Source organism: Dipteris shenzhenensis, chromosome 3 (assembly GCF_047967505.1).
Source record: "Dipteris shenzhenensis isolate YYH24624 ecotype China chromosome 3, Dip_SZ_1.0, whole genome shotgun sequence".
Classification (NCBI taxonomy): domain Eukaryota; kingdom Viridiplantae; phylum Streptophyta; class Polypodiopsida; order Gleicheniales; family Dipteridaceae; genus Dipteris; species Dipteris shenzhenensis.
This window is the reverse complement of record NC_141598.1, coordinates 4,738,199-4,810,287: the sequence shown is the minus strand read 5'-3', so window position 1 is coordinate 4,810,287 and position 72,089 is coordinate 4,738,199. Positions and strand designations below refer to the sequence as shown.

At 42.3% G+C, this 72,089-nt stretch overlaps 2 protein-coding genes across 2 annotated transcripts; both read left to right on the top strand.

The window, feature by feature from the left end:
- The first annotated feature begins 12,752 nt into the window (after positions 1-12,752).
- PTAC13 (plastid transcriptionally active 13) lies at positions 12,753-52,387 on the top strand. The gene is made up of 4 exons (XM_087372819.1): positions 12,753-13,289; positions 27,088-27,266; positions 27,500-27,761; positions 52,225-52,387. Exons 1-4 carry the CDS (start codon positions 12,828-12,830, stop codon positions 52,336-52,338), a joined length of 1,017 nt encoding a protein of 338 aa, XP_087228945.1. The 5' UTR covers positions 12,753-12,827; the 3' UTR covers positions 52,339-52,387.
- A 12,724-nt stretch (positions 52,388-65,111) lies between these two features.
- On the top strand, positions 65,112-66,367 carry LOC147903259 (thylakoid lumenal protein (Mog1/PsbP/DUF1795-like photosystem II reaction center PsbP family protein)). The gene has a single exon (XM_087372558.1). The coding sequence runs from the start codon at positions 65,168-65,170 to the stop codon at positions 65,972-65,974; it is 807 nt and encodes a 268-aa protein (XP_087228684.1). The 5' UTR covers positions 65,112-65,167; the 3' UTR covers positions 65,975-66,367.
- Positions 66,368-72,089: the final 5,722 nt, after the last annotated feature.

The window sequence follows — 72,089 nt, the reverse complement described above, 5'->3', positions numbered from 1 at the left end:
ATTATCTCCAGAGATGTAATCTTTGATGAGGAATCAGAATGGAAAACCTCACCTACACAGGAGATAGAAGCATCGACTTCACAGTCATCTACAGAACAGGTTGATGAAGAAGAGCAAGAATTGCCAGCAACACCCCAAGCAGTGCCACAGCAGCTCAAACAGTCTACTAGGGAAAGCAGACCACCAGCTAGATTGACATATGCTCAGAAAGGCAAAGCAATTCAGGTGGAAACCACCAACTATGCTCTTATGACTAACATCATGGCTACAGAAGAGCCAGTGTACTTCGAAGACGCAGTAGACAAGCCCGAATGGCAAACTGCTATGAATGAAGAAATGGATGCTTTGTATAAAAATAACACTTGGGAATTATGCGGCCTTCCACTAACAAAGAAGGCCATAGCCAACAAATGGGTATACAAAGTGAAGTATAATCCAGATGGCAGTATTCAGAGATACAAAGCCAGATTAGTTGCAAAAGGATTTGCACAACAATATGGTCAAGATTATGATGAGACTTATGCTCCAGTAGCAAAGATGGATTCCATACGGTTCTTGATATCACTAGCGACACTCAGTAAATGGAATGTGTATCAGCTCGATGTCAAGAATGCATTTCTCAATGGTTATCTAGACGAGGAAGTCTACATGCAACAACCAGCAGGTTATGTTGAACCAAGAAAAGAGAACAAGGTTTGCCATTTCAAGAAAAGTCTCTACGGCTTAAAACATGCACCCAGAAGTTGGTACAATAGAATTGACCAGTATTTTGCTGATCTGGGATACATGAAGTCCAATGTAGATCATACTCTCTACTACAAAGTTCAAGGGGAAGATATTACTATTGCACTTTTGTACGTAGATGATCTGATTGTGACAGGAAGCAAGGATAGCTTCATTAGAAAACTAAAACAAGACTTATCTAACACTCCTTCCAGTCCTTGTGCTTCTTGCAAAAACCTCTTTTTCATAAAATAGCTACAAGAAGAAAGTCTAGCTTCAAGTAGCATGCTTAGAAATGCATACAATAACCTTGGCCTACATCTAGAACCACAAGAAATCAAGCTTTACAACAAATGTGTAAAGTCTATCAATGCCAACAAATTGCTCGAGCTATTCTCAAGCTCAATGCTGCAATTCAACAAACCTTCTGAATATGTCTCAAAGTTCTTTCCAAGCCTCAAAGCTCTTTATCTACTATTAAGAATTTGACTGAGTTACAGAAAGCAAAGTTGCTCAGTTTCTTGAGCTCTACATGGCTAGAATCATGGATAATTCAGTGGGAATCTGACACACATACACACACACAAAGAGAGAGAGCCTAGTGCCATGACATTGGCTTTAATGTGTGTGTGTGTGTGTGTGTGTGTGTGTGTGTGCGTGTGTGTGTGTGTGTGTGTGTGTGTGTGTGTGTGTGAGAGAGAGAGAGAGAGAGAGAGAGAGAGAGAGAGAGAGAATGGAGGAAAGGAGATGAGGAAGAAGAGAAAAGGGGGGGGGGAAGATAGGGGAGTCCAAGAGAGGGGAGAGGAAACAAAGGGGAGAGAGAGAGAGAGAGAGAGAGAGAGAGAGAGAGAGAGAGAGTAAGCTCGCCATTTTTGCACAAGCTCGCCAAAACATGCTCACCCAACAAATGCACCCCCACAATTCATGTTTGAAGTTTGCTTCATTATAAGTTATCTCAAGTTTCAACTTCACGTGAAAAAATAATTTGAGTGGTCTATTTTCAAGATATGGACAAGATTCATGCCAATCCTTAAACGTGAAGGTTTTGCAAACAAGTTTTTCTTTAGCTTATATTTGTAATCCAAGGATGTACGGAGGCATATGAAATCTCAATATCCTATGTTTGACTGTAGAAGCCTTTGTCTTCACATGTTTCTTTTGCTTTTAGTGTTCTTCCTCTTGGCTGTCCTTTCCTCATGCGAACCCACGTCAGAAGCCTTTCAATGTTCGTGTCTTCACACCTTTCTTTTGCTTTTAGTGTTCTTCCTCTTAGCCGTCCTTTCCTCATGCAAACTGAGGAGAGAAACTATCACACAATAATTTTAATTATCTAAAAGAAGAGGTTTTCTATAGAGTATGTGAATTGATGGTCCTTGTTTATAAGTTCCCATCGAGCTATTTCTTGATAGGTTGTCCATGTTGGGATATTGTAGTTTCTTGGTTGTCCATAAAACAAGTTTGGAAATGCTAATTCTTCAGAGAATTTGTATTTGAAAATGCTCAGTGGAAAAGCCTTCTGAAGGAGCTACCACAATTGTTTTGTCCTCAAAGTCAACAACTTATTGTGTAGTGTATATACCATGGACGAACGTATCTGTATGTACCTCATCTTCAATATCAACACACTCGTCGATGTTTATCATTTTTTCTTATTGTCTCATGTTGTCTTGCAGGTTAAGTATGTGGTCTTGCCATAGTGGATTTAATTTAACATTGTTTCCCTTGTACAATGGTGTTTCTAGGAGTTCTTTTAAAGCACGTATAGTTAATGTTGGACGAACAATCCCACTCATGTAGTTTGATATAGTTGTGCAATTTTTGTAGTGGTCATGGAGTTGTGTCTTCTAAGTAGACAATAAAGTTCTTCCTCATCCTCGGTTGTCCATGTGATATACACTCGTGTTGCTCGTTTTCTTGTCAAAGGAACAATCACATGGTCTTGATCTAGTAGGATGTGATAGTAATTGCCGTGTGTTGAACTCTTTTGTAGAAACATTGTTTTGAAGGTCTTAAGATCGTATTTTAGCACCTTAAATGACACATTAAATGCTGTTGAAAAAAATTGCAAGATCTAAAATAGCAACAACTTTGAATTCACTACACTTTCAATTAATCGAAGAACATTTGGACTAGGTAATGGTTGATTGCTATGGTAGTTCACTGATAACCTTTACCATGCAGATGATTGATTTTGTTCATTGTAAATGCTAGTATAAAGTAAATCAAAAAGCTGATCAAATGGACACTGCTTGAAGAAAAACCAATGCAATGAAGAACATTTCTATTGAAGGGATACTTTCGCTTAAATTCATTAAGTTGGATGATGTCATACTTCTATAAGTGTGTGTTCTCGTGATCCATTTTGGAAATGTTTCTGTACTGTGAGTACAATGACAAAGTTCAAATGCAATCTCTTGCAGAGTGGATGGATTGCATCTTCAATCTTATTAAAGCCAAGCTTTTATTTTCAATTTCATCTTTAGATGAAGCTTGTGGAAAAACTAGTCCCTACTGTAGGGAAGGTCCATTGAATATAATGTAGCAAGGGACCAAAAATTCCAAAGTGCCATAGTCTTTGCAATGTGTAGTTCAATTAGACGTCCTGTGAAATATTATAGAATTTTGTGCGAACTCCACACATGCAGTGGAAGCTTTATTTGATAGCAAAGTAGTATCTTTCTCATCGACCAATCTGAGATCTGATGTCCCACTCTTTCATTCTCATGTTCATATTCAGATAAACGTTGATGTTGCAACCAAAGTAAAAGATTGTAATGAAGATTTGCTAGTGGAATAAAAAAGGAGGATGACATATTTTCATATAAGGAAAGTAATGAATTAAATACAGCAAACAACATAATGATGATCAGGCCATGCATCAATAGCTTCCCATATCAAGAAAATTCTGAGTTTCAATATCATTGCCTTGTCATGTGGGGCATAAGATGCCCCACATTGCCATAAGATGCATCATTAGCTTTCCATGTCAATAAAATTTTGAGTTTCAATATCATTGCCTTGTCATGTGGGGCATAAGATGCCCACACTTTTTGAACTTCAATAAAGATCCCCATCTCTCCCTATCTCGAGATCATCAATTAAGCATCTATGCAGCGGCTTAGTCCAAAAGCTCCGAGATCGTACACATGTTTTGATAAATTTGTGATTGGCCAACCATTAGGTTTATGCCATAATATTTTGGTCAAGGGGGGTAAACCAGAACGAGATATCTAGAATAAAAGAGGATCTTTTTATGCTGAAAGTAAGGTGAAACTAAGATGACATCGTCAGCCAATTATAACAGCAAAAAGGAACATCACACTTGTCATCATCAACTATAGAAAAAGTTCCCACAAGAGGAGTGTGAGGTTGAGGCTACTGAATCAAATTTTGGAAAAGGAAGTGAGTAGACTTAGAAAACAAAAAAAGAATGATCAGGCCAAGCGTCATTAGCTGTCCATGTCAAGGAAATTCTGAGTTTCAAAATCATTGTCTTGTCATGTGAGGCATAACATGCCCACACTTTTTGAACCTCAGTAAAGGTCCACATCTCCCTCTCAGCAATTGAGCATCTATGCAATGGCTTATTGCAAAACCTCCAAAATCATACACATGTTTTAATACATTACTCATTGGGCAGCCACTGTTGACCTTGTTGAATATTGCTTGCATTCACCTTGTGATAAAGAAAAACAATCTTCTATCCGTGCTTGTAGACATAGGCTATGGGAGGATAGCAAGAGTGAGCTAAGTTATTCAGCAAGGTGTTGATCTACCGAGACTCTTATGCTATGCTACTCAATCCTACATACTAGATCAACAAGTGAGACAAGGACCTATGTTGAGTCCATGAAGGTGCTCTGTTAGCATCAAAGTGGTGATCTACTAAGGCTTCTGTCCACCCTTAAAAGGCCTTTAGACTCTTTTGTGCGTGGCTAACTTAATCTGGCTGCTGCTGCCATGCTAAGGGCTGAAGGTAATCCAAAAGGGATCTTCTTCTCGCTGTGGCTTTTATGCTCTACTCATGAGAGCTAGAAATTCCTGCAAATACTTGCTGTGGACACAAGTTTTTATGCACAATACAATGACAAAGCATTTCATCAAACAAAAGAGAATAGTCAACATTTCGGTGGTTAGAAAGCCACTTATTGTAGCACAACTTATTGAAAAAAGGAGCTGAAGCAAATGGCTCTGTCTAGTGCATGCCATCATCACACATTGGGCTCAAGTGCTATGATGGATCGAGCATTGTTTATAGTGAAGGCGCCACTAGGCTTGATGTCAAGGAGAAGCGAACAAGTTTGAATGACACTAGTGAAGTGGAGCTCTAAGAAAGGAGTGTCTATGCAAAGAACATCAACATGGTTACCACGAATGTCCACAATGACATCAGAAGCATCTGCCACAAAAAGATCCGACCACTGAGACAAGGGATCTTCACTACGCATTGGACGGAGTCACATGTAAAGCAGTATGGATGACTAGGCTCACAACTAACTTGAGCACCACCACATGATGCACAATGGTAATCAATAAGTTGCACATTCAAGTGTGTGAAGTGCAACACTCCTGTCACCTACAACAACGAACAAAGAAACTCCTAGAGCAAAAACAGTGTAAATATAAGAAAACCTTAAAATTTGAAAATGTTGTACCTTTCAGCCATAGCCCAAGTCAGAAACCTGACTTGTGAATGCTTGTTGCAGTTCGGGACTTTTTTGACCCGCAAGAATATCCGCTAAAATAGTAAAATTAAAAAAACCCAATCCGTTTTTACCATGCATGTAGGACACATTCCTGAGGGTGTACATGACAATACCCTCTTCATGATACTCTTGGATTAGACGTGACAAAACATTATTACGTTCTCCAACAAAGTGAAGCTATAACAGAACATTTAAACGATTGAAATAAGTAGTCAGAAGGAGATTGTTGTGTTTGCAACATTAAGTATGACAATTTAACTATGCTCACAATGGCTCTATCTCCATGTAGGGGGCCATCAGCTATCGTCAAGAAATCTGCATTAGCCTTAATTATGCCAAAAGCTATGGTACCAACAGCTGTGGAAATAGTTCCTCTAGCTGTGCAGACAATCGATGATGCCCATAGCAAGCAATTATGGTCTTAGGGAGCATAGTGATGACACCATCAAAAGGTTCTCCTCTAATCACATTTATGGTGGCATCTACATGGAGGGAAAAGCAGGAATTCCCACCTTCACCAATAGCCTTCTTAACAATGCTCGCACCCTCAATTTGGTAGGAGGAGTCAATCACTAGGCCATATCTATATTGGGGCACATATACTTGTGGCACAACCAAAGTGACAGTGTCACAGTTATCATTGTCAGAGTGAAATTAGCTCTCAAACATGTGGGATATGATGCTTCCCTAGCCTTATAAGTCCCATATTTCACCACCAACCTCCGCTCAGAGGCAAATCAGAAGCGTATAAACTCGGACAACTCCGCAATTCATAGCAATGGCAACGAATTGCCTTGCACAAAATTAGGTGGAGTAGCAACTAGTGTTGATGTGTTTCACTGTGGTGCTCAGAGAGGAGGCTCACTAATGGACCCAACTAAAGGTTCACTAAAGGAATTAACTTCCTTGAATACCTCCTTCTTACCTTTAGATATTTTGCTTGCTGCAAGCATGTATGCATGCGCATTAGAGGGGCATAAAATGAAAAACACTCATCCTCACTCTTCAAAGGTTATTATGTGACTCTATGAAAGCCGTAGTTGTCACTACTCCTGCCCATGCCCAATGGGTTTGTACTTATACAAAACCCACACACAAATCTCTTCTCGAAAAAAGAAAGAAATGAAACTTCAAAGCAAACATTTGATGCTGTAAAAAAGGAAATCCCATTTCAAAAACTATAAATTCATTGTAAAAAAATATCTGATCAACATATGCATTTTAAACAAGATCTAAAGCATCATGAATGTCCACTATTTGAACTAAAAATCCAATCTACTGGAGATGACAACAATTCTTCAAGAGGAATTCCTCTTTCTCGTAAACATTAAAACAAATGGGAAGACCGGCTTCTGACGCATGCTACCACTGACTTGTCAATGCACAAATTATACTTGCAACAATATGCACTCAATGTATGATTAATGTAGAAAATACTTGCGAAGAATAGCAAGATTTTGTGCAACTATTACTACTTTTGCAATCTCGAACCTATTGCTACTATAGAACATGCAAAATTGGGAGAATCTAACATATAGCTACCTTCTGCATATACGCTTCCCTAGTAGCTACAAGGAAAGCTTTGCGTAGTGACTTTGCAAAACTAGGTTTCTTGATTACACTTGCCTTTGACATGCCTCCAATCTGCAATGCCTTGCAATACGGAGTCATAACCATTGGAGCACTCGAGGAAGAAGTATCCTCTACATAAAAAAAAGGGTGCAGCAACTACCCAATGGCATAAGTTCATAGGGATATAAAAAAATACTAAAGAATGATGATATTAAAAGTGGAAAGTGGTAGGGCAACCTGTACGGAGATGCTCCAAACTTAGCAATTTTCTACGTGCACAAAATATTTGTAGTAGAAGTAGAGATTCTCCTACGTGGAGCAGATGTCAGAAAGGGAAGGCTTTGTGCATACAAGTAGACAAAGAAACTCAACATACGAACAAAATAAATGCAAAAGCACCCTCCACCACAAACTGGATTGTCCTACCTACAAAGAAGACATGGACGGAATAGAACTACAATGTAAAGATTATTAATACAGCATAGCAACTCCACAATATGAAAATTGTTCACTCTCGAAAGTGAAAGACCTAGGAATATACCTTCAAAATTGTTCGTGGGAAACTTCAAGGACTGCCCCAGATCCTTCAGGTAGTAAGGAGCGACATGCCTTCTATAAGGATTAAAAAGTGCTTATTTGTAAAACACCCTGGTGGCGGGAAAAAGGAAATAAATGTAGCTCATGAAAAAAATGGTATGCACTCATCCTTAAAGACACTGCTCCCCTTATTCGTAAAACACATTCGTAAAACACCCTAGCGGTGGGAAAAAGGAAACGAATGTAGCTCATGAAAAAAAATGGTATGCACTCACCCTTAAAGACATTGCTCCCCTCATCACAATAAATGTCTATGTCCTCCATACATGCTTTGCCCTTCCAAGAGTCCTTCTCAATGTGGGGGTTAAAGGTCACTGTGCCTTTACCCCGGTTATGTACAATACTCAAACACATATATAAATGAATGAAAAAGAAGATTAGGGTGGTTCTGCACCCACCAAAACTTGTGTGGCTCTCTGTTTCTCTCTCTCCCTCTTCCGTTCTTGCTTTCGTTGAGAGCACTCTCAAGTAGTATTAAAGCCCGGGTGATCTAGCTGAGCGTGCGTAAATGCTTGAAGCTCAGCAGCTCTGTGGGAGGAAGGAGAAGCTCTGTGGGAAGCTTTGTGGGTGACTTTACTTACATCCAAGTGTGTAGAGACCTTGGAGGAACCTTTGGAAAAGTCACTTTGGTTTTGCGAAGTGGTTTTGAGAGCCTATTAAGTGTTTTCAAAGAAAAAGTCGTTTTTTGAGCTTTTCCCTATTCCGTTCGATGACAGAGACTCCGTATTGACTTGTAGAGGCAACTATTGCTTGCTTTTGGTGTCCACTTCACTTCAAGAGCTTGGAAACACCTTCATTCTTGAATCTGGGATCATTTCATTGGATTTTTGACTTATTGTGTCAGTTTCTGCGTTTTTGTACCCGGGCATTGGAACTCAAGTTTGGAGCAACCATTTGCAGATCTGTCAGTTCCGGTGGACTCAGGAGGTCCTAAAACTTCTATGTTGCTCATCATTCGCACTCTGGTGGAGTTTACAAACAGCTCTGTTTCCAAAAACGTTTTTCAGTCCGTGTGTTGGACCCAGTGATTGAGACCACGGTTTCCAAAACCGTTTGTCCCATTGCATTCCGAACACCCAAAAACCCCTACCTGTTAGTTCTTACGCGATTCGGTGGAGGATTTTCAGAGTTATAGATCTCTATGTATTCGATTTCATCTCTCTGTTATGCATTTTTTCATTCTAAGGTTTTGAAACCTTAGATTTATGCCACATGGCAGTGGATAAGTGTTGACTCCCATTTCTCACTCATCGGTTGGGATTTTGGAGTTCCGGTAGAAGAGAGATATTTGCAGATTTTCTTGCTGAGTCCGATTATGCAATGGCGCCCATGTTTTGAGGCATCTCAGGTTCTATTTTCAGTAGCGGTCATTACCGTGGGACTATGATTTCTTGAGCATACCTTATGTAGATCACTCCGATTGCAGTTTGAGCAGTGTGCACTCATTCATGGTGTGCATTGGGTTGCAATGGATGATTTATAGGCCATTTGGATACATTGTGGTTCTTATTGGATGCGCTGATAGGCCCAAATTGCCTTGTGGGATGCTATTTTTATGGACGCTTTGCACATGGATGCTATTTTATGCTGAGGGACAGCTTTGACACATTGCAAGTGATGCACTGATAGTGCTATGCTCTCTTGGATGAGATATTATTGATGCATATGGTAGTGGATGGTGTTTATGCTTGAGTCATTTGGCACTTATTGGCATTTTGGATTGCCATTGCAGTTGGCATTTTCTTTTGGGCCAGATTTGCTCATATGGATGCATAGTATATGCACACAAGTCAGATGCATCTTTTGATGCTTTGAGCTTTGAGTTTTGGTGATATTTCACTCTATTGTGCCATACACATTTGGGTGCACCTGGTATTTGGTGTGTCTCTTGTAGGCACTAGCATTTGGGATTTTTGCTTCATTTGCATCATGGCATCCTCTTCCATGTCTGAAAAGGAGTTTTTTAGCATCAAAAAGTTTGATGGGACAAACTTTTCTTTGTGGAAAGAACAAATAAGGGATGTGCTTATTCAAAAGAAGCATATTAAACCCTTAGCAGGGATTGAAGCTAAGCCTGCAAATATGTCTGAGGATGATTGGAATGAGTTGGATGCATTAGCAAAATCTACTATTAGACTTCATCTTGCAGGCTTAGTTTATTTCACAGTAGTATAAATGAGTAGACTGCGGAAGATTTGTGGAAGAAACTATGTGCCACTTATGAAAAGGAAACTGCCTCTAATAAAGTTTACCTCATGAAGAGGTTGTTTGAGCTGCAAATGAAGGAAGGGGTCTCCATTGCTTCTCACTTGAATGAATTCAATATTATTTTCAGCCAACTTCAGGCTCAGAAGATGAATTTTGATGCGACACTAAGGCAATATTTCTCTTATGTTCACTGCCATCCTCATGGGATACCTTCCGTACAGTTGTCAGTAACTCTGCACCTGGTGGAGTACTGAAATTTGATGATGTTGTGGGTAGCTTGTTGGCCGAGGAGATTAGACGGAAGTCTATGGACGGCAACAAGCAGGATGCAGCCTTAAATGTGCAAAGGGACAGATCACAGTTTAGGGGGAAGTCCCAAGAAAGAGGGAAGTCTCGTAGCAAATCCAGGGCACGGAACATTGAGTGTTACCACTGTGGCAAGAAGGGCCATATGAAAAAGGATTGCTACAAGCTGAAAAGAGAGCAAAAGGATAAGAAAAAGAATGCAAATTGGGGTGCAAATCAAAAGGAAGAGAGTCCAAGGGAGGACAAAGCAAAAGTGAAGATCAAGGAGATCAATGCAGTCACACATGATAGTGACAATGACGTTCTCTTCATGTCTAGTTTATATGTAGAGTTGCTTACCACTTCAGATGATGCATATTCCCAGGATTGGATTTTGGATTCTGGTGCTTCATTCCATGTTACTCCCCATAGGGAATGGTTCTCCACTTATGACAGTGGAAAGACAGGTTGTGTGCATCTTGGAAATGACTATGCATGTGACATAGTGGGAGGAGGTGACATAAAGTTTTCTTTTGCAAATGGGTCTGCATTTATTTTGAAACATGTGAGACATGTGCCTAAGCTGACCAAGAATCTTATTTCAGTGGGTCAGCTAGATGATGCTGGTTTTCACACCACTTTTGGCTTTCAGAGTTGGAAAATTCAGAAGGGCTCTATGCTTTTGGCTAGGGGTGCCAAGTGTGGGACTTTGTATCCCTTACATGTATCAGGGGTATTTGATCATGTTGTTGCAATAACCGAGTAGCCAAGCACTTCTTTGTGGCATTGCAGGTTGGGGCACATGAGCCAGAATGGAATGAAACTCTTATGCCGTTTGGGTTATGTACCGCATTATCGTATCTTCCGACCGTACAGACAGTTCACTGGTACCTTCTTCGATGACATAATTGTCTTTTCTAAGTCCGAAGAAGAGCACAAGGAACATCTTGCTATAGTGTTTCAAGAGCTGAGAAATCATCAACTCTATGCAAACACTCTATGCAAACAGCAAGAAAAGTGAATTCTTCCTGGAAGAAATCCATTATCTGGGGCATATAATATCCAAGAATGGGATACAGATGGATCCAGCAAAAATCTGTGCGATTCAAGAATGGCCAGAGCTGAAAACCGTGCATGAAGTTCGAAGTTTCCTAGGCCTGTGGTCTTACTACAGAAGGTTTAGCAAGCATTTTGCGTTCTGGAACATTGCAATTGTGTGTAGGATCACCTCGCATAACATTTGGTACTATGGAGCTACTTGATTGCAATAACTTTGCAAGAATGAGTCGCCCACTTTGACTTTTGAGAAACGGAGAACAACAGCAACAAACCAAATACACAGACATGGAGTCAAAACAAATACAACACTTGCTGGATGAAGCTGTATTTCATGAGCTGCAAAATAGACCGATGACCCATCCCTTTAATCGGATCAACATGCACAAGGCCTTGCACTGGCCAATGCACATTCTTTGCACTGGCCATAGGAGATGTTCATACCAAAATAGGGTGGTTGAAATGAGAGAGCGGAGGTTCTCGGCAAGTCTTCATGCACCAAATAATCTTATGCAAGAGTCATCAAACGACCTTCGAAAACAAAGCAAATCAAAGCACTATCACAACAATTCAATAACACCACAACAAAGCACCACAACAAAATCCTGGACATCAAAGGGCATTCACAAATACACATCAACTGATATATGCGAGACAAACGAGTAACAAATCTTATTGGGATGCTTTTGCGATACTTTTTGTCTGCAATAGTGCCGATGATGCAGAATCTTTTGACCTTGCTTGTTAGCTCTCGGGCTCACTTCCTATAGCAGGCAACTGAGTTTTGAAAGTAATGTAGTTGGCATCGACTACCCAAAGCTCGTCTATTCAGCTAATTAGCGGTATTAAAAATGACGACCTACTGGTATGCAGAATGAAGACCGTCCATAAACGATTATATAGCATGATATGGAGAATTAGAGCAACAGAACACTGGACTAAGAATCCGCATCGCAACTCTTCTCGTCTACATGGTCCCCAAACTTTTTCTCGATATCTGGCCAAGGTAAACCATTAGCAAAACTGAACAAAACAAATGAAAATGAATTCAAAGGAAGTGAAGGAAGAATTGAAGCACAAGTAACACCTCTCCTGAAGCTACGGCTTTCTGTGTCCATGGGCTGCATGCATAGAGGGATCCACTTTCTTGCCTTCCATGATCGATTCAAAGTGTGAAGCGAAAGGGAGAACACGTACAACACACAAACAAATCAAACTACAGTACCTTCAACACGACATGGCGAAAGCTGGAGAACTCTGTTTAAATAGAGTCCTCAAGACCCTTGCAAAACCAATGAATCCACAGAGGACGCCAAAACCTCAAGATGCCAACCTCCATCCCCTGAAATTAGGACACCATCACAGCCAGAGCCAACACAAAAAAAGGCCCGAATTGCAGAGACCATCCACAGCCACAACCAACAACACCATGAATCTTGGATCTGCACTGACAAGAGGTGATTACCCCCACACACCGCCATGCAAATAGTACGAAATCAAAGAACAATTGATTACCCTCAGAGACCGCCATGCAAATAGGAGCCAATCGGAAAAGAAGACTAATAAAACTTTTAAAACCCTCATTCAAGCGAAACGGCGGGGGAATCATGCCACGTGGCCTTAGGGGAGGATAAGGAGCGTTTTCACGAATTACAGGGTCTCAAAGCTCAGCGGCAGGAAATGTCCCCTATCTTGGATTGTTCTTCCTTATCCGGAGCTGCTCAACCTCTTGATTGGAGCAACAAAAGCTGCTTTCTGCCCTCAAGCAGACCTTTGATGCCTACCCCCATCTCTTTGATTCTGAAAGGTCAATCACCGGGAGGGCCAGCCTGTGCTAACTTTGTCTTCTCCAACGAGCTCAAGGATGAAAGTCTTTCTGCTAGGGAACGCAGGAAACAGAGGAACGAACGGCGAGAGCAGCTGAAGGCTGAAAAACCTTCGTGGAAAGAAGAGGTTGAAAACAAGCTTCTCGAGAAGAAGAAAGCCCCTCCCAAGGGATTGAAATACGAGCTAGATATGAGTCCTCTTGCAGCAAAAGGGTTACAGTGGTGGATGGTGTTTGTGCCAAGCAGATCAGAAGTTGAAATGGCCGAGACTATTGCCAAAGCAGTCTCAACCAACTTTCCCGATAACGAAGTCGAGGTAAAAAGAAATCACCAGAACTAAGTGCCCGATTTGTTTTCAAAGCCTTGGAAAGAAATATACCGATCGTTTGGCAAGCTTCTTGAGTAATTGTAGCACAATTGAAATGGTATGCATAACAAACATGAGAAGAAGAAATGATACGTATCTCACGAGTCACGACGACGTGGATGGGAGTCATGGGCCATGCGTACAGAATGCTAGCCTCAGGATATAGACGGGGTTGGTTACTTTGTCTGGGTGCGGACCCCTTCATGGCCTCAGCGCAGCCAGGGGCGCTCATGGCGTGCGGGGGAGCAAGCGTACGATAATGTACATAGACATTCAATCCGTGTGTTTGGAAAGGTTGGTTAGCTTGGTGATTTGTTTTAGAATAGTTCTTCATTGTTTATCAATATCATTTAATAAGCATTTAAGTCTGGGTTGAATATAGAGCTAAGTGTCTAAACATTTCGAGTAGGGGGCTTGAATTCTTACAATTTTTGTTCCTCTTGGATAGGGAACCTTTTCCGATGGGAACTTTTGGGTCCCCACATGTACACAGCTAGACTAGCCCTATAGATATCTTCAATGGTACCAATTTATTCTTCCTCGTTAGCTTTGGGAGGTTTCCTACGTATCATGTAGGGGTTTTTGACTTACTAAAAAGGGCAGGGATGTACACCTTTTTATAAGTCAAAGCATGCTAAAAGAACAATCTAGACCAATGATGTAGCTTTTTCCTAGCGCAGGATTCACAGAACTTTAGCTAAAGAAGCTTTTCAGAATACAGAAATTCCTATAGTAATTGATTTGAATATCAGTAAGTGAATAGGTAGATATGCCTACCTGGTGGTGACACTATTATCTAAAGAATACATTTACTGTTGATATAGACTGCTATATTGATAGCTGCTGTAGGGCTTTTCCAAATAGCAGGTCTATGGTGAGTTGTGGCGTATCACATTTCATATTAAACTCTATATGCTGGGACAGTTTCTACTACTTTAGATTCGCTTTGGGCTTACCTGCTCTCTCTGCTCTTGTTGATTTCTTCTGAGAACATTGAAGGCAAGTGAATAGGTAGTTGATGGATCAGATCTTTATTAGGAGTATCGCCTTCCTGGATGGAGCAGCCTGGGGTCACTGGGCAAGCTCCTTCATTTGCGCTGGACTTACACTTCTCCTCATATTTACAAGGAGTGCTTGATGTAGCCTATGGATGCCAGGAAATCTGGGGTCAGCCTGGGCTTGCTCACTTCCCGTGCCCCATTAGATGGTAGTAGAGGCATCTGTTCTCATGGTGTGGATACCAGTGGAGATGTTAGTGCAGTTAGTGGACATGCCGATTTTTTAACGAATGTCATCAATTATTGATGATGGAAGAGCAAGGTCAAACATCAACTTGTAGCTTGTGAGCGTAGGAAGGTGACCGATGGCTCTGGTATAAAACCATTGGACACAATGGTTGGAATGATGCTGTTAATGGTGGGGTCAACGAGTAGGAAGTGCAGGATGCATGGGAGTTTTACCCCATATGAGATACCCATCCCCATCTTTAAACACTAGATATACCTGCTGTAACCAAACCTCAAGATGCTTAAAAATACTTTAGCAATAAAATCACTGCTATTATGACACTGTTGAGCAGTTTGCAACACCTAAAACAGCTTCTGGAACAAATCACAATATGGCTCTACTCCCTGGAATAGCTTGTAGAGGATCCTGGGCACCCTTAGACCAAATCGTACTAGTGCTAGGCTCATTCTCAGCAGGTCTGGGTGCTTTGGAGTCAATTCGCAGCATCTCTGGGCACCAGGTAGGGCTGGAAACCCTAATTGCAGCAAGTAGATCTTCTTCCAGAAGGGCTGGGCTGCACTCTTTCCGGGCACTTGTACGCGTTGGAGGGTCGAAGATATGATGCTAGAATGAATCGCAGCTCAGCCTGGGAGGAGTAAAAGTGAATCGCAGCAATAGAAAGAGGGGTCTGGGAGAGAGAAAGAATACAAGACACCACACTAGGGCCCAAAAATTAGGGTTGGACCCCCTGAAGGTCTTTATTGCAATAGAATAATCTTTTGTACAATCGGCTCATGAAAGAGCATAACTCCGAGTACAATCTTGAATGAATTTGGGAGGCCAGGGGCCTTTCTTTTATAGACTAGGCCTAGCAAGAAGCTAGGGCCTGCTTTCTAAAAGCTACTTTTACAAAAAGCCAAGCTTTTAGTCTTTTTTCTTCTAAATATGGAGCTCCGGAGCTTTTAGGTGCCTTTTAATCTTGTGGGCCCTCCTTTTAATGAGGCGCCCCTTGTCTTTACTTTTTGAGTCTTGTGGGACGTGCTTTATTACACTTTTCTACCCACTCTTGGGTCCTTTTTGCACTCTCTTAGGTCCTACACATGGCACAAACAAATTCCAACACTTTAACCCATTAAAGGTTAGCAAAATGCATGCATTCTTAGTTCTTGGACTAATCCTAGTCCCTTGTGGGCGTCCCCATGGTTCTTTTTTACCAATGCAAAGCAAAAGTAAAGTAGTCAAACTTATTCTAGTGAACCAAAGTGAGTTTTCTTTGACCATAGTCAATCTGATAAAGACTCTTCTTTATTTCTTGGGAGAAATACCAATTGGTGACATCCATCGGCTTCTAATCAGTTGTCCTCAAGTGAAAAGCTTCTTGATACAGTTGTAAAACTTTGGAGATACCTCCTCTCTTGGCATCAATTGCCTACTAGCAATGATACTTTGCAAGATACCCGCATATAAACTTGCCTCTGGGTGCTTTTCTTCTTGGTGCGGTACACAGTCTGTTCTTGTTGGGGAGTCTCCTCCATCTCTTCCACCTAAAGTGGATTTTGGAATCTGGTAAGATCATTGACTTAAATTAGTCTTGTGGCATTCTTTGCTCCTTTTGGTTGACTGGCCTTCCGGGGCACTAGGCAGCCACACACCCCTCTTTTTGCATCTAAAACACTTGCTTCGGCATGAAGATTCTTGATTTTCTGCTCTTTAAGAGTGCTGGGCAGCCATAGGCTCTTCTTTTTCTTGGCGTTTCCTGCTCTTAATTGCATTGGGCAGCCATAGGCCCTTCTTTTTCTTGGCGTTTCCTGCTCTTTAAGAGCACTGGGCAGCCATAGGCCCTTCTTTCTAATTCTGGATTGATTATTCATCCAAGCATTTGTTAGCACTTAGCCCTGGTATTAGCCTTGTAGGTCAGGTCAACTCTATAAGTTGACTTCTCTGGTCAACCATATGGTTGACTTGGGAGCCATATAGGCCACCGTTTGTATTTTCCTCTTATCCATTTAAGCAGTACTACATTTTGCTCCAGTTTGTTGTTTGCTTCCTGCACTCCACTCCCGTTCCATTGCTTCATGCACCCAACAGTGGTATCAGAGCAGGTTCTCTTGCTCCTCCCTGCCTTCCCTCGTGCTCTCCCATTGCTCCTACCTGCCATTTTGCTCCAGCTCAGTCCAGTGTCTCATTTCATTGCCAGAAACCTGTTTTTTGAGGTTTGATTACAACGTTTTTTGAAATTTTTGAGCTGCCCACATCCAAAGGACCGTGTCCCGCACCATTTCGGCCGAATATTTTTTGGCCGTTCAGTTGTACGAACTTCCGTACGGATGTGTACGGAAATTTGGAGGTTTTTTGCTCAGATCTGGACTCTTTTCAATCATTTGGGCCTTCCTCCAGGTGCTCCAACCTGCTAGCACCATTTGGCTGGGATTCTCTCCCTCTTGACTCAGATCTGCCTGGTATAGTTGAATTTGAAGCTTTTCACCCTCTTTTATGTCACGTTTGCACACATTGCAGTGACATTGAGGTGATTTTTCTCTAGAGATTGGGGCTTTTGTGTCACATTTGCAGATTTTGCAATGACATTTGCTCCTTTTGGTCACATTTTGGGGCTTTTGCAGTATTTTCCCTATTTTGATTTTATTTCCACTCCAACACTAGGGATTTTGGATCTATTGTTGACAAATTGCAGGATATATTTAGATTTGCAGGTTATTTTGTCACATTTGCTTTATTTCAGCAAAATTTGGGGCTTTTGGTCATTTGCCCCCCAAATTTGACACTTTTGCCCTTCCAAAAATTGGGGGTTTTGTCAAATCTGTTGAAATTTGTTTGGAATTGCAGCACATTGAATCACATTTGCAACTTGCAGCACAATTTGGGGCTTTTCCCAACTTGCCCTCTTTTTGGCATATTTGCCCTCTCAGATTTGGGGCTTTGGTCAGATTTGCTGTCCATTGCAGTGACATTTGCTTTATTCACCTCAATTTGGGTATATTATGCATTTGCCCCTTGATTTGGGCTTGTTGTCTTGTCAGATTTGAGGCTCACAGCCTCCATTTGGGACATTTACAGCTCAATTGATCATTTGATACATTTGCAGACATGTGCCCCTTGTTTTGGGCTGATATTTTTGCAAGATAGCTATCTTTGGCAAGGGGGTCCTTTGACCGGACAGATATTGTTTTGCAGGTCATATTTTTGGGGACAACACGTGCATTTAGCTCATTGTTTGAGCAGTCAATTTTTGGTTTGTCACTGCTTGGCATTTGCTGTCATTTTTGGACAGCCAGCTCATTTTGAAGTTAATGTTGCTGTTTGTAGCCAATTAACCTTTAAGAATACGATCAACCAACATGTTTATTAATCGATTACGATAAATCGGAACCAAGATTGTTTTTTGCTGTAGAACTCGAACTTGCCGGGGACGCTTGCTCCTTTGCAGGCTTCGTCTCTCTCCCAGGCGGCTACTCTTGAGCGCACATTTTTCCTTCAGGGATTTATTTTTGCTATGGGAAGCAACGATTGGATGGGTATGTTCTCAGCTTGGGACAAGCTCGATGGATCCAATTATCCCATGTGGTCATACATGGTGAAACATTTGCTGGTCGCCAAAATTTTTTTGGGGTATTGTCTTAGGATCCGATCTTTGACCTTCCTCTGTGGCATCCACTTCTGCTACTACTATAGTTGGTGTAGCTGCTGTAGTGACACGACCCCAGCACTCTTGAAACCTCTAATCTGCAAGCAAACACAAGAACACACCAAACGTGAGGAATCTAAGCAGGCGACTCACCACCCAACCATGACATCTACGGGATGCGATCCCGAATCAGGAGATGTCCCCTCCGAGCCATGAGCTGAGCTACTGGCATGAACTCCCAACTAGATCCTAACCAGCCTGGTGTCTGTCCCATACTACCAGGTGGCTCTATGAAGCTTGGGATTTGCTGCTGCGCCTTGGGCTTTGCTATGATGCAGGCACGCGTCCGCGACTCAATCCAAGATCAGACCTAGCACCTGGGAAAAAGACTTGCTCCCATCGGCTCTCTGAGAACTGAACCTTTGGGCCCCTTGTATAGACTCGGGCCCCAAGCGCCAAAAATAGCGAAGGCCTCTAACTATTCGCACACTTGCCACTCAACCCGAGAATCTAGCCTGCCTAGCCCTAAGCCTCCCCAGGCTACCTGAGCTAGTCTTGTGTACCCAGTACACGTCCGATACCAATCTGTGCACATGACATACTTCCCCTCCTCTAAGAACTCACTCCTGAGTTCCCTAAAAAACCCAGGAATGTCCTCTGGAGGTTTTGTAATGTCTCCCATGTTGCATCCTCCTCAACACGATCCTTCCACTTGATCTTGTATTCCGTGATAGTTCGATTACGAATCTTTCTTTCACGAAATTCAAGAATACCCTCAGGTTCGTGTGGAATAAAAGTCAAATCAATAACTTCTATTATTTCTTGAGGAGAAACAAGTTGATCTTCCGCACCTAGTAACTCTTTCATGGACAAGTGCCCACAACCGTTGTTTTGCCCATGTGAGTTGGATGATGCAAATGGTGCATTGATAAGATGGAATATGTATGAACATGTCATCGAGGATACAGGAAAAGATGATGCAAAGAAAAGAATAAAATTCTTATACAAGGAAACTCCTTCATCCATCATTGTCCCTCAATACTTGCAACACGTAAATGTGTTTATCACTCATAACTTCCGTAGTTATTGGGCAATACTCTCAATTCAAAGAGTGCATCGTAAATTTTTCTGATGATGTGGTGCTTTCAGTTGTTGACTTTGCAGAGAACTATACATTCAAAGTGCAGAATGAGGTTCAATCAATGCATTGGCATAATCACCAAGTGACCATCTTGGTTCATATTTGCTATTGGAAGGAGACGAGCGAGATAAAAAAGCAATCCATTTTTTACATTTCAGATGACAAAGAACATGATACTATTTGTGCAGCATTGCTTTATGCTCCATAACTGGTGACTTAGGTTGAAACCGGTACATAAGCATAAAAGGACTGTAACAACACTCGAATGCTTTGCACTATTATAAGCAAATTCTATCATAGGGAGATAATCTTCCCATGAAGATTGTCTCTTAGAAACATATGCCCTGAAGCATATCCTCAACCGATTGGTTGACCTTCTCCGTACTGCCATCAGATTGTGCATGATCTGAGGAACTCATACTTAGAGTAGTTTCCAACTTCTCAAAAACAAGTATCTAAAAGTTACTTGTAAACTTTGAGTCCTTGTCGCTAACTATGTCAGAAGGCAAACCATACAGCTTAAACAAGTGGTCCACAAACTCGTGAGCCAGCTGAACAGCTGAGATGGTTGTTCTAGTAGGTAAGAATCTAGCTATTTTTGTCAGACGGTCCACTATGACCCAAATGGAGTCATGACTCTTGCGCGTTCTAGGAAACCCCGTAATAAAATCCATGGAAATACTTTCCCATTTATTACCTGGGATTTGGAATGGCTGTAATAAACCTGTTCTTCTAAGGCTTTTTGCCTTAGTAACCTGACAAACCCGGCAACCTACCATATAGTTTTCAATAAATGCACGCATCTTAGGTCAATAAAAGGTATGTTTCACAAGAGATAGAGTTCAATGTATACCTAGATGTCCAGCACTAGGAGCATCATGACACTCCCAGAGAATCTTGGATTAAAAATGCAAAACATTTGGCAGACATATCTTTCTATTCCGGAACAGCAAGCCGTTCCTAATCATCCACTGACCTCCCACTGCTTGTACCGTAGGTGGCACAATCCTTGAGTCCTGGTCAACCATGGAGCTCCCATCTTGGACTTTCTGCCAATAAGATCTGAAATGACTTTCAGTTGCGCAAAGCCCTCTTAAGGATTGAAATAGGTCTGAGGATATTTTCGTAAATGACATAGCATTTACAAACTTGACTCGACTTAAGGCATCCGCACACTATTCATCGAACCCTTTCGATAACGTATTTCAAAATCAAAATCTTGCATTAACTCTGCCCATCTAGCCTTTCTTCCCCTCAATTCAGACCCGTCACACACATACTTGATTGATTGATGATCGGTCAATACAAGAAACTTCGAACCATACAAGTAGTGTCTCCAAACTTTCAGAGCATACACAACTGCATAGAGTTCTTTTTCTAGTATGGGCCAACGATATTGGGTGTCGTCTAGCTTCTTACTCTCAAAAGCTACAGGTCTGCCCTCTTGGAATAAAGCTTCCCTAATCGCAAAATCACTCGCATCGGCCTCTAAAACATAAGGCCGGGTAGGATCGGGTAATGCAAGAACGGGTGCTTCCTTGATAGTTAACTTCAAGGTTTCAAAAGCCTTGTTCAATGCCTTATTCCAAGAGATCGGCTGGGTAGACCTGCGTTCACGACTTTTCAATATGTTGGTCAAAGGTGCCGTGATATTGGAATAATCACGCACAGACTTTCGTAGAAAAACCGTGAATCCTAGGAAAGAACGAAGTTGTTTCACAGTTTGAGGGATCGGCCATTCTAAAACCTTCTGGATACGATCTAGATCAATGCTAATACCTTCAGAAGAAATCTTGTGTCCTAAGTAAATGATCTTCTATATAAAGATGTCATCTTGGCATAGAGCTTATGCTGTCCTAGTATAACTAAGACAATCCGGAGGTGTCCAATGTGATCCTCTAGCGTTCGGCTATTTACCAGGATGTCATCTAAGAACATGACAACGAATTTGCCCAAAAAATCTCAGAACAAATTGTTTATCATTTGCTGGAAGGTAGTAGGAGCGTTGGTCAAACCAAAAGGTAATACGAGAAACTCGTAGTGGCCATACCTAGTTCGGAATGTGGTTCTATCTATGTGTTTAGCATAGATATGGATTTGGTGATAACCCATACGCAAACCAGTCTTAGTGAACACTTCGCTCCAGCCAAACGGTCTATCAAATCATCGGAACGAGGAAGAGGGTATCGATTCTTAATTGTCACTTTATTCAATCGTTTATAATCTATACACATTCTCGAGGAGTTATCTTTCTTCTTTCTTAAGAAGATAGGTGCTCCCCAAGGTGATTTACTCGGGCGAATATAGCCCATATTCAGATAATCTTATAGCTGTGAAGCTAACTCATCCTCCTCAAGCTGGCTCATCCTATGAGGTGGAATACTAATAGGTTGAGTCTCAGGTACTAAATGTATGCGATGGTCTACTGCTCGTTCTGGAGGTAAACCTTCCGGCAATTGAGCAGGGAATATATCCATGAAATCATCCAATAACGTTCTCAATTCACGGTGTTCAAACATGCTTAAATCATTTTTGTTATGAATAGAGACAACAAATGAAGAAAGCGGAATCAAAACACACTGATACACATCATAATGAGAAGTGTTTATTATATTCCGAAGCTGCATAAATCTATGTGATGGTCTACTGCCCGTTTTGGAGGTAAACCTTCCGGGAGTTAAGCAGGGAATTTATCCATGAAATCATCCAACAACGTTCTCAATTCACGGTGTTCAAACACATTTAAATCATTTTTGTTATTAACAGAGACAACAAACGAAGAAAGTGGAGTCAAAACACACTGATACACATCATAATGAGAAGTGTTTGTTATATTCCGAAGCTGCATCGCAGATACAATAGGTCCTTGAGAAGAGGGATTTTTATCACACTGAATACAAAATTAGGTGTTTTATGGAAAAAAGAGAGTATATGCTCTTTCCATCCAATCCGAATATCGTGGGTTTCAAACCACTCTATTCCGATTAACAAGTCCACATGTTCCAAGTGCATAACATAGCACGTAAGAGCAGCTGTGTAGTCTTGAATCCGGATAGAAAGTGCTTCAATCTTGCGATCCCAAAACTGCTTCCCAGTTGGAAGCTGCACCTTGTAGGTGTGATCGCTAGGTATTGTGGACAGTCCCATCCTCTACACAAGTTTGTAATTAATAAAATTATGAGAGCTGGCCGGGTCAAAGAGAATGTGAACTCTTTGGTCCCTGACTTCTCCTTAAACTCGAAAAGATCATGGGAGTCAAATAACGAATTATTAAAAGTGCAATTACAAGAAAGTGGGCAGGTAAGGACATTTATAGAAATACTTGTCATTGAAACGTGATTAGCTCTCTTAGCTTTGGTACCTAGATCTGCATGGAGCTTCTGTCCCGGCGCTTGCATCTGGTTCTTGTGCTTAGGACAATCATTCCGAGTGTGGCCCCGCTCCTCGCATATGAAGCAACGTCCTTCTCTCTTTAACTTCAAGGTGCGTAGGAAACGGACACGACCATTCTTCCTCTGAGCCGAGTTTTTCTTGGAGGCGTTATCTAGAGACTTCGATTCCCCGATACCAGTGGTAGAGTGGCAGAACTTCCTCTTGTTCTTTCTACTCGTGTCGGCAATGGTGGTTCCCTTTGCGCTGGCCACGGTATCATCATAGATGCGCGCATAGTTCATGGCCTCTTGCAAAGTGGTACACTTCTTCTTAATTTGAAGCTAGTATGAGTCAGGCAAACCATCCACAAAGAAACCTAACAAGGTGACTGGATCCATCTTTGTAGCTCTGGTCTGCAAATCCCGAAACCTCTGAAGATAAACATCAAAAGTCAGATTCAGCTTGGACATATCGAGGGCTTTGAGCTTGCCTATGATATCGTAATCTTCCTCCTCCTTCAGAAACTCTTTCCTGAAGACCTCTTCGAATTCTATCCATGTTACAGGCTTGGGTTGAAGTTCCTTCCACCACAATAAAGCCTCACTTGACATATACCCTGCTGCAAGCTGCATCTTCTTGTCATCTGGGTAAGGGTGAAACTCGAAGTGTACTTGCCACTTGTGCAACCAAGTGTCAACTACCCCCTTGGTACGAGACTTTTGATCTCCGAAAAAAGGATCTGGAGTGATATTTAGAGCTAACACTGAAGCCAAAGCATCCACATGCGTGAGTGCCTAAACAGTCCTAGTCAAAAGTGAGAGTGATGTCTGAATCCCTTGGAGGTGTTGTGTCAACGCCGTTTGATTCGTATTAACTCGCTTGAACTTTTCATCGAGAGCAGTGGTGAATTCACTGAAGGCTGTCTTCGTAATCAAATCATGGTAGAGGCCCTAGTCATCATCCACATGGTAGTTCATATCTTGATCACCCATAGTGAGCCCGGGGTCTACTAAATTAGCCATGAAGAAAGTGGAGTAAGGGAAGCTTTGAAGGCCAAAGGGAAGGGAAAGAGAATCGTGAGGAAAGGAGTACATAGTAGTGAAGACAGAATCCCAAAGCAGGCTGCAAGCAACGAGTTGCTAGGAGATTGCGTCAGGAGGGAGAACGATGAAGCAGAGGGGTAGCAGGTTGATGAACTGGAAGGTGATTAGAGGGAGGAATTTCGAAATTGAGACATACTTGGAGAAAAATTCGTCCAGGTTTCTCGTAACAAAGATTCCTACCTCAGGAGTTGGCCCTAATACCAACTGACATGACCCCAGCGTTTCTGAAATCTCTGATTTGCAAGCAAACACAAGAACACACCAAACGTGAGGAATCTGAGTAGGCTGTTCACCACCCAACCATGACATCTACGGGATGTGATTCTGAATCAAGAGATGTCCCCTCCGAGCTACGAGTTGAGCTACTGGCACAAACTCCCAACCAGATCCTAACCAGCTTGGTGTCCCATACCACCAGGTGGCGCTATGAAGCCTGGGATCTGCTGTTGGGCCTTGGGCTATGCTATGATGCAGGCGCGTTCTACGACTTAATCCAGGATTAGACCTAGCACTTGGGAATGAGACTTGCTCCCATCGGCTCTCTGAGAACTAAACCTCTTGGCCCCTTATATAGACTCGGGCCCTAAGCGCCAAAAATAGCGAAGACCTCTAACTGGTTCGTATCCTTGCCACTCAACTCGAGAATCCAGCCTGCCTAGCCCTAAGCCTCCTCAGGCTACCTAAGCTAGTCTTGTGTACCTAGTACACGTCAGATACCAATCCGTGCACATGACATATAGCCACTTCTGGATCTACTGCCACCGTTGGTGCAGCTGTTACAGCCACCTCGGGATCTACTACTACTCCAACCACACCTCCTACATCGAAACAGGCCAGATGGGATGGTAGAGATGCCCAAGCACATTCTATCATTGCTTTTTCAGTCAAGAGACATATCATTCCTCACATTTGGTCTTGCAAAACATCAAAGCTGCGTGGGACATCTTGGCTCACCTTTACGAGGTTCGCAAAGAGGCACATGTTGCTTTCTTACGCAGGCAATTGGAGAATGTCAAAATGGAAGAGGGGGACAACATGGATGCATACATCACAAAAATCAAGGATTTTCAAGAGCAGCTCATTAATGTGGATTTATTTCCGATGCTCAGGTAGTGTCCACAACACTCAATGGACTTCCTGAGTCCTACCAGGGGTTTGCTACTACATTGAGGTTGGTTGCCATGGGCAATCCCAACACTTATACTTCCGACCAGCTTGTTTCCCTTCTCTTGCAGGTGCTGCTTCTCAAATTGCAAATCAGGCTTTTGTCGCTAATCACAAAAATAAGGGAAAGAATGGGCAAAGTTACAGCAAACCCAAGCCTTCTGGAGGCTCCCTCCAAGAAAGACCACTCCACCCTATTGTAGGCCCTCTCAAAATCCAAGAGAAGGACAACCAACGGCTGTGACTCCTCCCTGGATGAGTCCACTGCCTTCCAAAACGTGAAGATGATGTTCAGGATGTTGTGCTCCTGAACGAACCCAGTCTGTGTGTCACTTCTGAACGAACCCAGTCTGTGTGTCGTTGATGATGTCAGTAAGATGGGGCCGTAACCGCAAACTCAAGACATTGGTGAGGATCTTGTATGCAGTATCAAGCAAAGTGATTGGTCTCCACTGTCGGACGTCTGATCTATCTCCCCCTTTCGAGATCATCTCCTAGAAGTTTCGGAAGAAGGCTGGTGAAGCCATCCTCTCCAGGACACTTTTGGGTCGGGAGAACCCTGAGGGCTTCCCAAAGCTCCTCATCCGTGAAAGGCTACTTCAGACTACTGCACAAATTCTACGAGACTACCGTCGGAACGTGATCCCAAATGTTGGAGATATCATAGTCAAAGAGTGTGTTGGTGTGAAGTGTGTGTGTGAAGTACTAGGTGATCTAGTACTAGTCTATGTGAGTGAGTCTTGTGTGAGTGCCACGTGTCATCATGGGACTTATCCCATATGCACTAGGTGCTAGAGTGTGTGTGAGTAGCCTACATAAGGCTTGTAGGGTTTAAGGGTTAGGATTTAGGGTTTAGGGTTTAAGGGTTTTGATTAGGCTTTAGCATTCGTTCAACAGATTTAGGGATATGGTTACGGTTTACGATGTAGTGTTTAGAGGTTTATGGATTAGGGTTAGCGTTTATAGATTAGGTTAGGGTTTATGAAGGGATAAGGGGTTAGAGGGCTAAGATTTTGGTTAAGGGATGAGGGGTTAGAGAGCTAAGAGTAGGGTTTCAAGTTGGTTTAGAGATTTAGGGTATAGGGTATAGTGTTTAGGATTTAGGGTTTAGAAGTTTACGGGTTAAGGTTAGGATTTAGGATTCAGGATTCAGGGTTAGGGGTTAGGGATTACGGTTTATAGGTTTAGGGTTTAGTATTTAGAGAGTTTGGGTTTGAATTTAGAGGTTAGATTTTAGAGGGAGGGTTTAAGGTTTAGGGTTTAGGATTTAAGGTTTAAGGTTTAGGGTTTAGGATTTACAAGTTTAAGAGATGGGGTTAAGGCTTAGGGTTTAGGGTTTAAGGTTTAGGAGTTAAAGTTAGAGTTTAGGAATTAGGTTTAGGATTTAGGGGGTTTGGATTAGAATTTAAGGTTTTGGGGCTACAAGTTAAGGAGTTAGAGTTTAGGTTTTAGGGTTAGGGTTTAAGGTTTAGGGTTTAGGGTTTAGCGGGTTTAGGATTTACAGGTTTAGGAGATAGGATTAACACTTAGGGTTTAGGGTTTAAGGTTTAGGAGTTAAAGCTAGAGTTTATGGTTTATGGTTAATGGTTTAGAGTTTAGGGTTTAAGGTCTATAATTTATGGACTTTATGATTCAAGAATTAGGGTGTAGTGTTAAGGGTTAGGGTTTAGGATTAAGGATTTAGCGTTTAGGATTTAGCATTAAGCGTTTAGAGTTCTCTCTTGAGGCTTTCAACCAATATGAGTTCACATGAGTTGAGGTAAACTCATTTGCATGTCCAACTCATAGTTTATGAGGATGATTGTAAGAGTGTAATCATACATGCTTCAAATTCCTTCAGTTTAGAGTTTAAAGCTTATTTTTGTACCTAGGGTCCTTTCCTGATTAAAAGTCTCTACTGATTATGGTGGGGTATACATTGAGAGAGATAAAAATGTACTCTATAAGATTAATTGTGAATGTCTACCTTAAAGTTTAATTTTAAGTTAGTAGAAGGATCAATTCTAACTTTTTGTGGCCCGCCCTCGTCTACTATTCTGGTCAACATATATACAAATATTTGCTTTTGCAATGTATCTTCTAACCTACTTCTTGCAGGTTTTTGTACCATATGTACCTTCCAAAAGGAGGATGAAGAATGGAAGTTTCTCCACATCCAAACATAATTTACATCCTGGTTGCGTGTTCCTTCGTATTGTGTTGAGTAGACAAGTTTATGATGTCATCAAGAAAGTCCCGAGATATAGGGGTTTCTTTGGGAAGAAAGTTGGACGCATGTAAGTGAAATATCCTTACTTTCTCAAAATCATGTTATTTTCTAACAGACTAATGAACTTGACCATGACACGCATACTTGGCTCTCCAATATGCTGATCATCTATGCAATATCTGCCCAAAAATATAATAAATTTACTTTCAAATTTGTTCTGTGTGTGTCTATCTTTACTCGAGGTGGTATTTACATTGCGATAAGTGTCCACGTTCAATTGTAATGCTAGCTTGTGGACAGGTTAGAGCTGGTAATGCCTACTCCTGTGCCTGCTGATGATATGAATAAGATGTTTAAGAGAGTCCGAGATGAAGAGGATGACTTAAAGAGGCTCAAGGAACTGGCCAAGGAAGAAAGAAAACTGATGCGTGCCTCGAAGGCTACTGAGGAAAGCGATGCCTTAAATGTGGCCTTGAATATTGGCTCTAGCATCAGGGTTGTAAGTGGACCTCATGCCAATTTTCATGGGTACCTCACGTGTGTGCCTGATGAGAGTGGAAAGGTATTTTTTCGCATATCCTCCTTTCTTTTGTCACTCATGCACACACATTTACATATGTATGCACACATACAATTATACATATATGTATGCACACATTTAAGTAAGTAACTAAATAACTGAACAAATAAATAAAGGGGGTTTACAAATTATTTTTACAATAGAGAGCACGATATAAGGTTACCTTTGTGGATTTGGAATCATTTGTGCTTTATTGCCTAATTCATGATGTACAAAATCTATAGCAATTCGCTCAAGCATATGTGATTTTCAGAGAATTATCTAGAGCTTTAGGGATTTAGGTTTGCTGAATGTATAAGGGGGCTTGATGAATGAAAGATATCACTATGTAAATAAAGTGAGTGCTAGCTAAGGAGGTTTAAGGGTTAGGGACGGTAGACTAGAGATGTTTCAAACAGAAAGGACAAAAATGAGATCAAGCCACAAAAGGACTATAGAAGGCCTCACTTATTTGTGGCTACAAGTTTCGGTGTGCATTGAGGATGGCTTTGAGCTAGCTCACAATTTCATTATAAAATTTAGGATTGAAGTAGATAGAAGGTTGTTCCTCCTAGCCATAGTATACGTTTAAGATGTGGCTCTAGAACATTGAGACTTGGGACCATAGGACAATTTGGTGTAGTCCTTGCTATAGGTTAGACTAAGGTTCTACTGCCTTTTCTAAAGGGATTGATTATTTGATTTTGTCAGGTTTCTAGATTAGAGATGTTTAGCCCTTGTCATTTTGGAAATGAGGAGATAGAGAGGCCCGCTATCGTAATGGAATTGGAGATTGCACACACAATCATCCCCTCCTTCTGTCGCAAGGAGGATGATAAGGAGAGGAGGAGGTGGAGAAGGGGGAGGATGAGGGGAGGGATGCTAGTTCTAGAGACCTGTGGCCTAGATGGATCAATATGGGTGTTGATAGGTCGAAAAGTGGACATAGAGAGAGACTAATAAAAAAGCGGCCATAGTGAGAGACTAATCTAAGAAGAGTGTGATGAATGTCATGACCATTTCTACAATGGATAGCGTGCATGTATCTTTTATATTTTCATGGATTGAGGAATGCATTCTTGTATACAACACTAGTTGTTGGCAGTTTCTCCTATGTTACAATAGCCAGTGAGATATACTTGGAGAAGCAGGCTGCAATGCAGTTAGGATTTTTTTTTAGTGCCTCACAGACAAGTTCTTTCTGCATTGTTTTCAAGATGGAATGTTAGCTCAATACCCAAATAATTATCTAATAGGACTTGCCGAAAATTACTTTGATTTTACTATTACAATATCTTTGGTGAAACCAGCCTCAACAACGTAAAGGGTGGTAGGATCCACGTAAATACAGCATGTACAGTAAATAGACAAACAAATTTGCAACACACCACAAATCACAGGGGAGCTAGAGCACTCCTACTCAGAAACAAAGACACCGATTGGCCCCAAACGCTGGCGCCCCTTGTGGTATTTATTTAACATTTATTTGAAGCCAAGAGGTTGATCACAAAGGTCTTTGGGAAGCTGCTCCATAGGCAAACCAATGCCCTCAGACTTCCCATCCAGCCCACTTTGTAAAACTTCAAACAGTGAATGGCATTCAATCCCTAGGCAATCCTATATCCTCAGCCAACCAAAGCATGCAACAGAGACCCCAATAGCATCCACTGTCTGAACCACTCCTGCAATCGCACATCCAAGTGCCCAACCAGCCAACACAGCTGAACAACTGCAAGACAAAGCCCTCAACAGTTAAACTCTGGTGCAATCAAACAACCAAACTCTTCCCAGCGGGTTGCCTCAATCTATAGCCTCCCTGGCCACTGCCCAACAGCATAAATCGACCCTTCTTCGCAAGGAAAGAAACCCAAATGCAATAACTAGCCAGCAACCAACCTGGGAATGGCAAAAGCAGGCAAAGACAAGCCTTCTTCTACCTGGAATTCACAGAAGAAAGGTCACCTGGGCTGGAAAACCCTAGTCCTGCAGAGATCAGCTGATTCTGCCTTGGCACAGGTGATCTAGGGAATTCTGTGAACAACTCAATAACAATGTGCTCCTCTTGAGATGGTTGTGTCCGCTCTTGAGATCTATACTGCTGAAAACATCAGGCTGTCCAAAATCTTGTCAATTCATGGAATCTATTCTTGATTGAATTTTGTTTAATGCCCAATTATTATTGTGGTAGTACCCTAGTCCACGTTTGGTACAATACATAGACGTGAAGTGAACTCTGTGGAGATATTTTTGTGTGTGGCACCATCATCGAAAAGAAACAATGCTCGCTTATCTCCAACATGTCCTCATGCCTTCAAGAGTAAATGGGATGGGTTTTCATCCTTTTCTTCATCTACTACAACTCTCACCTTGGTTGTCCTTTTTATAGCCCATCAAGTGTCGTAGACACTACCTGTGAATCTGGCACAATCTCATCAACATTGATGGGCTGCTTTCAAAAGTCCTTGATCTTTGTGAGATAGGCATCCATGCTGTCCCCTTCGTTCATCCTAACACTGTCAAGCTGCCTGCAATAGGCAACCCGGGCCTCGTTGCAAATCTGATGGAGACTAGCCAAAGTATCCCATGCATCCTTGGCTGTCTTGCAAGAACGAATGTGAGTTATAACCTCCCTCTTGCTATTCATAGCAATTCTGCATGTGCCTGTGCATCTCTCTGACCCCAACAAATCTGTTCAGGTGTTGGAGGGTCTGTGGTAGGCACTGTGGGAGTAGTGTTAGATGAACTAAAAGTGGCAATGGTTGCTGCGGTAGCAGCAGGTGCATGTGGTGGGGAGACTGATCTAGTCTCTAATCCATTTACAATACCCCAAATTTTTTGAGATACCAACACGTGGTGCACCAGGTAGGACCACATGGAATAGTTGGTACCATCAAGACTGTCTTCATGCGCAAGCATGCCAACCAAATGGCATGAACAAGACAATGATCTAACTTTGGGATGCTTCTAGGTTCTCCTTTAGCCGGGGCTTAGAGGGAACACGTGGAGGTGCAGGTGCTGTCTATCAGCAGGATTGAGATGAGTATGTGTAGCAAAGGCAAAGCCTCAAGGCTATCACTGCAATGAGCAGGCTATCCCAAAATTGACACGAAATCTGCGAGTAACAACCAAAAAATGACAGCAAAATCTTGGCAAGTGTCAAAGCCAAATATACCTGCTTAAACATTGAGCAAAGATGCACACAATGTCCCAAGTATGTTCAGCAAAGACGGACTGCAGAAGGGCAAATTTCTGTCCACTGAATGTGATCCTGCAGTTAACCGATGGTGCAATAATGACTGCAATGGCTGCAAATGTCAAAGCACCAGAAGCATAAAGCTGCCCTGCAAATTTCAAAGCGTCAAGGTTGTATACAATGCAATGAGCTGGCTGCTCAAGAGTGGACTGCAAGTCTGCAAATGTCAAGTCAAAAAATACCAGCAATGTTCTGCAAATGTAAATGCCACAAGGGCTGCCCACTGAGCAAGCAATGCAAATGGCTGTCCCCAAGAAATGTACTGCAAAGAGAGACCGCAAAAGAAATGTATTGCATAAGTAAATCAAGCTTCCCACAGCCTGCAAAGGCTTCCTTGAATCTTAAAGGCTAAGCCTAGCTTCAGTTTTTGTACATACTTTGAATGCAACATGACTGTACCATCACTGTGTTGTGAAAAGTGAATACCCAAGTAAAAATGCAACAGGCCCAAAGCTGATAATGCATGTAACTCAGCCTTCAAGTCTAAGATGTTCTCCTTGTGGGGCCTTGTGGGTAGCATGCCATCAAAACATAAGACAACGACCAAAAAGTCCTATTTTGTTTTTTTGACATAGAGGGTGAAACGAACCTATTTCTTTCTCTCTAATCTAGTCAAAATCAATCACAGGCGATGGCACATCGTTATTCCACCCAGCCTTAAACTCGTGGATCGCAATTTTCAACAGATATGTATTTTCTTTTTCCTCATGCCTATCCACAAGACCCACAACTCCCTAGATGGTTCCCTCTGCCACATGTCATCATTTTAGCCCTTTTCTTGGTACACCATTTACCCCTCTCTTGGGGCACAATTAAACCATTTGCACCTTGGCATTATTTCACATTTAGGTGCACCTAGTATAGAGAAACGAAAGAGAAACCATAGCGTTTGCAGTGGAGCGATCAGAAAATAGACAATACTCAAATACAACTGAAGAACGGAACTTAGAAAACATAGTGCCTGTCGGTAATATGAAAAACTGAATACAAGAACCTCAAGCCATCGTGTCTGAAGGACCGTGGCTGAGGTGAATCTGTAGAGAGACAGTAGAAAAGATAGCAGCAGAGGGAGCGTCACGCAGTCCTCCGTGTAGCTCAATGATGACGAGGATGATGGGAGCTGAAGCTGCCCTTGGAGATGGCTGAAACCAGCATGCTCTGAGGAAGGAACCTTCAGGCTATCTGGAATAGCAATATGATGAAGAAAAGGAGCTGATCTGGGGCAGAAGGAGCTGATCTATAGCAGAGGAGCAGAAGGGGACAGATCTGGAGTAGGATGGGACAGATCTGGAGCAGAAGGAGCTGATCTGGAGAAGAGGAGCAGAAGGGGACAGATCTGGAGCAGGATGGGACAGATCTGGAGTAGAAGGATCTGATCTGGAGAAGAGGAGCAGAAGGGGACAGATCTGGAGCAGGATGGGACAGATCTGGAGTAGAAGGATCTGATCTGGAGAAGAGGAGCAGATCTGAGCAGAGGAGCAGAAGTTGTGACAGATCTGGAGGAGAGGATGGAGCAGCCAGGAGGCAGGAAGGAGAGGCAGGAGAGGGAGACAGCAGAGGAGAGGTAGATGGAGCAGGCGGGCCTGCAGCAAAAGATGGAGGAGATGAGGATCAGCTGCAGGTCCTGTCCTGTCAAGGAAGTGTGAGGGCAAAGGCCTTTTATAGGCCAGACCTAGCTGGTCGGCCAGCTGGTCGGTGGGCCTGCCAGCTGGTCGGCCAACTGGTCGGCCAGACCAGCTGGACTTTCTGGCCATTTGTTTGGCTGAGAGAGCTGGCCTTTTGGCTGGCCTGTGAGCTATTTGGATTGCCCCGTAAAGTGGGAATTGCTTAGTTGCTGAATACCCCCTCTCAATTGCCAATTGTGAGGGGCAAGACATTGTGTGCTTGGAGCTTCGTGTAGGGATGTCGATGGTGGTGCTGGCTATTCCTGTGAAATGCCCAATAGAAGATCACAAGAGGAGTGCCCTTGCAAGGGAATTGTTCACTTCCTCAAGTGTCGTAGTTACACGTATGATACCAGATAGAAATAAGAACACTGTGAAGCTTGAGAGAATAAGCCACCCCCTCTCACCGCCGAAAAGGTGGAGGAAAGTGCAAAGGGAAAGAACAAATTTGTCGTAGCAGTACTGATAATCCAAAGAGATCGGAGCTGAACAGTGAGCCAGTGTGTGTCCGATCTTGGACCTCGGGAGAGAGGAGTCTATTCCCGCCTCCATGCAGGTAGAATATTCGAAACAACAGTCATCTAGACACATGTGAACAGAAAGGGTCCCTCCTAGGGAGAACTTGTAGATCCTGGAAGTCGATGCCGATGGAGGTAGAGGTGAAGTGTCATGACCCCCTCTTTCGAAGGAATGGGGAGTGTCAAGCCAGAAACCTAGAAAAGGAGGGAGGGATGGTAGTAGAAGATGGAGGTAAGAAAGGAAGGGAGGGATGGCAGTAGAAGATGGAGTTCTGAAAGGGAGGGAGGGATGGGAGTAGAAGATGGAGGTCTCTCCCTTAGTGCGCAGCGGAATGAAGAGGAAACTGATATGTTCATAGGAGTGATGCTCCCTGTACCTATGGCCTCCATGAAGAAGCAGGATCTTTAGATCACCTGAGATCTGGGGTCTTTAGATTACCATGGCTCTGATCACCATGGCTCTCATCACCATGGCTCTGATACCATATAGAGAAACGAAAGAGAAACCATAGCGTTTGCAGTGGAGCGATCAGAAAATAGACAATACTCAAATACAACTGAAGAACGGAACTTAGAAAACATAGTGCCTGTCGGTAATATGAAAAACTGAATACAAGAACCTCAAGCCATCGTGTCTGAAGGACCGTGGCTGAGGTGAATCTGTAGAGAGACAGTAGAAAAGATAGCAGCAGAGGGAGCGTCACGCAGTCCTCCGTGTAGCTCAATGATGACGAGGATGATGGGAGCTGAAGCTGCCCTTGGAGATGGCTGAAACCAGCATGCTCTGAGGAAGGAACCTTCAGGCTATCTGGAATAGCAATATGATGAAGAAAAGGAGCTGATCTGGGGCAGAAGGAGCTGATCTATAGCAGAGGAGCAGAAGGGGACAGATCTGGAGTAGGATGGGACAGATCTGGAGCAGAAGGAGCTGATCTGGAGAAGAGGAGCAGAAGGGGACAGATCTGGAGCAGGATGGGACAGATCTGGAGTAGAAGGATCTGATCTGGAGAAGAGGAGCAGAAGGGGACAGATCTGGAGCAGGATGGGACAGATCTGGAGTAGAAGGATCTGATCTGGAGAAGAGGAGCAGATCTGAGCAGAGGAGCAGAAGTTGTGACAGATCTGGAGGAGAGGATGGAGCAGCCAGGAGGCAGGAAGGAGAGGCAGGAGAGGGAGACAGCAGAGGAGAGGTAGATGGAGCAGGCGGGCCTGCAGCAAAAGATGGAGGAGATGAGGATCAGCTGCAGGTCCTGTCCTGTCAAGGAAGTGTGAGGGCAAAGGCCTTTTATAGGCCAGACCTAGCTGGTCGGCCAGCTGGTCGGCCAACTGGTCGGCCAGATCTGGTCGGCCAGACCAGCTGGACTTTCTGGCCATTTGTTTGGCTGAGAGAGCTGGCCTTTTGGCTGGCCTGTGAGCTATTTGGATTGCCCCGTAAAGTGGGAATTGCTTAGTTGCTGAATACCTAGCCTTAGCACTCAGAACCACCTAGTCAATGCCATTTCACCCTCACCTAGGACCTTGGCAGTTACTTCTCTTGACCATTTTATTTACGCACATTAAATATTACAGAAGTCGGTCATCTAAGAGAAAATGCCCACCGATCTTTCCGAGGTCATGCTATCTCGGCTAGAGCATAACATTCCTTCCCTCTTCAAGCATCAGCGTCCTCGATGATGAAATCTAGGAACACTCTCCGTAACTGGTATACGGATTCCCAGGTAGCTTCCGATAGAGGTAGACCATGCCATGCAACCAACACCGTGGTGATCTTCCGATTGCGCACTTGCATTGTTCCTCGGTCCAGGATTCTTGTTGGTTTGCGTCTTGCATCATCCTCTATCTCCTGAAACAAAACAACACCTTCGATTAGTGAGTCACCAGTATGCAAGAATTTCTTTAAACGAGAAACATGAAACACTGGGTGCACCTTACACCCCGGTGGTAATTCTAATTTATAGGCTACCTTGCCTATTCTTTTTAGAATTAACCACGGCCCACAGTATCGAGGTGATAACTTAGCACTCTCTCCTGAAGTCAACGACTTCGAGTGCGAAGGAACTATGAGAAAAACTTTTTCTCCTTCCTTAAATACTCTTATAGATCGGTTTTCATCCGCATACACCTTGGCTCTATCCATAGCCTGGCGGATATTAGCTCTCGCAAGTGCTAGCATCTCCCGCATCTGAACCACAAAGTTCGCGGCACTAGGCACTTTCTGAGGTACTCCAACTATAGTTGGATTTGCTGGTCTCTATAACCATAGTTCAGCTCAAACGGACTGAACCCTGTAGAGGAATGTTTTCTATCATTGTAGGCAAACTCCAACAATGGCAACCACTTGTCCCACGTATGTTGCCTCAATGACACATATGCCCTCAGCATATCCTCTAAAGTCTGGTTGACTCTCTCCGTCTGACCATCCGTCTTAGGATGATTCCCACTACTCATTCCCAACTCAGTCCTTAGTGTCTCAAATATCGCTGTCCAAAAATGACCGGTAAATCTGACATCTCTGTCTGACACTATGGATCTAGGCAATCCATGCAGACGAAATATATGTCTAATAAACAAATCCGCCACTTGCGGGGTACTAACAGACTCTCTGGTCGGAATGAAGTGAGCCATCTTGGTTAGACGGTCAACCACCACAAGTATAGAATCATACCCTCCTTGTGTCGTAGGCAGCCCTACAATAAAGTCCATGGAAATGCTCTCCCACTTACTTAGTGGTACTTCCAAGGGCTGTAAAAGTCCGGGCTGTAAAAGTTCGGGTGGCTTCACCCGCTCGGCCTTACTCACCTGACACGAGAAACACCGTGTCACATATTCATGAATATGCTTTTTCATCTTTGGCCAAAAGAAATCTCGCTTCACGAGATCATATGTCTTCTCGACCCCTGGATGTCCCGCACACGGGCTATCATGGCACTGTCGAATGACTCTTTGCCTGAGATCATTCTGACTAGGTACTACAACCTTGCCATTTCTTTCTAGCATACCATCCCTTATGGTATATCTTGCATATGTTTGGCCTTTTCTGGATGCCAGGTCATCCTTTTCATTTTCCCCAGGTTTTAACACATGAGCCTTAGGTCATAAGCTCTGGACAAACTCGTTCACCTTTTGAGTTTCTCTGATCTCGTTCATTAGAGCACTCTCTAATACCGTGAAACTCAGGTTGTGTATAATGCGAGACAACGCATCAGCCACCTTATTATCTTTTTCTCTTCGGTACCGGATCGTTAAATTAAACTCCTGCATGAGCTGTGTCCACCTAGCTTGGCGGCCCCTCAAGTCAAGCTGTTTACTAAAATGTTTCAGAGTATCATGATCTACATCCACATAAAACTCTGAACCATACAAATAATGTCTCCATGTTTTCAAAGCATGGATAACTGCATACAACTCTAATTCATGAGTTGGCCAATTCCTTTGAGAGGGAGAAAGCTTCTTGCTTTCAAAGGCTACTGGCCTTCCCTCTTGAAGGAGAACTGCTCCTACCGCAATGCCACTTGCATCGGTTTCTAGGAACAACGGCTTCTGGGGATCAACTATTTTTAACACCGGTCCTGAGACCATAGCTTGTTTTATGGTGTTAAAACTTTCTTGTTGATTCTGTCCCCAAATAAAAGGTACTTTATCTGAGGTCAGATCAGTCAATGGCGATACTATTTCGGAATATCCTTTGATATGCCTTCTATAAAATTGGACAAATCCCAAGAATGACCGCAACGAGGTCAGACTGTGAGGGATTGGCCAAGTTAGTATCGCAGCCACTTTCTTCGGATCCATTTCTACCCCTTGTGGAGTAATTATGAAACCTAAATATTCAAGCCTAACCATACACAGTATAGTTTTCTTTTTATTTACATAAAGACTGGCTTTCCTCAAAGTACTGAACACTACTCTTAAGTGTTCACGATGCTCAGTAATACTTTTACTGAATATCAGGATATCGTCAATAAAATGTACTACAAACTTTCCGATATACGGGCGTAGTAAATCGTTCATAAGCATGACGAATGTCGCTAGAGCATTGGTAAGTCCAAAGGGCATTACCAAAAACTCATAATGACCAAACCTGCTTCTGAAAGCGGTTTTATGCACATCCTCGGCTCTAATCCGGATCTGATGGTAGCCACACTTAAGATCTATCTTGCTGAAAATCACGGCTCCATGTAATGCATCTAGCAAATCATCAATCCGAGCCATCGGATACATGTGCTTAACAGTAATATTATTCAATGCTCTGTAATCTATACAGAGGCGAAACGTATCATCCTTCTTCTTCTTTAATATCACTGGCAAAGCAAAAGGTGAGAAACTTGGTTGAATCTGTCCCAACTTGAGGTATTCTTCCAGTTGTCTACGCACCTCCGCCTCTTTAGTAAAACTGATTCTATAGGGAGGTCTATTTACAGGTTCTGCCCCCGGGATCAGTTCAATCTTATGCTGAACTTTTCGCTCTGGAGGTAACCCATAAGGTAGTTCATCCCTAAAACATTCAGAGAACTTCTTTGATATCTCTTTAGCCAACTCGGCCATCTTCCCATCTTGGGCAGCCTCAGTGCTAGTCGATGCGTCATCAATCGACTCTACCGATGCTATACACAGACATGAAAACTCTTTCGGAGTCCTGCGAATTTCCATGGCTGAAATCAGTGGTCCTCGAGGTAAATTTTTTTCAACTCGCAAAACATATTCTACCCCGTTCTGTTTCTTCTTGGATGATGTTAGTGAGCTCTGTGATGCCACCTCTATCAATAGGATGTTGGATGCTTAGTAATTTTTGTGTAACATATGGCTAGATATTCGGTATGCCGTTTCTAAATTAAGCAACCCCAATATACAACATTGACAGGCAATGAACCGTGTCTTCTGATACTTGCAGTGAAGGTTTTTATGATCACAATTTTTCTGTTACTTTGCATGCTGAAGGGCCTGAAGGGGGAAGAAGAGCAAGAGGGAGAGAGTGAGAGAGATAGAAGACTCCAAAGATGCGGGTGTGAAGGGATGAGCCACACCACACACTCATTAGTTTTATTAGGATTACGAACATTTGCCTTGGGTTGTGTGCTAGGGATCTGTAGCCATGTGTATGGGTGGTATGCTTGGCCAAGTGGATTTTTGGTTGCACGGCCGCGGTGTGTGACAGTGTGAAAAAGATACCCTCCAATTGGTATGTCATAGGCTGTGAATGGGCTTAGTTGGATGCTCTGAGGTTGTTGGCTATATTTATATGCTTCATTTCTCTGCTCGGAGCAGATAAATGGCCATGTGGGCCCTGGTAATAATTGTGTGGGATTGTGTGGCCTAGTAAGGTTGCTAGAAACAGTTTTAGCCTAAGTGCCATTTGTTGGAGCAGAATCGAATGCTTTTCCTGTTAAGCTAGGTGAGAGCAATGCATAAATAGGTGTAAGCATGGGGCATTGATGCCTAGTGAAGTATGAAGCATTGTCAATGGATGCTAGCTGTGTGTCCATGCTTTATATTTGTTCTGAGTCGGTGAATGGCTAAGAGGGCACTCAAGGCACTTGAGGGGGACTGTGTGACCAAATATCGGGTGCTAGGAACAGGCCTAAGCTCAGTGCAAGTGTTCTGGAACTGAAAAGGATGCCTTTTGCCATGTGTGGGGGGAGCCTTACTCAACAGAGAACATGCATTGGTTATGTATGCCTAGCGGGCTGTGTAATGCCCTTGATGCCAAAGAGAGGTCGGTTGCTCACTTAGTGTATATTCTTTGTTACGAGCTGTGTTTGGAGAAGCTTAGTTGGCAGGGTAGTCCACAGTGGATACTTGCAGTTCAAGTTCATGTTCCCGAGGTTGCAGGCAGACTAGCTATGCTCTCACCCAATGCTTGGGTATTTCAGTGAATCAGTAGACACTTGTGGTAGTCTAGGGAGTTGTGTGACCCCGCCGTTTGGGCTGCTAGCAAGAACTCCAAGTTTTATGCAGGTGTTTGCATTGAGGTGGATGCCTACTGCCATTGGGATGTGAGAGCAGGGTCTAGCAGGGTTAATGCTGGGGACACTGATGCCTACTGAGAGTGGGAAATGCACTGAATGCAAATGAGATTGAGCTCACTGTGTACCTATTTGCAGGTCTCTAAAGAAATACCAAAAAAGGGCGCCAAGGTTGGGGCCAATCTGTGTCTTTATCTGCCCTTTAATTTATTGAAGGCCGGTTTCAATGGTTATCTGTGAATTGACAGCATAAATTTCATCAGGTTGTGGCTAAGCTTGCGATTGGAGGTAAAACTCTGATAAGTGTCTAGCAATGCTTTAAGAACTGTGGGTACTGATGAAATAGTGTGCATAAACTTCATCGTGTTGGCTAACTTCTCCTTGAAATCCTTGATATAACCTACAAGTGCATCCCTTGCCTCCTTAGGAGTTTTGCACGATCGAATGTATGGGATGATACCCCTCTTTTCTGACATTGCAATCAATGATTGTGCATTTGCATTGGTGCCATCCCAACGAGCTTCCTCATGTAGGAGGTGGCTGCTAGAATTATTATTATAATTTAGCAGTGACCAATGTAATGTAATAAGTAGGTTAGGGGCACTTTTCCCTCCTTTAGAGGTTTTTACCTTTAACCAAGTTAGTTCACTAACTACGGTTAGTGAAGGATAAGGTTTTGTCACTTAGACAAAACCTATCCCACTTCTTGTATTACTCACTTCTTCTATTGCAAGCACTACGTTCAGCTCCATTGCTCTCACACTCTCTCTTCTAACATTTGGTATCAGAGCATCTGCTTCTCTCCCCGGACTTCTGCCATTGTTTGTGTGTGAGAGTGCTCTTAGATCCTGAGCTCCTGCTTTCTGGACTAGCTCCCACATCTTCAGCTCCCAAGCTCACGTAGCTCAACCTGCGCATGAGCCTCTAGGTGTCGTACACTCTGCCGTACAATCTGCGCTCCTGGATCGTACAGCCTTCCGATACATCGTCCGTACAATCTGCGTCAGCTTCAGCGCCGTACAAGTCTACGCCGTATAAGTATGCAGGTGCATGACAGCCTTCCATACTATTCTGTACCTGTCCCATCCGTACCTCCGTACAGAAGCAGCAGCAGCCCGTACTACCTGCTTCTGCTGTCTGTACAGGTATCTGCTCCGTACAGGTATCTGCGCCGTACATATCTACTGTACAATCGTACGGACTCTCAGTCGTGCGTACAGTTGTGCATTAGCAGTCCTCAGTCGTCCGTATAGGTTGCCATTTTGTCCGTACAAGCTGCGTCAGGCGTCCGTACAGTCGAGTGCACCATCCGTACTGTTGCTGCAAATCCGTACACAGTACGGATTTTCGTACATTTTGCAGGCCCTACCTTTCGTTGGCATCCGACTTCTGTGCAGGTTTTATTCTAGTTGGTTTTTTGGCAGTTGGTTTTTTGGCAGGCATTGTTTGTAGATAGCCATTGTTTGGCTTAGATCTTGCAGAGAATTTGGGGCATTCTATATTTGTGGGCAGACATTGCAGGTGGGTTGCAGGTTGTCCAAGAAATTGGGGCTTTTGCAATTACACTGCAATTTTGCAGTGCAATTTGGGGCTTTTGTAGGCAGAGTGCAATTTGTGCAACATTTGGGGCCTTCAGACCATTTGCCCTCTTTTGTATGCAATTTTCCACAAGAAATTGGGGCTTTTGCATTTGGGTTGCAATTTTGCAAGTAAAAGGGCATTTTGGAAGTTTGCAAACAGTTTTGGACTAAGTACGAGTCAAATTGCACACTTTTGCCACTTTTTGCAGATTCTATTTCGAGATTTTTGGGGCATTGAGTAGAGCAGTGTGGTGCATTTTGAGCCTTTGATAGGTTGTGATAGTATTTGTCACTGTGGGCATATTATTCTTTGCAGATTTTACTTGTGCATTTTATATCCCAGGAAGGGATTTCACCTGGTCTGTCTGCTGTATTTTGTTGTTGTTGAAATTATCTGGTGAAAATGGCTCAGAACAACGCAAATGAGGTGTTCGGGGTTCTCACACAGGAGGATAAGTTGGATGGCACCAACTACTCCTTGTGGAGTTTCATGGTTCGCAATATCTTGGTTGGCAGGTTTCTTTGGGATTATGTCAATGGAGATGAAGAAAGACCAGATACAACGCCTATACCTATCACTCCTACAGCTGGAGGCAGGGGAAGAGGTACAAATACAGCACAGGTGATTGGAGCAGCCGCTCCTGGAGCTCCCACAGCAGAGCAGAAAAGATGGGACTCTAGAGATGCACAAGCTCTTTCAGTAATTTCTCTTTTTGTCAAGAGGTTCATTATACCTCATATTCGGTCATGCAAGACATCTATGGCAGCTTGGGTAATACTTGAAAGTATGTTTGCAGCAACGAACGATGCTAGGGTTTCCTTTATGAAGCGAGAACTTTCCCATACACATATGGAGGAGGGAGATTCCATGAATTCTCACCTCACAAAGCTTCAGGATCTCAGGGAACAATTGCTGAACATTGATGAAGTCATTCCAGATTCAGAGATGATCACCACTCTGAACTCTCTTCCTGAGCCCTATCTCGGTTTCCACACCTCGCTGAATTTTTCATTGAGGGGGGGCAGCAATCCTCTCTCCTTTCACGAGTTGGTAGGACTTCCGTTGCAGGAGGAACAAACATGCAAAAATATGGCAACCCGGGCTGGCGAGCATGCTATGCTCTCTAAGTTCAAGCCCAAGGGTAAAGGGCAGCAAAAGCCACATGCCCATCGGCCCACACATCAGCATAAAGCTGATTCTGGAGAGCCTTCTTATAAGGCACAGGGTGATACAAACAAGCAGAAAAAGAAGGGCATCTGTCATTATTGCAAGAAGTAAGTTCATTATATTGGAGAGTGCAAGAAGCGCATAGCGAAAGAAAAGAAAAGGAATTTCGGTATGGCTGTATCAGATGCATCAAGTCCACATTGCCATGACGGAGGAGATGTTGCAGCCAACTTGGTTGAAGAGCACTATCATAGTTGCACGAAACGTACGTTTCGTGGGCAGAAACGGAAACGGCGAAACGGAAACGCCGTTTCGTATTTCCTGTTTTCCTAGAAACCCTAAAAACGGGTTTTCTTCCAGAATTTCGCCGCCTTCGTCTTTCGCCGCCTCCCGCATCCTTTCAGCATCCTTCCTCCACTTCTTCAAGCTCTCTCCATCCCATCCTTTGCTCTTGGACCTACCCTCACCTCCATCCTTCTCTGAGCTCTCTCCATCCTCTTCATCCTTTGCTCCATCTTCTCCATCCTGCAAGCTGCAGCCTGCAGCTTGGCACCCTGCTCTCCTGACTCCATCCCTCCATCCTTCTTCTCTCCATCCTCTCTTTAATCTTACCTTCTACCTCTCCATCCTCCTCCTCTCCATTCTCCTTCACTTCTACCTCTCCATCCTCTTTTACCTCTATCTCTCCATCCTCCTTCTACAGTCTACCTCCCATCCTTTCTCACGAGTCACTTGTGACCTCTCCATCCTCCTTCTCACCTCTCCATCCTCCTCAATGCCGAGAGATGCTTATTGGGTCCATGTCTCCCTCCTGGATAGTTATAAAGGAGGCGGTGGCTCCAAGAAGTGGAGATGCAACTATTGCGGCATAAGCAAGACTGGGTTTGTCACACGGGTGAAAGACCATCTAGCAGGTGTTCCCTGCAAGGATGTAGGACCTTGTGAGTTCGTGCCTACTGCAGTGAAAGGTGGCCTAACAGAATGGAAGCGTGCGCGTATGGCAGCCTTGGCTGCAAAAAGTGGAGGATAAGGGCTGCAAGATGAAGAAGAGGCTGCTGACACTGAGCCATTGGATGATGCCAGCACATTGGGTTCTGCAAAGAGAAGTAGAGGGGCATCAACTACATCGAGCGCGGGTCCTAGTGCCATAAGAACACCCTTGCCACATGGATCAATTAGTGTGGATGCTAGTGCGGGGAAAAGAGGATCACTGCAAAGGTCTAGCATTCAAGCACGCTTGCAAAAGCAAGCTGTGAAGGAGGCCACTAGTGAGTTGACAAAGCTCTTAATACAATGGGCAATACCCTTTCATGTGGCGAAGACTACACGATGGAGGAAGGCCATGAGAGCCGTAAGCCACATTGGGTATGAATGGGAAGGGCCTACATATGAGGCCTTGCGGACAAGAGAGCTAAGAAGAGAGAGGGAATGTGTGGAAGACCAAATGAAGCCCTTGAAAGAGACTTGGACAAAATATGGATGCACACTCTTATGTGATGGATGGTCAGATGCACGCAAGAGGAATGTGTACAATATTTTAGTGTCTTCTTGCAAGGGAACCATGTTCTTGAGAGCCATAGACGCTTCCACTGCAGGTACAGTGATTACAGGGCTGTATATTTGGGAGCATTTACGGGCAGCCATTATGGAGATAGGTGTTGAGTATGTGGTGCAGGTGGTGACAGATAATGGCAGCAATTGTGTGTCAATGGGTGCCATGTTAGAAGATGAGTTCCCTAAGATTGTGTGGACACCCTGTGCCTCACATTGCCTTGATCTTTTGATCGAGGACCTAGGGAAGATACCTTGGATTGATGCCATCTTCTCCACAGCCCGCAGTATCGTGAAGTTTGTCACGAAGAGACCCAAAGTCCTCAGCATCTATCGGGCTTACAGTGACCTTGAGCTATTGAAACCTCCAACCACAAGGTTTGCTTACATGTTCATAGTGGTGGAGAGGCTTGTGCGAGTGCGCCAGGGCTTGTTGCGCACGGTTGTGTCTCGGGAGTGGGGAGATTGGGATGATAGAGGCCAAGCAAAGTCTATCAAATTTTTTCGCATGATCATGGATGAGTCTTGGTGGAATCAGGCGGAGGCATTAATCAAATCGATTAATCCTATCTACACGGTGCTTCGCATCACAGACATGGAGGGAAGCACATTAGGGCTCTTGTACGAGTTTATGGACAAGATTGGAGAGGCCCTCAACAGAAACACTTTCCTATCTCGTGATAAGTAAGACTTTTTACTTTTGTAATATGTATAATTATTGCAGTTACTAAATGGCAATTTGTTATCATGAAGCCTGGAATTTTCAGATATATATTATGTATGTACTATTATCTATAGTCTATGAATTTTGCATGCATAATGCATTCTAATTTCTTGTGGCATGATTTAGGGTTGAGTCCATCCGTGCTATATGGAATAAGCGGTGGAATTGGTTCCACCGCCCAATCCATGCGGTGGCACATGTATTGCATCCGCTCTGGCGCAGTCAAGAGCAATATGAGAATGACGAGTTGGAGGAGGGGAAAAGTATCCACAAAATTGGACGGGTGGTGACTTGGAGATGCAACGAAGACTGGAGGATAAACTTCTATTGTTCCGCAATCAGAGCCTCTCCTTTGGTCGACCTACAGCTAGGCTCCGAGAGACACAGTTGCAACCTGTCTCCTGGTGGGAGAAATATGGCAACTGTACTCCTACTTTGGTAAGAGTCTAAGAGACAAGTTCCAACGCCACTAGTTGGAGCTTAGTCGTTAAGTAATTTGAAGTTTTATCTACTACAAATATGTTTAAAGTTATCAAGTTCCTGATACTTATCTCGGCTTAATTGGCTTATGGCAGAAACGCCTTGCTATACGTGTTCTCTCACAGGACTGCAGTTCCGGTCCTTGTGAGAGGAACCGGAGCACTTGGGCCCTCTTTCACACAAAGAAGAGGAACAGATTGAGCACGGCTCAATTGGAGCGGTTGGTGTTTTGTCATTGCAACCTCCGTCTCCTTGAGTTCACCGCCGGCTGCCCCGAAGCTCGCCAAGTGAATGTAGACAAGGTGGACGTGGAGAAGATGGAGGTCATACCAGATATCCCTCGGGAGGAGCTGGACATATACACCATGTTGTATGAGGATCTGTCAGCACCAGCACACCACACACGATCATACACTCAACCATCTGGAGATGGTGCTAGTACTTCAGTTGCACCCGATGGTCGTGATCCTGATGTTGATGATTCTTCTTCAGACAGTGACACAGATGCCTCGAACTTATCTGAGGATGCAGAGGATGACGATGATGAGGAGTCCATGGATGATGCAGATGATCAGTAGTCCTACTGCTTTTTTTTAAATCATCCATGAGTGCTTTTATTTTGAGTCTTGCATGACTCATGAGTCATGAGTCATGAATCATGATCATGAAATTTGTGGACCATGAATCATGATCATCTATGGAGTCTGGACATCGAATACTTTCAAGTTTCAAGTTTCAAGTTTCAAGTTTCAACTTGTGTGCTAAGTTTAAACTTTTAAGTACTTCAAACTTCTAAATTTCAGATTCTTGTAATGCCAAACTTGTTAGTCATGACTCATGATACATGTTGATTTCAGATTATTGAAGCATCATTCAAGAATTTAGAAATAATTGTAATTTGTATTATGTATGATTTGCACTCTATTGATAATTATATTATGTATAAAAAATAAATTTCTATACATAAATTGTATCATATTGCCGTTTCTTCCGTTTCTGTTTCGGCGGGGCTCGGAAACTACGTTTCTTCCGTTTCTTACGTTTCCGTTTCTTCCGTTTCCGTTTCGGCTGGTAACTATGAGCACTATGCCTTTTTGTCTTGCACTTCATATTTTTCAGTGGGTAGTTCAGATACTACAGCCACTAATGATGATGACCCATATGCTTTTTTGACTTGCAGTTACGATCCTTCGAAGGATGAATGCTCTTTTAGTGTTGATGAGACACTACATACTTGGTATTTTGATAGTGGTGCTTCAAAGCTCATCACCTCCAAGTAAAATCTGTTTGTAACTCTGCATTCTTCACCCACCAAGAAGAAGGTAACTTGTGCAAATAATTCTTCTTATTCAGTGTGTGGAGCGGGAGACATTATTCTCACATCCACTGATGGCACAGATTTCAGAATTTCAGATGTACTCTATGTGCCAGGTATAAAGAAGAATTTGCTTTTAGTGTCCTCACTCAATAGAGGAGGATTTCAGGTTATTTTTGATGATGACAAGTGTGCAGTCAGAGACAAAAAAAATGAATATGCTTTGAGATTGTCTGGTACTTTGTATCGGGGTCTTTTTCAGCTTGATTAATATGATAAAAGATCCCATCTTGCATTATTAGTTATCACTCCCACTGCTGCGATGCAGAATGCGGAGTTATGGCATGCCAGGTATGGGCACATGAGTTATGGCAGCTTAATGACACTTCAGAGGCATGATATGATTGATGCATTACCTCCTTTGGAGTCGCCTCCTCCTCATGCATGTGAAGGTTGTATTCTTGGCAAAATGCATAGGCTTCCCTTCAAGAAGGATGGTGCAGTGAAAGCTACAAGAAAATTGCAGCTTATTCACAGCGATGTCTGCGGTCCCATGAGGACACCTGCTTTTGGGGGTTATCTCTATTTTGTTACATTCATAGATGACTTTACCAACTATACTTGGGTCTATAGTTTCAAGGTAAAATCAGAAGTGTTTATGCATTTCAAACACTGTGGCTATGGTTGAGAATGAGAGAGGACTCAAGGTGCAGACACTTCGCACAGATCGAGAGGGGGAATATGTCATGAATTTGAGACATTTCTGAAAGAAAAAGGCATTATGCATCAGCTTACAGTGAGGCTTATACCTCAACAGAATAGCAAAGCTGAGTGGAAGAATCGCACCGCCATGGAAATGGATAGATGCATGCTCACAAGTAAAAATTTGCCTCACAGGTTTTGGCTGGAAGGCCTCATGTGTACCAACTATATTTTAAATCGGGCTCCTACAAAGGCTTTGAAGACAATCACTCCCTATGAGGCATGGCATGGGAGAAAGCCTTCAGTGGACTACTTCAGAGTTTTTGGTTGTGTAGCATATGCCCACGTGCTTGTGGAGTTCAGACACAAGTTGTAAGATAAGGCACTAAAATGCATTTTTGTGGGATATAGTTCACAAAGCAAAGGCTATCGTCTCTACAATCTTGCTACATGCAAGATTTTTGTTAGTAGAGATGTCATATTCTCTGAAAATTCTGCACATACAAATGCTGAATTTCAGATTCTAGCCTCTTTAGAGGATGTGTTTGAGGGGATGCTTCCTATAGCATTTGGTTCCCCCGCTGAATCTGAGAATTTACAGCAACCTCCGCCAGCTCCACAAGTACAACTTCAGCCCCCAGCTGAATTGGTACAACCTCAGGGTGTGGATGAAGTTGTCAGGCAAGAAATTCAAGAGATAAACGCAGCCAAAATAGTCCCACATTGGTTGCTTCAGACTCTCAGGGAGAATAGGCTTGAAGCTCCATTGCCTAGCAGAACTCGTAGTGCAGTAAGGCACATGGAGGGAGCTCATTTAGTTGAATTAGCTTATGCAGGTACTCTTCTTGATGAGGAGGAGCTTGAGACATTTGAAGAAGCAAAAGATAATGTGCATTGGATGAATGCCATGCACGATGCCATTCATAAAAATTAGACTTAGGATGTGGTGGATTTGCCACCAGGTAAAAATGCCATAGGTACACGGTGGGTTTTCAAAGTCAAAAGAAAGCCAGATGGGTCGATTGATCGGTACAAGGCAAGGCTGGTTGCAAAAGGATATGCTCAGAAAAAAGGCATAGATTATGAGGAGACTTTTGCTCCTACATCCAGGATAACCACCATCAGGTCAGTTATAGCTATGGTTGCAAATTTTGAATGGAATGTTCATCAGTTGGACATTAAAACAGCTTTCCTTAATGGAGACTTGTTGGAAGAGGTTTATGTCAAACAACCTCCGGGCTTTGAAATTTCAGAAAATGGACTTCAGATATGCAAGCTGAATAAAGCTTTGTATGGGCTGAAACAAGTCCCACGTGCATGGTATGCCAAAATTGATGCCTTTCTGACCAGCAAGGGGTTGCACAATAGTCCAACTTAAAGCACCCTCTACATCAAGAAGGATGGGGGGGATATTCTGGTCATCATTCTTTATGTAGATGACACATTAGGAAAAAAGGGAGCTCATTTTGGGGCCTTTTAGAAGAGAGAGAAAATAGGCTCTCAACCAATTAGGAGTGGGCCAACGTAACGTTGGAAATTCAACAAAAGAAGATGAAAATAAGAAAAAGAAATAGTACTATATGTTCGTAGAAGCATGTCACATTAATGAGGTGATCTGATTTGAATCTTTAAAAAATTTATTTTCTGTGCAGAATTTGATGATTCTGACATCGCATACGCGTCCGAAACGGTCCAAAATCCCAAGAACGGCACTGGAAACGTTGGAATCGGACATCCGGAGGCTCGGAAACGGCCTAAAAAGGCCGAAAAACGCGATTTGCAGCAAAATGCGATATGGCACTTTTGAAATTTCAAAAGGTGCCAGATCGCATTTTGCTGCAAATCCCACTTTTTGGCCTTTTTTGGCCGTTTTCGAGCCTCCGGATGTCCGATTCCAACGTTTCCAGTGCCGTTTTTGGGGTTTTGGGCCGTTCCGGACGCGTTTGCGGTGTCAGAGTCACCAAATTCTACACAGAAAAGTATTGCTCTTATATGAACATTGAATGTAAAGCATGTGAAAGAATATATTTATTCCTTTTCACACTGACATTTCTCACGCAAGTATCCATATTTTCTTGCTTTTGTAGAGAGAGAAAAGAGAAAATAGTGAATTTCTTACAGGGCCCCAAAATGAGCTCCCTTTTTTCCTAATGTGCTGCTCACCGGATCAAATGAGGAAGTAATTGCAGATTTTAAGGCCCAATTGAAAGCTACATTTGATATGTCAGACTTGGCCTTGTTACATTTCTTTTTGGGGATCCAGTTTATTTTAGAGAAACGTGGCATTGTTATGTCTCAGTCCAAGTATGTTCAAAAGCTCTTGGATAGATTCAACATGCATGATTGCAAGCCTATGTCCACTCCCATGGAGCTGGGGCTGAAGCTTACAATGCATGATGTGGGTGAATCAATTGATGTCACACTCTATAGTCAGGCTGTTGGATGCCTCATTTATCTCTGTAATACACGACCTGATATTCAGTTTTCAGTTTCTCAGGTGAGCAGGTATATGCACAGCCCAAAGATTATGCATTGGCAGGCTGTAAAACACATCTTTTGTTACTTGCAAGGTTCAAAGTCTTTTGGCTTGATGTTTCCCAGGGGGTGACTTGCAGATGCATGCTTACAGTGACTCAGATTGGGCTGGAGACTATGATACTAGGCAGTCCACCAGTGGGAATTGTTTCTTTCTAGGACATGCTTGCATTTCTTGGTTGAGCAAGAAACAATCTACAGTGGCTACCTCCTCATGTGAAGCTAAGTACAGGGCAGCTTTCACAGCGACAGTTGAATGCGTTTGGCTGCGTTGTTTGTTTGCTGATCTTCATCTTTCATTGGAGGTTCTTCTCCGATTCTCACTCATAGTCAGAGTGCTATAGCAGTGAAGAATCATGTGTTTCATGCTCGCACGAAGCACATTGAGGTTTACTATCGCTATGTCAGAGAGAAGTTGCATGCAGGAGAGATGAGTATGATCTATGTGTCAACACATGACAATGTTGGAGACATCTTCACCAAAGCACTTCCACGTGAAAAGTTTGAGGCATTTCGCAGTGCCTTGAACTTATCTCCTCTTGGTGATTGATCATTTCCTTGTACATGACATTGGCATTGCAGGGGGGTGTTAGAATTATTATTATAATTTAGCAGTGACCAATGTAATGTAATAAGTAGGGATACTTTTCCCTCCTTTAGAGGTTTTTCCCCTAAACCACAGTTAGTTCACTAACTACGGTTAGTGAAGGATAAGATTTTGTCACTTAGACAAAACCTATCCCACTTCTTGTTTTATTCACTTCTTCTATTGCAAGCACTACGTTCAGCTCTCTTGCTCTCACACTCTCTTTTCTAACAGTGGCAAGAGATGTTGTTACATCATTACTCTTTAAAGTACCACGAGATGTGAGATAGGGTGTGTCTAGTCGCCAAAAAGCATATTTCAAAAGCCTTTGGCAACTAGAGTATGTCGCATCATGTATGGCTATAATGGATAGTTTGTGCCATCTAACTTTTCCTCAATTGCAAGCATTCTAAAAACATCATTGCCTACCATCGCATCTACAAAGAAATGCAAGCAACAAAGAAAAAGATACAGTAGACAATTGCCTGTTAGCTCTATCCTTTTTTTTGATATAGCTTAAATGGTGGTCGTTCTCACTTCTTCTCCCATCTCATCCAAGACATTGAATATTGGTTTTGGATAGGGTTAGTGTCTTTCTAGAAAATATCTTTAGCTCTTGGAAAGACATTAATCAGGCACATGAGCACTTGTCTTTCTTCCGTTGGACTTTGAGGAGGCATACAAGCATTTGGACTTGGTGTTCATAGAGGGCATGATGGACTATGTGGGAAGTACAAGCTAGTTACTCATTGAGGGACACATGAGTGAGATCTTCCCCTTTGAAGATGAGTATGCGTCAGTGACATCTTCCCCTCTCAAGATGAGTATGCTATGGATGCTCTTTGGCCAGCTTCTTATTCTTTGTTATTATGAAATCCCAAGGGCACTAAATGAGAATGAAGGATTTGTTGTGTATGTGGATGGCATGACTAAATACCTTGAGCATGTTGATTGACTTCTTGACAATTATCTAGTAGTTGCATCAAATAGCTCAAATAATTGAGATTTCTTGTGGACTAGGTGATGCATTTGACTTGGGTAGAGGGTGAGTCTTCAAATGGACCCCCAAAGGTGCCATGGCATGGGTACATTAGTTGCTAGGTTGGTAGGAGGTTGTCCAAATACTTGATAGTTTTTGCCACCTGCTTTTGTATGACAACATTTGAAGAGCCATATTGCACTTTTCATCTCAGCTAAAAAAGGGGGTGCATTTCTTTTGTTAGATGAGATAACAAGAGGATCCTTGAGATTAACGCAGGTGTTCTAATCTAATGGCCAGTGGAGTTTTTTCAAGGTTAGTTTTTCGGATATGAGAGTGAAGGAAGTCAGAAACAATTGCTCATTGGGTTTACAATAATTTGATTCAATGGCGACTAAAAACTTGAGGCCTAGCTTCTCGAGCACCTTTATAGGTCCTTGCATGGGGACACCGAGCCATAGATGTTGATGTTGATACACTCTTTGATGCATCTGAAGGGTGACTCTGGGAGTGGCAAGGTTGTCTTCTCTCATGACATCTTGGCCTAGGTTTCTTCTTAATTTCATGCATGTGTGACGAGACCTTGAATTGGTCTATTGTGATCCTTAAATCATGGGATGTAGGTGTGTATATATTACTTTTCTCTCAATAAGCACATTCTTTGTTTTTGTAGGATGTGGTCCCTATAAAATAAGTACCGTGATGTGGTTGTAAGAAAGTGACTCTTATATAAATAAAGTTATCAAAATTGATGTGGTTCAAAGAAAGTGACTCATATATAAATGAACTAAAATAAATCTATAAAAAATGACCTTGATATGATTACTCAATAAATTCACACCAAAGATTTGGTTAAGGATGCCCAACTTGTCCTAGAATGTCTACAAAGGTAGACTCTCATGAATGAGATGGCTATATTGTATGTTACCCCCTTTCTGTACGATTCATTACATTGTATCAAATTGATTACTTGCTCGAAGGATCATTGGATCTTTGTGGGTTAGATCTATCCAAACACTCTCCCTTGGTATCTAGATCTTATTAGTCTTCTAATCAAGCATGCATTTAGGACTGTACCAAAAACTTTAACAAAGGCACTTTTCTCCAAGGTCATGTTCTCCTCGTTCTTAGTCTTAGTGTAAACATGTTATGTATTATATGGTCGTTATTCTCCAAGGTCATGTTCTCCCCGTTCTTAGTCTTAGTGTAAACATGTTATGTATTATATGGTCGTATTATATGGTCGTTACGTGAAATCTTTCTTGCTTGTAACCTATTTAGCATGTTGCTTTTGCAATCTTTATGGTTTTTTTTTTGTTTTGGGGTGCACACACGGGGGGGAGAGAGAGAGAGAGAGAGAGAGAGAGAGAGAGAGAGGGTTTGAAGTCCATGCAAATGTTTGGGAGATTTTGGTTGATTCTCAACAAGTTTGTCATGTGGTGCTTTAGGTGCAAGCTTCATTGACGACATTTGGTAAATTTACAAATGTGGAGTTGAAGCTAGAGGAGATAGAACTTAATCAAGGTAGGGAGGCCATGGCTTCACAATTGAACATAATATAACACATTGATTCTTTAACAAGAGTGTTACCATGTGTCAGAAGATTTTGTTATGTTCATTTAAAAGTTTAAAAAATTGGTTAGAATTCTTTGTTGAAGACTAAAGTAAAACAAGCTTAAAGAATGAGCGCAGCACATTAGAATAAAAAACAAAACATACATGTTAACTCTGTTCCTAACTAATAATCCTTGTCATGAGCAGGTTTGCTTTGTCATTTACAAAACCAAACAAAAACTATGTAGAAATGTGTGCTCTTTATGTGGAGATTTGTACATGCCTATACGCACACACTTGTCTACCACATTGCATGCATCTTAGACACACAATATGATTATCTCTACTCACCATCGTGAAATTGGTGGGTTTTTTCATGGTTACTAGTCACTAATACGGGTTAGAAGAAATCTTAATAAATCAAGTCCTAATTTGGAGATAATATGTATGATAAAAGTATTTGATAACAAATTTCTAACCCAAAATATAGATTTTCTCTAGATAGATGTTGGAAAAAGAGAGAACAAAACCTTCCTATCAACGTAACTACATATCGTTATTTTTAGCTTCCACTGAAAAGGAATATGACTAATTGTTACATTTAGCTTTAAGTAATAATTCCAAGGACTCAAAATATTCAGATGAGAAAGATTGCCGCCACAAAGTAAGCTTCAGTAAAACAATAAAGACCATAGGAAAAAATGAAAATCAATGCACACTTGGGAAGTCCATCATATAGGAAAATCTTGCTGCTTGCCCACGTAGGATGCTACCAAGCTCAATAGAAGCTCTACGTCCACTGTAGAGTTAAGGGTCTTAGCTCGCTAAATTGATTGAATACAACAAGGTCAAATTTGGCCTTTTACTCGTTGCATGTAAACTTCAGTTGATATTGATCGTGGTTCAAAATTGAGTCTGTCGAATGCTGACTAGACCCAAGGGTACCCAACTCGAAGTGAAAACATAGTGGTAAAGCTTGACGGGATACAAAACTGGGGAATCAACTCTATAAGTACTTATGGATGGTTTCAAATAGCAAAGATGAATAGTCCCCATGCACGAGTGACAACATAGGAGAGCTCCACATTGAAACAATGTTGTGAGAGGAATGCATAGGAAGAGAAGTAGTTGTAGAGAAGAGCCATTGTGAGCCATCGATTGTAGGATGGTTCTCAATGTTGAGCTGCACATGCATAGGAGAGCAATAGTAGGAACATAGCTTAAGGCAGAGGAATGTTGTATAGGAGAGAAGTACAGTAATGATTTGCAAAGAGTTAGGAAAGATGGAGTATAGAAGGTTGAAATATATGACAATTTATAGAGAGTTGCTTATAGAATGAGTGTTGATAGCAAATAGATCAGCAAATGGAAGGTGGGAATAGAGATGTATAAGTGGTTGCTCAAGAGGAGTTTATACAAGGGTGATTTGTAGAGGAAGTGCTCGAGAAGGAGGAATGATGGCAAGTGGAAGGTTGTAATTTTTTTGCTATTAATATTGAGGGTTTCTTGCACGGAACGAAAAGTTTTCCAGGGTTCTTAACTGGTTGGTTAGGTTGTCCCATGTGAAATCTGTTAGAGTGGTGCATGTGTGGAAGCTTGAGAGAGAGAGAGATTGATTTGCAATAGCAATTGTATATCCAGATTCACGGATATCATAGCCTAGGGGGATGGACAAGGTGAGGATGCTCCAAGGAATGCCATCCAATGCAAGACACTAAGTGGAGAGTGTAGGGGGGCTTTTATTGGCCCTTAGCTAGCTTGGTTGGTTGGCCAATGAGGCGACTAGTTAGGTGGGTTGACTTGACCAGGCCATTTGAGTGACCTGACCTTGGTTGGGTTGGATTGGGTTGACCCGATCGTGAAGGTCGTTGAACTGACTTGGTTGGGGCCTAGTTTGGGTACCCAACCTAGTGCTAACTATAGCCTAACCTAACCTCTTGAGGCCTACCCTATCCTCTCTGAGCGGGCACACCTACATAGAAGCTTTCCCTGACTATAAGATGCCATACTCTAATACCCTCTCTATTGCTAATGTTTAGTACAATAATTTGAAGAAGCATGTTGATGAAGATGTAACCACCATGAGCCCTCTTGGATTCACCTTGTAGAGAGCACCAAATAGCATGGATCGTCGAACCATAATGCCACCTCCAATAGCAAATGACATATCCTCAAGTGTGATTTCTATGCCAGTTTGCATTGAGTTGCCAGTGGGGTATAATGATCACTGGAACATATCATGATCTGTATCCTTCATGAACAAATCACGTACAGGAGCCTTGAACAACGAACGTTGGTACACACTGTGTTCATAGTCTCTGCAATGTGAAGCAATGAACTCCGAACTCATTTGGTCCATAGCTCTACACACTTGCTTTGCTTGTTAGACTTCCAAATGATCTGTGCCGCTATTAGCCCACAATCCCTCCCACATGCTCTCTGGTTGTGACCCATGGGGGGACCCGAAAGTAGTGCTAGTAGAGCATGTACTTTGTCATGGAGCTTATTTTTTTTGAGATAGCCATTCATCCTTTTCTTTTTCTCTAGTCTTGCATTTTTCCTCCGTGTTTTTTTACCTCAGCTAGTGTTTTGTCTACATGTGCCTTCTCCACAAGGAGGGCTACATTTGTAGACTCCAAATTGTCAGTTTTGTTGATCAATGCAAGACATATCTTTGGAGGCTGGTGAGGACCCTAGATATAGCGTTTGGAGGTGTTCGTGCTCTGTAAGCTATCATGGCATTTTCAATTGCTTGTTTCCCCCAAATGTTCTCTACACATGCTTGTGTAGGCATTGTGCAAAATCACTGTTTTGCCCCTGTTTGTTTGTAGAACTTTAAAAATGTAGAAATAAAGAAATGCCTCACATGTTTACTGCCTCGGGGGATCCTCAAGCATGCTATCTAGGCCCACCTTATCCTATCCTTATGAGATGGCACACCCATACAGAATCTCTCTCTCACTAGGAGATGCCAAACTCTAGTAAAATGTAGTTGTGTACAATGATCTAGTAAAATCTAGTTGCTTATGAGTGCCTTTGTCTCTCAATCAATCGGATGAGTCTTGAAAATAGATTTTGTCTCTTTCTTTAAAGATAATGCTACCATTATCACTTATTATCACATTAATGTGAATTTTAGATTGGAGATGGTTCCCATTCTTGGCTATTGTCTTGTGGTAAGGATTGGTTTTCTTAAGACAAGCTACCTAAGAATTTTGGTAAAGAAAAGATGCTACACTTTCTTGATTCTCGTGTGTAGGATGAGTCTTGAAAATAGATTTTGCCTCTTTCTTTAAAGATGATGCTACCATTATCACTTATTATCACATTAATGTGAATTTTAGATTGGAGATGGTTCCCATTCTTGGCTATTGTCTTGTGGTAAGCATTGGTTTTCTTAAGACAAGCTACCTAAGAATTTTGGTAAAGAAAAGATGCTACACTTTCTTGATTCTCGTGTGTAGGAATCCCTTTGATTCCACTTCAAGAAATCCTTGGACATGTAGTCGAATATCACATTGCGTGCTTCTTGTTCTCAATCACACTTTTGGGAAATATGTCGGAATGTCCAATTATCCATGATAGGGCCTTACAATTTAGAAGCTCTATCATCTGGTGCTTTTTTTTAAGAAATCAGTTTCCAAACGGCAAGAAAAATTATCATCTTGAATTTCAAAAGATGGTACTAATATGGGCTTTTAACCCTTCCTACCACAAAGTTTTTGAGATAAAATTCATTGCTCAGCTTCTTCCATATCTATTGTTGTATCTCTATCCTCGTGGCTTATCTCATTGTGGCCATTAAGGAGTTAGAGTATTCAATGCTCATTAAGATTTTACTGCTTAGGAAATTTTGTATCATACTTCTAACATGTAAAGTGAAGGCTTGCAAGCCTTTCGTTTTATCCATGTCAAGTGCTTTGTATTTTGTGATAACAAATGCAACTTCTTTTAATGGTAATATAGCATATAACTCACTCCATAGATGATCTCCGTCCATTGAGGAGTGCTTTTATTGCACCATGGAGTGTTGTCATGGATGCTAAATGGGAAGTAGTGTGGATATGTGTGGCATATTAGTACATGGTCTCCTTACTTTAAATGTGACTCTATGAATTTGGCACCATCGACCAGACCTGGATCCATAACTACTGGCACCAACACTGGCCTTGAATGTACCCAGACCTGAAGTACTAACAATCTCTCGAACTACCAGGCCAAGGCAGGTCAAGAAGGTTGAAGAGGCCATGGGACCATTTGAAGTTGGGTTGTTTGTAGCGTAGTTTTCAAGGGTTGGGTTCACACCACTCGACGGCCATCCTCCAAAAGGAGGTGTGAAGAGCTATCATCCTAGTTGGCCCAATAGGAGGGATGGGCTCTGACATTGACACAAAAGAGTCGTGTCTAACCCATGAAGGCCACCCCTACTAAAGCTGCATCTATTGGAGTTTGTCATTATTTTGTCACTTTTATTGATGACTACAGCAGAAAAGTTTGGGTGTATTTTATGAAAAAGAAAAGTGAAGTGTTTGGGCATTTCAAAGCTTTTAAAGCTATGGTTGAAAAAGAAACAGGCCTGCAAATAAAATGCCTAAGGTCAGATGGAGGGGGAGAGTACCTCTCAAATGAGTTTACAAGGTTCCTGCAGGAGCATGGCATAAAGCAACAATATTCATGCAGTCATATCCCACAGCAAAATACCCCCACTCCATGGCCACCTCCTCCAGCTGCTACATGATTGGCCCATTCCATCTTTTCCAACCACTACACGAATCACGCGCTGGTGACATAAATTACAAGCTTGATGACTAGCGGCCATGTGAGCCACCACACTCGGCAGCCATCTTGCGATTCTATTTCTTCCTCCATGGGCGGGCGGGTGGTCTGAACCCACCTTGAGGGTGGTGTAGAGAGGGTTCTCGAGTGGTGGATGTTTGCCAAGGTCGTTCCTTCCCTTAAGTACATTTAGCTATGGAAGAGGTCTTTCATCCTACTGGAGAAGACTTTGAATTTGACTGGAGGGAAATGAGGGTAGGCATCGACGCTCCTATGAAGCAGGTGAAGGCCATTTGTTCGATGCAAAAGAGGTTATGGAAGTAGAACAACACATAATTTAGTGTTCCGGCGTGAGCTCCTATAATTTGTGAGTGATTTTTGGTACCAATTGAAGAATTAAGTGATCCAGCTCAAGCTCTCTGTCAAAGTTTGTCGGTCACGATTGGAGAAGTCGATCTTTCATGGCTAACTTTTGTAAGCTTTGTTTGGCAAACAAGTAAGTAGAAACCAAACAATAAAGGGATATTGTCTAGTATCCAACTGTCTTCTCTTAATACAATCTTTTCAGCTTCATTGGTAGAAAAACATTCTAGATACATTGGTTGCCTTGCTATGACGAGTTGTGGATACCATTGTGTAGAACGAGGCATCTTCAAAAGCACCCCACTTTAGAATGGACAAAGCAACACATTGACCCTTCTATGAGTGATTGAACTTTGAATGTGCTTTCTAATATATGTTTAGTAATAAGCCACATCCACCACCTCTCCCACACCATCAATGGGGATTTCTATATATTGAGAGTCAGATAATCATCTCCAAGTGTAGTCAGAAGCCATGCTTTGGTTATAGCGTTGATGAGGTAAGGACCCCTCAAAGCTTGACCCTCGGTGCTCCTCACGGTTGATGACAATGTGGTTTCAAAGGTACAATGCTTGTGGTAGAATGTCCAAAGAGTTCGATTATTTTTATTGTAGGGACAAGTTTCTTGCTACTATGTACATTATTATAAAACGTGATAGTGAATAGAAGGGCAAGACTCTTGCACCTCAGTAGCAACACAACTGCAGCATCGGTTTCTCATTTGCAAAAGCTAGGTAAGCACAACTCCATTCGGAGGAGTCACGACTGTCTGTGTCTCTTTTTTCCCTTGCAGGCCAACAATCATGACCCATATCATCAGGCATTGTTATGTGAATGAGAAGGAATTCACAACATAGACACATCAGTAAACTAGCTTATTGAGGATTTGCAGTGCCAAAAGTTTGGAGGATTTCCCTCTCTAACATGCAAGGGTTTGTGGTAAATTATAAAATTTTCCATAGATGTTCTTTGAATGATGCATTTCGATAGTGGCAATCACATGCCTTTGCTTACCATCTTGCAAAGTTGTTACCCTCTTACTCAAGTCTTTACTTGTAGGTATGTTAATATGAGAGGCTGGTAGGTTAATTGGAGAGCAATCATTGACCAATCCTCTACTTTTGTAGCGTCAAGTTGATCTTGCATCTAATTAGGCCATTTGTTGCTGTGGTTGCTGGTGCCAACTTGTTGTGGTTGATGCTAATTAGTCTTGCCCTCCTCGCCTAGTTGCCATCATTGATGCTGACCTGCCATCATTAATCGGGTCAAGAGATTGTTAATTTTTTGCATTGTTGCATCTCTCGTCTTTGTTTGCTGATCATTAATTTTTTTGCATTTGTGCCCCCTCCTTGTTATTTGTTGCTTGCTAATTGGTTGTCCTATAGCAAAACTCTCTCTCTCTCTCTCTCTTTCTCTCTCTCTCTCTCTTGTGCGTGTGCATGTGCGTGCGCACATGCATGCACGCACGCCAACATGTACGCACCAGGCACAACATTGCCACCGACATCGACAAAAGACACACACACACACACACACACACACACACACACACACACACACACACAGGTGGATGGGGTTATTCCCATTGCTTTAGTTCTCTTGGGACATATATGCACTATCTAAAGCAATTTATATGGTTCAATACTAATCCCTAACTAGAATCAACTGTTGTATTCTTCATTCTCCTAGCCTTGAGGGGTTTAAGAACTTATGCTATTATGGGCTCATTGCACTTTAATTTAGTAAAGACTATATTAAACACAATAGTCAAACTTTTTTTAGCTTTCTTGCTTTGTCTGGACTTTTTTTTAGAACGGTCACCTCCTCAATGGCCACATGCTAAACTCCAAAATTGAGTGGCTTTGTAAGAGTAGATAGGTCACCTCCACACAATTAGAGCAAAAGTCACCTCACATCTCTCATCTATATTGCAACATTTGGATTTATTACATCATTAAATGGAGTTGTGAAGTCACCTTCACTCAATGATCTAATAAACTCCAAATTTAAGATCAATTTTAACATTGTGCGAGTCACCTCCACAGCTTTCTCAAGTGCTTGATAGTGAAAATATAAAAAAATTTACATATAGCTTTTAACATTGACTTAACTAGAGTAAGTTTGTTGAATTCAATTTATAGGTGGTGTAAAGATACACCAGCTGTTTGGAATGATGTATATAGTTTATTTTCCTATGCTTCTAAAAATGGCAAATGCTCAGGGGATCAAGATCAATATTTTTCCAAAGGTCACGACTTCATTGCTCCCATACAACACCCCTCTTTTACATGATTTTAGAAAAATATATAAGAAAATGAGAAAAATTAAACAAGAGGTCGCTTCCATCAAATAACAAGTATCAAATTTATAACCCTAAACCAAGGTTTTTAATTTTTACTTCGATTTGACTAACACACTTCACACGTATTCCATTAATAAACCTTTTTTTAAAGAATCAAGCAACATGTTAATTTTCACCCAAGTTTGAGTAAAAGGTTAGCTTAAATCAACCTATTTTCTGAGCAATCTATTTAGGTTGGGTGTAAATAAAAATATTGATCCCAGAAAACCCTAGATCCTAGACCCTCATTTTTACACACACACACACACACACACACACACACACACACAATTTGATCAATAAATGTCTCTCGCACACACAAACACTTATTTTCTTCTCTCTCTCTCTCTCTCTCTCACACACACACACACACACACACACACATGTATACTTTCCTAACTATAAATTATTCTTTTATGTACCCCCTCTGTGAAATCTCCGTTTTACACTCTCTTTTTAACCACCCTAGACATGATTCTCCCATATCTCCTCTAATCCCTTCTCAACCCATGCATTCATTCGCTCCTTACTCCACTTGTGACTTAAACTTTTTTTTAATTATCTAAGAATCCATATGGCTGTCTATATTCCTAGGTAAAGCAATAAGAAGCTAGGAAAAACAAGCATTACTTGTCTACCCAAACGTAACTATGATGTTCTAACAACTAGTTTGTTTGGATGAATAGTGACCTTGGAACCTAGACTACTTGAGGATTTGATATCTTTTTTCAATATTGTGTTTGTCAAACTCAATATTATTAAAAATTCTTAATTTTGGTTGAAAATTTTGCACACTCTAGTTGTTGCAGTTTTCAACTTAGATGTCTCAAACTTTTTTTCCTTAATGTTTTTCTTTTTTTACTTTTTATCCAATTGATGGAATTAATTGTATGGCGCAATTATTGATGGGACTTTTTAATCTAAACACACACTTTGATTTTCCAACTAGCCTTTGGTCAGCGGGCTAGTGCCATCCAGTTAATTTACATACATAGGATTATTCTTTAGCATGGATAATCCCTAGTTATTTTGTGATTTGTCTTATTTTTTACTAACTTTTATATCTATTTTATGGAAGTGGTTTACGTATTTACTAGTGGTTTACCTTAATGTTTTCCTTTTTTTACTTTTAATATAATCGATGGAATTAATTGTATGGCACAATTATTGATGGGACTTTTTAATCTAAACACACACTTTGATTTTTCAACCAGCCTTTGGCCGGCGGGCTAGTGCCATCCAATTAATTTACATACATAGGATTATTCTTTAGCATGGATAATCCCTAGTCATTTTGTGATCCGCCTTATTTTTTACTAACTTTTATATCTATTTTACGGAAGTGGTTTACGTATTTACTATTGGCATGATTTTTTCATTTTTTCATGTATCATAAAGATAAACTTTTATTCACTTGTTGTCAATAGGTCGGACTAAGTTCCACATGGTGGGCTTACTATCCACATGTGGTCTTATCCTCTGGTTGGGGGGTGGGACACACACACACACACACACACACACACACACATTGTGATTAGTAAATGTATCTCACACATAGACACTTATTTCTTTACACACACACACACACACACACACACACACGTATACTTTTCCAATGATGAATTATTCTTTTATGTACACCCCGTGAAATCTCCCCTTTACACTCCTTTTCTAACCACCCCACATACCAAGCACACTAATCCTCCCATACCTCCTCTAATCCCTTCTCAACCCATGCTCTCATTTGCTCCTTAAATGTTTTTTAAATTATCTTTGAATCCATATGGTTGTCTATATTCCTAAGTATATGACGTTTATATCTATTTTGCAGAAGTGGTTTACGCATTTACTATTGGCATCATTTTTTCATTTGACACTTATCATTATAAATAATAAAGGCAAACAAAAGGTCCTAGGTAGGAATTTTTAAAAACCATTCAAGGTACCAAAGAGAAGGTTGCAAAAGGTAGGCAATGTCTAGAGTCACTGCCATCAACGGCGGAAACCACTCTAGGAGTGTCATCTCATACATTAGCAAGCCCTAGAAGTTAGAGCCCCGAAGGCATTGGCATCAGAGATTTATGCTTATGAGCATTACCCCATTAGACAGATAACAACAAAAGTGGTATCACATTGGTAAAAGCATTCCAAGAAGCAATCACACATCATTTAAAAGAGTACAAGGCTTGCTAGATAGTCACAAGGTTAACTCTAGATTTGAAATGATTTGGATGTTAGATTTACTACTGCCTCTAATGCGACATACCCAAGAGATTTGTGCTAGCATAAATGAGCTAGCTACTATGGTGTTTTAAAATAAAGCGAGCATGAAATGGCTATGTTGATGTAAGAATAAATATAGAAAAGAATATAAATAAGAATAAATAAAGATAAATACAAATAAATAACAAATAAGACTAAATTAAACTAATTCTAATATATTTAAAAAGTATTAGAAATAATAAAATACAATAAAAATAATAATTATTATAAAACAACAAAATAAAGAATATGAATGAAAATCAATGAATGATTGAAGGATTAGTGCATATTGCAAATAATTAATACTGTTCTCCCACTTTTGGTAAATTATTTAAATAGTAGTTTGAGAACTAAAAGAAACGTTTTAAAAACAATGAAGCCCATATTCGGCATGAATATGGGACAATGCCCATGGCTCAACTTTCGATTCATAAGGTTGGGTAGGATCAAACACTTTGCAATTCAAATATGACCAATTGTCATTTTCAAGACTACATATTTTTGGCACAAGGTCATCTCTCATTGCTAGACCTAGGGTGTTCTCTATGTAAAAACCCCATCTAGCATGTGCATTCAACATGTATTTTTAAACGGACCAATGGACTTTCATAGCCTATATACACCCCTAATTCAAATTTTGGGATGAGAAAAGTACCCTGTATGGAAATTTCCACTTTGGAAATTCAAAAACCCCTTATGTAAGCAAAAATTCTGTAACTCCTTAAGAAAAAAGAACCCCTTTTGTTGAATACACATTTTATCTTACATATTCGCATGCAAAAGGTTGTCTCTAGGTTGTGTTGCATGAAACCTGTTGCTCAAGCAACACTCTAGAGTGAAACACGACTATTTGCTTAAATCAACAAAGTCTCTTCATATTGCACCGCAACTTGTTGCTCAAGCAATAGGTTGGGTGCAACACAATGTCTTGCTCAAATCCTTTAATTTTTTACATTACGGAATGGAATTTAGGATTTTCTAAAATATGTTGCAAGAATTGGTATTTTTTCTTAGTTAATATATACATACATGTTGAGATTATTACATCAAGGTGTCTATAGGGCTAGAAATCTCCATCAGCTTGATTGGTTGGTGTAGATCTTGGATAGGATTTGGATTGGGGATGATGGAGGCTTGGGTGACCTTGTGGATCACAAGGAGCTTTGAATGTGAGGTTGATAGCTAATGTAGACACTTTATGCTTTGGCTTAGATCTTGTGGTTCTACATTCTTCTCTTATCCCTTGTCCCACGTCATGATTCTAGCTCTCTCCTCTCTCATCCCCTTTCTTGACATGATGTCAGAGCCTTCTATTTCAATGCCTCTACTAGGCTACGTTCTCCTAGGTATTTATCACCAGACCTATTAGAGGGTTCATTCTCTATTTTTATGTGAAAGGGTTGTTGCCCATGTGTTGTTCCCATAGCCTGTTGTATCGAGTTTTCTAGCCGAATCTCATTTCTCCTCAGTGGCTTTATCAAGAATAAGCCACTGTTTGTTGTTGGTTTCCAGGCAAATTTAAGTGGCGTCTTTTCATCTCACCGTCACTGATTTTATTATTCGGCTACCCCTACACTACTATGACAATTTTATGGTGGCTAGCATTTGGTTCAAGCATAGTCAAAAGTTGTGAAAGATTTATTTAAAGCTTACTGCATGCACTGTAATGCTTGCATCCATCGGTGTTTTTCCAGAAGGTCGTTCACGGGTTCATCGCTTCTCCCTTTATTTGACAGTGATTTTTTAGGAGCCTTCGATTGACTGATTGCTAGAGAATTTTATATTGTATGCTAATGCTCATAATATGCAAGAGACCGGCTGTTTTACCATTGGATCTGTTCGATGAGACTATTTTGTTCAAGACCCCTTATCCTCTTGTTTGTCTATTGCCAAAAACCTTCTTGTTGTTGTTGTGAAGGTTGTAGCTGGTGTTGCTAAGCACTTTTTTGCTTGGGTGCTTATCAGAAGGGCGCCTTCATATTTCATCATCGGCTATCTCTCTACGACCACTACAATCACTGGTTCTACATAGTCACAATTCTCTTGTGCAAGGAAGTGTTGTGAAGATGTGATAATGAGTATATGATGTGGTTCGTTGCTGCTAAGACGTATCCTTCAATCCACCCGATATCGTGGAGTGCCCTTTGTGGTGCTATAGCTGCTTGCATCTATCGCGAGTCTCCCTAAAGCCTTCGTTTGGCCATCCGCTTGAATATTTGCTTGTAGGTTTCTGGAAGGATTCTATATCATCAAGTTCTTCAACGCTGCGACAATCTCTTCTCTTTATTTCCTTACATAAAGTGGATTTCCTAAGGCTCTTATATTTCTAAAGGTTGGCTAAGGCCCTTATTAATTGACATGTGGCAATACCCTATCTCAAAGGTTTTTAAGTGTGGTCAACCTTATCATTGACTAGTCACCTCTAAGACCTATTGGCCATAATCTAACGGTTCATTTCAAAGTGTTATCTTAACTTCTTTATTTTGTAGAACACTATGCTTCATTTTGTATCAATGGCCAAAGAAATTGCCTCCAATGAGAAATTCAATGGTGAAGGTTTCCACGCTTGGCAAATGCAAGTCAAGTACTTGCTTATGTTCAAGAGTTTATGGCGTTATGTGAATTGGAAGAAAACTCCACATCCTACAAAAGTTGACGAAGTCGAGAAGGATGAGCGAACTCAAGTTATCATTATGCTCACAATTGATAAAGGGCTTGATCACCATATAGATGAGCTTAAAAGGTCAAAAGTTTTGAATAACTAGCAAGAAGGTCTAAATCATGAAAATGTCACTGAGGGGAAAAATGCTACGGAGACTATACAATTTTAGAAGATGGGAAGTAGAGTGTGGGAACCAAAGGAACAGGGTACAATTGACTCAAGCAAAGAGTGTACGAGGGCATGGGCATTTTGAGCACTACATGAAAAGGAAAAACCATGGCTGAATAATTATTGGAATACGTAAATTCGAGTATATGGGATTGGGCTAGTCTGGATAGGATTTGGAGACACACAACACACACACGCACACGCACACGCACACACACACAGTGTGCCTCCTGAGTCCTCAAGCAACAAACCACCCACCATAGCAATGGCATCTCTCTTGAGCGCCTCTTCTCCTTCTTCTTCTTCTTCTTCTTCGCCACTTTGCCACTCTTCAAGCTCCTCTTCTTCTTCTCCTCCTCCTTCACCAAGGTGCCTTACGAAACGCTTTACCTCCTCCTCCATCACCGCCTCTGCTTCTTCTTCCTCCCTGCCTCCCCGCAAAAACCCCTGCGTCTCTTCTGGCCTCGCTGCCCTCGCTGCTGCCCTTCTCGTCTCATCTTCCTCTCCTCCCCTCGCCTCTGCTGACCCTTCCTCCTTCCAGACATACTTCGGCACCGCTGCTAGTGCCTCTAGCTACGGTGGCTATGGTGGAAACGCCAGCAAACGTGACTCAGCTGAGTACGTGTACGATGTCCCCGATGGCTGGAAAGAACGCCTCATATCCAAGGTGGAGAAGGGAACCAACGGTACTGACAGCGAGTTTTACAACCCTCGCCGCAAGCAGGAGAAGGTTTACCTCACTTTCCTCGCTGGCTTCCGCAGGCTCGCCCCACGAGATAGCGTACTCAACAATTTGGCCCTGTCGGACGTGAACCTACAGGATATCATTGCTTCTGCGGACAACATTCAGGCCACAGACAAGACCGCCTCTTCTGGCCAGCTGTACTATGAGTACGAGATCGACAGCCCTGTGGCGCACAGCCTTATTTCTGTTACTTGTGCGAAGAACAAATTGTATGCTCATTTTGTAAACGCGCCAGCGCAAGATTGGGTTAAAGATGAGCCAATGTTGCGGCATATTCACGAGTCTTTTACGACTGTAGGCGCAAATCCTCTTGAAGTCGTCCTGTGAGAATAAGCCCTTTCTGTCAGGGCATCTGGAAAACGCAAGCTTTAAAAAAATGACAGGGATATGAACGGTAAAACCACCATAGTTGTGAGTTGGTCGCGTGCCATTTCCTCGTGCTTTGTGCATGTTTCACGGTCTTATCTGCTTGATTCTTTCGAGCGTTGTTGGATGCCCTTGTAGTGTGACTTATCGAGGTAAAGATTAATGATGGGCCAACTCAATCGTATACTGTTCTGCCTGATATTCTTTCATTCCATGTTGGAGAGGCGTGGGCAAATCGAGAGTTACATTTGGAAGTTGACCTGCAACTTTACCAGCACGTATTTTAGCGAGATGGTTTGATTTTGAACTGTACCGTGCAGTACTTCGTGATTAGTTTCCTTGCCTTTAAGATTAAGCTTGTGTGCTTTTTTGGTCGGACTGTTTTGGATGCCCGTTGTTGTGAGCTTGTCTCACCTTCTTACTTGTTTGTATCGGTCACTGTTTGGCTTTTCTCCTCTCTGACATTCCCCAACTGCAGTACGATATGTACGATTTTATCTATAATTTGCGCTTTGTTTGCTGATGTGCCACATAATGCCGAAGATAGTACTGTTGTTTCTTGACATGCTCTGTCTCTGTGCCTGTCTTGGGGTTTGAACTGTACAGAATCGAAGTTTGTACACCGTTGCTTTCTTTCAAATTTGTGGGATGAAAGTTGTCACATCTATTCTTGTTATATTTTCTTACCCAGTTTGAAGTTGTGCTTATGAAAACAACGGGGTGATCCGGGCAGCAAGGTGACCATATTTCAGAGTTTTTAACTTTATTGATGACAAGGCAATGATATGATGAATTTCTTGCTCAGATCGGAGTTGGTCTTTGCAGGTGTAGCTAGTCCCTGCTCTGCATGATGGAGTTTTAATTTTTTTCAACGTTTGGACTGTCATGCAACTGAAACTGCGCTATGTGTCGCTTTTTTAGACGATGAGTCTGGGCATGTTCCTGGATTCATCTAGATATTGTGTTAAGAGGGCATTCATTTCACTTTGTGAGGTTTTAGTGCATGTTGGGCTTGCTGATATTGAGATAAATTCTATCATTAGTGGTGAGTAGAAATGTTTATTTTGGAGAGAGACTAAAATGAAATTATATAGTCTTCACAGGCATATGCAACTTGATGAAGTTCTTTTTTATTAGTCTTTTCCTTTAGTGCTATGCTTTGTCATGGCTAAATATGCCCTTCACCTCCGGAGTGCTCACTAGATTGGATGCTCAAGTACCTGTGGGTGTGTGGGCATGTATTCTTTGAGAGCTGTGTTTATACTATGGTCTACACCCATCATTGGGTGCTGATGATATGAGCTAGCCTTTGCTCTGCGTGATGGAGTATATAGTTTTCAACCTTGTGACTGTCATGAGATTGAAACTGCCCAATGTGTTGTGTTTTCAGAGGATGAGTTTGGGCATGTTCCTGGATTCATTTAGATATATACAGGTCTTGTGTATACCATCATGTGCCATGTTTATTATTTTCTTTTAAAACTTCAAGATGGACAGGCCTAGCTGAACCATTGCTCCACAAATTTTGAGTGGGTTAAGTATATCTATGGCTGCTCATTTAAGGTTTTTGCCTTCGTGTCAGACATCTCTTTTTCTGTACGAGTCACCTTTGGTTCAAGTAAGGTCTCAGGCATCTCTTGTTGTAGCTGAAGTCACTTGTGGTTCAAATACTTCAGATTGTGCAATCACCTACAACTCATTACTTGTCTTTGAGTCATCCGCTGGTTAAAGTACTTCAGGCTGTTAGTGCGGTTAGCGCAAGTGTTTTCAACTAGTTAGTGGGGGTTAGGATAATTAGTACTCGGGAGAAAGGTCAAAGGGGATAAGGAGGTACTATATAAGTACCCTCCCCTCATTGCAATGTACTTTTTGATGTGACCTACTACCTATTAACCATGGACAAAAGCATGACACATGGCAGCTTGGAGAAGAGAAATAGCCACGTGTCATATGAAGGCTTGGGCGAGATATGGAGACGGCGTTTCAATTATCAACCATTGGCTTGACGTTTCGATTTCCTCTCTCTCTCTCTCTCTCTCTCTCTCTCTCTCTTTGTTTCTCCGACTCTCTGTCCCTCTGAATTGGATCAAAGGAATATGGAGAATCTTCCATTTGCACAAGCGGAAGATATTCAGCTTTTACACATGTTTGAGGACGATCAAATTGATGCAGGAAGACTCCAATTTCGACTTATTCGTCGGACTTATCCAGTAAGTGGCGATCTCGCGTTGCTTTACGCTTTTTGTGTGGTGTAAGGCAATCAAATAGAAAGCATGGCAAATCTATTCAAGAGAGAATGAGGAAGCCCACTTTATCGAGATTGCCTCCACAAACCATACAAGCACCGCGGAACTTCCCAGCCAGGTCGGAAACGCTTGATCCTGCACGCGATTTGAGCGACAGGGCGTCGAATTACATCAAAGCTTGCACCAATGCATTCCCTACTGCTAGAGAAGACATCACCGAGATTATCTGTCGATATGGTTTCAACAGGAAGGGTAACGTGGAGACAAAACCGAGCAAGGATGAGCTCAACAACGTGATCCACGACCTGGAGTGGAAACTCAGTGAACGTGGGTCAAAGCCTTCCCACCCAACGTCATCTGAATCCGGCATCAAGTCACCAACAGATACAAACGGATTTACTATGATCCCAAGCATTGCGAGACGGTCAAACAGTGGCTTCGGCACCATCACTGTAAATGCAGCAATCAATAGAAAGCTGAGTGACAGAAACATTTGGAACAATGCCAAGAGAACCTGCATCTCTGAGCGCCTTTGGTAATGTAGAGGTCCAAGAGCCTCCAAACTTCAAAGTGTTAGCCAAGCCCACGGCAGACTGTCACGGGGGTACCAGGGTGAGGGCCTTGGTTATGCATGTGAGGAGAGGTTGATGCGTGCTGCGGGTCACTCGTCCGTACCCTGCGCTTGACCCCCCTACATTGCCCAGTCGGCCTAATCCTGCATGGGTCAGTTTAGGGCACCGGGGGCCAAGGGCTCCTCCCCCAATTTCATCATCTCAATGCATAGGTGGGCAGTCACCAGTGGATGGTTTTTCTCCAGCAGTTGAGGAGGTTTTTCCTGAGATCTCTTTCTTTCTAGTGAGAGTGTTGTTTTCTCTCCCTTGTTGCTCTGCATCGTTGCAGTTCTCACATGGTGTCACTTGAGCTATGGAAAGGAGATTCAGCAAGCTTGGTAGATACTTCAGGTAGGAAATGAGATCTCATTTGAAGATATGGCCATTAATTTGTTGTCCCATCTCAATAGTACACTCAGAAGCTAGGTGCCCAAACTTGTGATAAGAGAAACAAGCTCCAGCAAAAATGCCCCATTTTAAAGTGAAATATTTCTTTCCCAAATTAACACCCTCAATCTCAACTGCAATAGCAGAGGGGGTTGGTCTATTAGTATCCCATAAGATGCAAAAACGGTTTTTATTACCTGTGGGACGAGGGGGACAGATCACTTGTCCCAATGTCATGGCTAAGCCTGGAAGCTCTGTTCTCATGTAATTTGGAAAATCAACCACTTCAACCCATACAGGGCAATGATGCTTGATGAGATTCAGACACTAGCAGTGATGATGCCAGATCAAATACACGAGATAAGCGCTCGAAAAAAGGTAAATCAAAGGACTCTGCCGAAACATCCAATGAAGATCGCCTCGAGGCCATGACCTTGAAGCTGAAAGAAGATATGATGCAGGCCATGGATCAAATTCTTTTTATTCTTTCTTGATTACGAGTGGCAAGATGAGTACTCTCACCTTGGAAGAATTAGTGCCTATGGTGTTGGATCAAGAGGATCGGTTTCAAACTTGAACCCATAGCGGCGGCTCCAATGCCTTGGAAGCTCGGTAGTCGAGCAAGTTTCAAGGATGTCATTCCCCTGATACGAGGATTGAAGTTGAGAAAGAGGCATTGAAGGCGGAAAGGTTGTGTAATCATTGCAGCGAAAAGGGACATTACTGGAGGCAGTGCCTGCATCGGGCTAACAACAAAGGCTCCGGTTCCTCCAGAGGGTCAGGATCTTCCTCTGTTGCTATCACTCTCGCTTTTGTGCATATTGAAATGCTTGATTCTCTTACATCCTTTGTTGGAGAGGGGGTTTTGTCTCTCCAAGCCACAGATGTCGAGATTGAATCATTGATAGCGGGGCATCCTGGAATATGAGTCCTTTTGTAGTTGGGTTGAAAGACTTTGGGATTTCCAGTCCGTTAGAGTTGGTCCATGTTGATCTCTGTGGACCGATGTTTGTTGCCAGTCTTGGTGGGGCTCTCTACTTCATGCTACTGGTCAATGACTTCAGTCGGTTTATGTGGATATACTTCTTTGGCATATTCTCGCTTTCGGAAATGGTGTGCCTTAGTTGAGAATGAATCTAACTTTCATGTAAAAGCTCTTCTGTTGGACAAAGGTGGTGGATTTTGTTCTCATCCATATGAGGAGTTTTGTGTGACGAAAGGCATTTGACGAGTTTGCCAACACTGGCATGACCTCTGAAGTAGGTGTTGTTGAATGCAACAATTGTACCGTGGTAGAGATGTCTGAGTCCATGCTTACTCACCGGGAAGTTCCTCGGCTCTTATTGGTTGAAGCCACTGTCGCAAGAAGCCTGATGTTCTCTATTTCTGCATATTTGGATGTGATGCCTTCGTACACATTCCCAGGAAGCAAACGGGGAAGTTAGATGTAAAGTCTACTCACGATCTTTGTCAGATACAATTCCCAATCTACAGGTTATCGATTGTATGACCCTTCCAAAAAGGAGATTATTCTCAACAGGGATGCTATTTTTGATGAGCAACTTCCATCTTTTGTCATTGATCATACCCCATCTCTTTTTCCAGCACCCAAGGATGATGGTTGTGATGATTCTATGCTCTCAATATCCCCTGCTCCGGTAGTTCCTGAGTCTTCTCCCAAGAGTCTCCTGATAGTGATCTAGATGATTCACCACCTCTCCACGACGCTGGGGATAGTTCTGGGTTTGGTTCTCAAAAGGTTCCTCGTTGGTTGATTGAGACTCTTCGTGACTCAGCTGCCACTAATATTCCTCCCTCATGGCTTCGAGAGGAGGATGGACCTCGACAATCCCATCGCAATAAGGAAAAGGTTTTGGAGGTAGTTCCACTTTAGGTTAACTATTCCTTGATGACCCGGACCCTCAAAGACACAAAGCCTTTGAATGTCAGGGAAGTCCTCTCTCAGCCCCATTGGAAGCAGGCCATGGAACTGGAGTTCGATTCCATTAAGCGGAATGGCACTTGGGAGTTAGTACCTCGCCCACAACGGCGTTCCATTATTGGTGTCAAATGGATCTACAAGACCAAGTATTCTTCTGATGGCACTCTGGATAAGCACAAAGCCCGACTTGTGGCCAAAGGATACTCTCAGCACCCTGGGATTGATTATGATGACACGTTTGCTCCTACCGATAGGATGGCCACTCTTCGTACATTACTAGCAGTTGTAGCTCATGAGTAGTGGCCCATCTAACAGATGGATGTTAAATCTGCATGTCTCAATGGTGATTTGAAGGAAGAGATCTATGTGGAGCAACTGCCTGGGTTTTCCAAGTTTGAGGGAATGGTTTACAGGCTACAAAAAGCTTTGTATGGACTTAAGCAGGCTCCTCTAGCTTGTAATTAGAAGATTGATGAGTTCTTTGTTCGCAAGCACTTCCACCGATCTTGGGCTGATCCCAACCTGTACATTTACCGTCAAGGAAGACTTCTTTCCCTCATCATCCTATATGTCGATGATTTGTTCATTACAGGAAGTCATACTGTCCATATTGCTGAGACCAAGGAAGCTCTTTCTCATCTCAAGCCATTTGAGAAGCCTTTGAGATGACAAATCTCGATCTTCTACACTTCTTCCTCGGTCTGGAGATATCATAGGGACCGGAGGGTTCCTTGTGTCACAGAAACGTTTTACTGAGGACTTTCTGGAGGCTTTTCATATGTCCGACTGTTGTGCCATTTCCTCACCCATGGACCCCAGGATGAAATTGACCAAGTATGATCCCAGTGTTCCAATGGAGGCAAGTACGTACCAGGATCTTTGATTTGGCT

Excerpts from the sequence above, each read along its gene's own strand:
- PTAC13 (XM_087372819.1), top strand. The coding sequence starts at position 12,828 with ATGTCCCCTATCTTGGATTGTTCTTCCTTATCCGGAGCTGCTCAACCT. Across the intron at positions 13,290-27,087 it reads TTCCCGATAACGAAGTCGAG|GTTTTTGTACCATATGTACC; the intron begins GTAAAAAGAAAT and ends TACTTCTTGCAG. Across the intron at positions 27,267-27,499 it reads GGGAAGAAAGTTGGACGCAT|GTTAGAGCTGGTAATGCCTA; the intron begins GTAAGTGAAATA and ends GCTTGTGGACAG.
- LOC147903259 (XM_087372558.1), top strand. The coding sequence starts at position 65,168 with ATGGCATCTCTCTTGAGCGCCTCTTCTCCTTCTTCTTCTTCTTCTTCT.